The 72,089-nt window shown below is 41.9% G+C and overlaps 1 long non-coding RNA gene across 2 annotated transcripts; it reads right to left on the reverse strand.

The window, feature by feature from the left end:
- Positions 1-28,980: 28,980 nt before the first annotated feature.
- Positions 28,981-53,565, reverse strand: LOC112965558. 2 transcript variants are annotated; one of them, XR_003253337.1, is made up of 3 exons: positions 53,407-53,565; positions 30,157-30,231; positions 28,981-29,085 (listed from the first exon to the last, which is right to left on the reverse strand). It is a non-coding gene; the product is annotated as an uncharacterized LOC112965558 (long non-coding RNA). The 2 variants fall into 2 exon arrangements; XR_003253336.1 differs by lacking the exon at positions 53,407-53,565 and adding an exon at positions 33,486-33,583.
- Positions 53,566-72,089: the final 18,524 nt, after the last annotated feature.

The following is a 72,089-nucleotide window of genomic DNA, read 5'->3' on the forward strand; positions in this document are numbered from 1 at the left end:
GAACAGGAAAGTATTGTTTGAAATACATGGCGTCTTACTAGGGGCTATATAAAATCTCTTCTCTCTTCTTCCCCTAAACATAGCACCTCTAAGTATAAAACCTAAAAAAGTTCAAAATAAGGTTACCAGTTTTGTTTCTTTATAACTGAAAACAGAAGATGCATTTTTTTTAAGACTGTATCATTCTTGAGTTTAGTTGCCCAACTACTCTGAGAAATGCTCTCTCATCTTTTGATATCCATCGTCCTTACAACTTTTCTTCCTCTAGAGTACCTTTCGTCTAATATCTATACCCTTTTTCTTGATAGAGAACCACAGTGCAGATCCAGACTTTGGAAGAACTGTAAAGAAATAGAGAGACCCAAGAAAATCTGATGTAGTACCATGATTTATAGAAAATTAAACAGAGTTAATTTTGGCAGGAGCTAAATAAAGGCTATGTCATACAGTCAAYTGAGCTGTGCAACACTCATAACAACTTCAGAGAGCAGCTAGAGTCCAGAGAGCTCAGGTCAGTTTAAGACAAGTTTTATTTTAGCAAGATTTTGATCAGTAAAGAAAGATAAATGGCAGCAGCAACTGTTGTAGCTAGTGTTAGAATCTGCTGGTAACAAAGCAGGATTATTTAAAGTTACCCAGTTTCCTGGGGTCTCTTTCCTCCACTTACACTTTGCCAAAGGGAGACTGACTATCATCCACCCACAGGGAATTATATTCCTATGCTTATATACGGGTAATGATACACCACCACATTCTGGTAGCTGATATCAGCCTCAAACTGATTCTTACAGTTTGGTGGGAGATTTCCTAAATGCAACCAAGAGCACAAGCTCCTGAAAGCTTTTTACTTGCATTCATTGCTCCCATAGCAAAAAAACGTGCCTTGCACTTTTCAGATTCACTTCTAACCATTCCTATCATCAAACAGCTTAAAGATGAAAAGATTTCATCCCAGCTAAGCAACAATGAAATACTTGAAAATAAAGTCGGAAACAAGTCCCACAGAGAAGACAAAAAACAGTCTCCTCCTCTGTCATTTAGGATTTCTCCCAGCAGCCAGCTGTGGAAGCTGAGAGCAAAATTCACAAAAGTTTGCTTCCTGAGTGTTACTTTTCAGGATCATCCTCCAAAACTAACTTGGTAAGCTGAGCCTGCCTCCCACGTCTCAGAAACCCCACTCTGAACTTCCTCCCTCCTCCTTTCCATGATAAAAAAAAAACTCTTCCTCTTTTTTATCTTTTCATCTTTCATTTAGAACTTTTTTTTTTTGATCTGTTAATGTTTTTGTCAAGTATGCTTGTGACAATCCCCTGCTCTCATCCCCTGCATTCAGTGGGATGTCATCCAAACACAAAACCCAGCCATGCCAAGCACAACCCTCCATGGCTTTTGGAGGTCACAAACGTAATCATTTCTTCTGGAATAAATAGAGCTTCAGCTAATTACAACATTTAAAAAATATGCCATAATACCTTAAAATCACATAATATGAAAAGTATTCATCACACTTGCGCCTAATCAAACTCACTGTCTTTCAGTTGCTTTTAGGTCTACAGTAGAGACGACTCATGACAAATTAGTCACAGAGATCTGGCATTCTGGGAGCTTCGTCTCAAACATTTTCACACCTCTTCCTCCAGGTTTGGTTAGTGCTGGTTGCTCACACCTCATCCAACTATAACGGTTGGCATGAGGAGTCAGAGCACTTCTTGCCTCCCACTACTATTTTTGCTGCCAAAGCAAAGTATGTGGATGCCTCTGTTGCCACACCACAGACTTAGTGGATCTCCAAGAGCAGCAGATTCTTCTTGCCAGGCCAACAGATAGGCTTTTGTAGATAGCATGCAAGCACTCTGCTTTAAAACCCCAAATCTCATAACCAGAAGCGTTTTTTCTCTCTCTTCCACAGAAGATACTGCCCTTGTGCAGCTATTTACAACATAATGAAATCATAAACACAGGGAGGCTGAGCTTCCCCCACCGTTTAGGCCTGACTTTAAGATCACCTCCAAGTTCAGATCTGCTGGTTATGCATTAGACAATCCCACAGTTTGCCCCCCAGATACCATCCAGCCACAGCACCAGCTCTGCTGAACATCCTGATATGAAGAGGATTGATCTCCACCCTCTTCCAGCCATCCCCTTTCTGCACTGCATCTGGGTCTTGAGTGTAGCCCTCAGCAATCATGTAATTTCCTCTCCTTGAGTTTGAAGTCTTCCTTTCCCTTCTCTGCCACCCACAAAAAGAGAGACAGTGTATATATAGCAATCCCTAGAAGAGGCCTGCAAGGGATGCATTTTGCAGCTCTGTTCAAGAAAAAAGAAGCTTACTGCTGAGGTTACACAATCCAGTATAGAGAGGGAAGGGTAACTYGTGTTTCAGAGTGGTTAAGGGTGTGGAACTTGTACTTACATCTTAAATTCTTCTTTCTGAAAAATGGGTGAGATAAAAAGTTATATTAGAGGATTCTCCCAAATTACTATTTTAAAAAGAAGATGAAGAGGTCTGGGCTTCTCCTTAGCTAACTGCAACCTTCATATTTATTGAAAAAGTGAGTCATTAAACAAACCATGCCAACCAAACTGAGGTGTTTCTGGAATTGCATCATTTCTACGAAGAAGCTTGCAGCCTCCAAGCCAGCCAGTGAAAACCAAAAAGGCCAGTCTCCAGGTCAGTGCATACATTTCTTTGTTTAGTGGCTTTGCTCACAAAGAAATGTATCTATCCCTGACCTTCTGGCTCCCAAACAGAACTGATTAGCTTAACTCATCACACCGCAGTGCTGCTGTTTAGAGTGAAGAACTGAGTCAAATGCTTGAAGCCTTTCCCAAAGGCATTGCATGACCTTGGGCAAATCCTTTCAAAACTATTTGAAGATCTGATACTAAACATCCACGTTCACATTTAGCAAATTAAATAAGAAGCGTTTATGCTAGCAGCTGGTGAGCATCCTCAACTTCCAAAGAAAAAAAAAAAAGTGCACAGAGGCCAGTATAATCTTTCAAGTGCCCAAATTCAGAATCCTGAGCTTTATTTTCGTGGTACTTCTATTTAACCCCACAAAATGGAGACAGTACATTTACCCATCAGACACAACATTTTGAGGTTAACTTCATTGCTGTCTGGAAACTTCTAAAACCTTCAGCTGAAAAGCGCTATGTGGGCTTATAGCTCTATAATAATTAGAACTATTAAAACAAATTTTGCTAACAAATTTCAATGCGCAGTTCTTATACAAACAGCATTCACAAGCAATAGACAGTCACAGTCAATCACAGAGGAAGCAGAAATGGAAACTGTGGAAATGGGCTGTTAGGGTGGAGGGAAGTTCAGGGAGGGAAATTAATGTCAGTGAAAAGCAGACACAGTGCAGAACTTACAAACAGAAAATCACCCCATGGAGGCCTTTAATAATTTCAACTCAATTATACAGTCCTCAACACAGCTATCACATAGGGGGAAACAGCTGACCATACCTCATGATTTTATAGTCTGTAGTTTGTATTGATTACTCTAATTAGGAAGCCCACTGATACACAGTAGACAGTGGTTCAGCAGCCTAGTTCCTTAGTTTCTTAAGCAGAGAAGTCACAGTGTCCTTAAAGATAATGAGACACTTGTCTAGGCCAACATTCACGCAGCTCTCACTCACTAAGGATGCTCACTGCAAAACCAATACAAACTAAAATGAAATTACAGACTGGCACAAGAAAAAGAGGAATGCAAATGTATCAGCTTTGAGGAAACTTGAGTAATGAAGACCCTGTAGTGGATAGTCGCAATCCAGAGAGAGTTTCATGCAAAATAATATACTTGCTCCATTTCAGCCTCTCTGACTTATTTAATTCATACTGGAAAAAATTCCTCTCTTTGCATTTTGTGATGTATCTTCTTACATTTGGGAGGTTCTTCGTCTCAGTTTTTCAGCTGTACCAGAAATCTGTATTAATGGATTACTGTGCTGTTTCTGCCCATGGAGAGGGGGACCTCCATCTTTTAATAGTTCCATATTTTTATTCTATGTTTCAACAAACCTCCCGCAAATACCAAGTATACGCAGTTACAAAGAAAGGTGAAATCTAGTGAGATGAGGTCCATTTGTTCATCCATCTCGTGATCTCACAGCCATCTACTGCAATGTGATGCTGTAGATATGTTATATTATCTCTAAGAGTTATAGTACAGTCATGCTAAAACAGGTTTTCCTGAGTTTCCATTTTTCTGTGTGTTTAATTCTAGTATTTTGAACTGCTTTGTCAAAAAATAGATATTTTCTGATGAGAAAGCTACTAATTTTCACRTGATGAAAACTAAATTTTTATTACTAATGAGTATTTCAACATACAATTTTTAAAACCAAGACTTTTATCCTTAATGTAACCTTGACTCTGGATTTCAATGTTTTATATTATTCAGTTTGGATGCAACACCCCTATGATTTCTTTCCTCTTCAGTACTTGATATATGCTCTCAAAATTAATCCCATCTTAGAAAAGCTTTTTGTCTTAGAATGTGTGCAAATAAATCACTGTATTCTTAGATAATGGAAATTGTTGGTGATTAAATTCAATTTGATGGGGTATGTGTGAAATTTCACTGACTAGTTATCAAGAGTATCTTGATTTTAGGTTTGGCTTTATCATTATATCTCCTATATTTACAGCTGCCTGTACTTTCCTTCAGCAGCTCTACATATTTCATTTTGCAGATTGTTTTCTGCAGGCTCATGAATATATGGGTATTTGGCAGTGATTTTATAACCTATAATCAGAACTGAAAATTATAGTGATCCCATTTGTGTTATTACAGCTTAACAGTGTGTCAGACTTTCCATTTTAAACTTTTTACTGTGAAGAATCTACAACTGGGCTTTCTTTACTGCCAAATATTTCAGCAAAATTTTCAATAAGAAGAAATGTTATTTGTGAATTTGAAACTTTTTTTCATGACTTCTGGCAGTGAGAGTGAGGAGATAGCTTTCTCCTGAAATTCAAAAGAAAAAATAAATCTCTAATTTCCTGTGTCTTTATTCAGTGACCACATTTTAGCCAAAGAAAGTTAGATGGGTCTCTTTTTAAGGACCTGTAGCATTAATGCAGTAGTGGACAGAGGGATTACTAGAGAATGACTGGAATTATTTCCTTCTACTGGAAACATAATACGTTCCTTCAGGATAGTGCCAAAATTTTTGTGCCAGAGGAGCAGGAGAATGGATAAAAGACTCAACCCCAGCTCTCTACTGCTGTCACAGATCATGAACAGCACAGYCCTATTTATTTTTAAACATACCATCATCCAAAACATTTCAGGCCTCGGGCCAGACCTTCTCATACCCAACAGCATCCTCTAGATGTGGGGGTTGCAAAGTGAAAATCAAACTCCTCTGCTGGGCTGGGGAGGTGATAGGCTGACAGGCCTGAAAGGAAAGGCAGGTAAGACTGGCCAGGAGATGYGCTCGCCCCAGCTGCTTCCTTACCATTTTCCACTTCTCTGACTGCAGCCTGGGGTGCTCTCTCTGCAGACCATTACAACATTTGCAAATGTGGCAGGCAACATGTCCTATCTTCTCTTCTTGCCTTCGGTAGAAGGAAAAACTAGTAAAATCTGGCCCTCCAACTTCTTAAAACCTATTGGCGAAACAACGGAAGGATTGCACAAATTCATCCCAGGAAACATTTGACTGGGTAACTGCTAGCATCTCTYGCCTCACCACTCAGATTTTATCTATTCTTGTCTTTCCAGACTTTTGTTCTGCACCCAAGGTAGCATATTCTAATTTCCTTTAAGTTTCAGCCCATTCTACCACGGGCTCCTTTTGGAACCTTGAACAAACAGTACTTGCCAGATTTGCAGTATCTGCCAGATTTTCAGGAGACCGTGGACAAACAGTACCCCCCAGATTTTCAGAGAACCTAGGAAAGTATGATGCACTCAGATAGCTGTGAGGTAGGTCACCATGTTCTGGTCTGGTGAACTTATCCCCGAAAACTTTGACCCTCTCTGAACCTGGGCTCCTTCCRAGTAGTGGCTTTGACAATATCAGAGGCGGATCTCAAACAGAGAGAGGCAATTAGCTGCCAAAGAGCTTGTCACGTCTTCACCATCCCCATTTACAAATGGGAGAATGAGACAACTTGATTGCAAGACCTCCAGCGCTATGGAAATGGGTTAAAGAACTGTAGGAAGAAAGAGGGACTTCCAGTTTCATTCTGGCAATGCAAATCTCTTGGGTCTGTAAATTAATCAAAAATCATATGAGAACAGTCCTGCTTCTGAAGCTTTCTGTGCTTCTATTTCCAGTAACGGATGGAACTTYTACAAAACAGGATTTTGTCTCCTGATATTTGGACATATCCAGTTCAGGTCCTGCTTAGAGTAAAATAAATTTCTTGTTGGGCTGGGTTTTCTGCCAGTTAGTTTGCATAAGATGCTGAGGATTGGAAGAAGTCAGCTCTTGAAGTACTTAGCTCATATATTTCATATAAGTTTTTAAAAGGAAATAATAATGATGATTACGAGATATCACATGCCAGTTTTTTCACTACGAACTACGTCCTGCTGTCAATATTTCCATTCACTCTCATTGACTATAATCAAAGGGAACGAGCATAAATACTGGAAGCATAGTCTAGCCTTGAATGGATTTTCTCCAAACCTCAATATGGCATTTCTGACGTTTATGCATATGGAACATCCATTGTCTTTGAACTAAAACTTGCAGTGCGACGTTCTTTAGAAATGCAGACAGCTAAGCTGCCAGCAGTGTGAATGAGAGYTGGAGATAAAGAATGAAAAACTTTATAATCCTGTCCTCTATGTTCCCCGGTGATTCCCTGGTTATCATGTCATATCCTTAACATCAAAGGTGGGTAGCAGAGATTAGAAGCAGCCGTATGCGTTTGTATGCAAAATTGGACAAAGGAAAAATACATGTCCTGTGGGGCACTGTCCTGCAAATCCTATTTCACACAGGCAGTCCTGCTTCTCTAAGTGTGCTCACACTGCCCAAAACTCATCCGTAGAGCTAAAGACCTTCTCCAGAAGGTAAGCCCTGCTTTAGATGGCAGAGAGGGCTCAGGGGTGGATTAGCAGCACAATATTTGTTCTCGAAAGCTGCCTGGCAAAGAGAGCCGCAGAGGAGACTGGCTGGGGTTGGGGAAGGGCCATTTTTAAAGAAGTCTCTATCCGACAAAAACTCAGCGCAGACTCCTCGGTTTGCCAGCGTATTGCCATTCATTCAGTGAACTGAATGCCCTGAACGCTGTGCACAGACCCACAGACGCTGGGGCTCTACACGGATGGCATTGCTTTCCCTCCCTGGGTAAAAAACACGCTCCTGAATAAAGCGTTGTAGTCAGACCCAACATAGGAGTCATTTCTGCCTCCAAACTTTACATTGGAAACCCTTGTGAATGTGACCCAATCTAAACAGAGAGAGTTCAGAAGCTTTTGGGGATAGCATATTCCATATTTTCCCTGCAGTTTATTGGCAAATTAATTCTAATGTATTCAAATTACATCATGAAGTGTAATGTAGAAATATTTCATGAAGGTTACCTTAATAGAGTGTGAAAACCTGATGAACGGTAATTCAGAGGGAACTGCTTGGCCCATCTCCTATTTACTTGGAAACATTACTGCCTTAAAAAAACCCTTAAATACATTACTTGTTTTTATGGCTCAGAAATCTTTAATTTGAGGATTTTTATGACTCCCTTACAATACACATCGATTTAAAAAATGTTTTAAACTAAAACGGATCATTTACTGCCAACTGTGCTTCAGGCATATCATTGATTAGTCCAAGTGTGATAAAACAACCTTGTTTTTATTCATACTTTAAGAGAATAATAAAACCTGCATACTTGGAAATACTGAAGCAATATCTTGGCCCAGAGCTATTTAAGTATGAATTATTCACATCTAGTTTATTTTTTTCTTTTAAATTCATGAATCCCCAGAATGGTTTTGTAAAATGTATCAGTGAAACCATGTTTCTAATTATTAAAGAGGGAGGAAAAATCAGAATGCATCATATATGTAAAGGGGTCATTTTTTATTTGTTTTCTATCATAAGCCACTGTGAATCTCCTTGGAGATTCAGTTAGTTATTCTGTATTTGCACTGTATTCTAAATTGTGGCCCACTGAGAGAGAATACAGTTACAGCTACTTCATTCAAAATCACTTTTGCAAATAAAAACTTATTCTCACATCCTTTAACTCTGGAACTGCCCAAATATATCTATTTAGGGATTCCACCAACAACTGACTGGGAGCTCATTGTCCAGAATTGATTAGGAGTAATCAGAGGAGATTACAGAAATAGGAAGAATGTGTTTGTGTCTTCTGCAGAAGACGCAGACAGAAACATCTTTTGTAAGTGAAGAAACCAAAACATTAATCCTACTTTCGCAATCCTTCCATCCTGTATAACAATACTTTCTGTGTACGCCATGGTCTGAAGTGAGATAGCAGAAAGAATGGCACGAAAAAAATAGTTCTTTTTCTTATTCCATCACTGAATTTCAGCAGGACCTCAGCATATCACTTCAGCTCAGTGCACCTCCAGTCCCTCCACACACACAATGCCTTACTTTATTTGGAGCATAAACTCTTCAGGATAGACAAAGCTTTTCTATGTATTTGTATAGTATCCAGTGTAACCCTGCATTTGGTCAATATTGAATTAATAAAGCTTTTTTTTTTTTTCTAACTATCACAGAACCAGGTAGGTTGCAGGGACCTTGGAGGTCACCTAGTTCAATCACCAGCTCAAAGCAGGTCCRGCTAGATCAACCTACACAAGGACATATCGAGTTTTGAATATCTCCACAGATGGCGTTTCCAAAACTCCTCTAGGTCCCTGCTCCTGAGTGACCAACCTCATGGTGAAAACATTTCTCCTTACATCTAATTGGAATTCCCCCTGTTTCAGCTTGCATCTGTTGCCTCAGACCTCCAAAAGGAGTCTGTTCTGTCTTCTCTATACTCTCCCATGAAGCAGCTGGACGCAGCAAGGAGATCTCCCCTTTGCCTTCTCTCCTCCTTGCTGACCAAGCCCAGCTCTCTGCTTCTGCTCCTACTTCATGCACTCCAGCCCCTTGACCATTTTGGGGCTCCCCCACTAACTCTGGAATGCCACTACCTTTCTGTTACTGGGGAACCCAAAACTGAGCACAATACTCCAGCTCTCACTTCACAAGTAAGATGATGTTCTCAAAATCTTCAAATAGTTTACCTGGAGGGTTTTTCCCTCCTTTAAGGATATTCTTTTGCCTAATCAGTAGCTCAGAATTCAGTACAAATGCCATAAATGTACAGCAAGAATGGTGTTGTATACATGTGGCTATCATACCCATAAATAAAATCCTAAGAATACACCAATTTCTTAACAGCAAGACAGACAAAACATAGAAGAATTAAAATTTACTGGAAGAATGGAAAAGCAGCAAGTAGCAAACAGTCATTTTAGATGCAGGTACTTGGCTCTGCCAACTTTAAAGAAACATCTCCAGACAGCCATAGCAGGTAAAAGCATCCTATAGGATAGCAACCCAAAACCAAGAAGAGTTGACAGGTACTCAAAAAAGGAAGATCTTCTGTGTGACTAACCACAGAGTGCCACCGTGTAACAAAATGAGGAAACCAATCTGCAACATCTGGTCTTACAAATAATAACACTTCGCAAAAAGGTGCATGGAACCACCACAGCAAGAGCCACAAAGGGATCTGTGCTGAAATTTGCAACATTCACAGTTCTTCCTAGGACTTATAAATTTACTTAAATGTTTGTTAATGAATACACCTATAATTTGTTAAATCTGAAAAATACTAAGCAACTCAGCATTAAGCTTGCAACCAAAAAGATCTGCAAAGCAGGCAATYCGTTAACTTGACTTCAGGGCCAGATGTGACAGTGTTCTCCAGCTGTATCTGCCCCAGTGGGCTGTGCATAAATAAACCTGGAGGATTGTGCCATTTCCCACTTCTACTTAATAGCCAGGTGGATTAGAGAACTTGTCCAAGATGGAGGAAGTTCAGTTCCAGGTTTAAGCTAAGGACATTTCACTGCATGGCTATCTTTCTAGATTAAGGTGATTCTTCTGTGAATGCCTACAAGYAGATGTTTAGAAGTCTGTGGACTTTTCTATGTGTAAGTTAAGTACTACAGCAGCAGCAAGTGACAACAAAATGGGGCTTTAAGGTGCTAGGGGTAGAGCAGCTTGGTGGTTTAAGTCCTCTTGTGAATTTAATGCCAGACTAATCTTTAGACAAGCATTACCATCCTCAATACAGAATTGYAGATTTTGGAATATTCCCACCTCCCCAGTTCATTTAAACCAAAATCTATTAACCTGAAATTCTATATAGGTAAACCTTCCCAGAATGGGACTTCTCTGTACAGTTTGAGGTAAATCAAGCCACGTGTTTGAATATTTGCACTGAGGGAGTCAAAAAACAGAGGTTTCCCACCTCCTAGATTTTTTCCTAGTTTTATGTGGCTCATGAAACATTAAAATGCTGGAATCAGAAAGTAAAAAATATTTTAATCTGCTGAAACTGATGAAAAGCAACACCTTTGAGTAGTAGTCTGGAGCATCTGTTGGGGAGTGATTAGACATTAACAGCAGTTTCATATACTTAATAAAGTTTGCATAGCCAATTTGCGCTTTATAAAGTGTGGCATTGTTCTGGAGTGTGGCCCTGATGTAGACTTTATGAAGCATGCAGGAGGCAATACAGACTTTATGAAGTCCACACTGAGGATAAGTACCAAATTAAGTAGGAAAGTGCAACTAGCCCTAATATGTGAAAAGGAAACTCATGCCCATCTGTTCCCTGAAATGTCCTGTTTCACTGATGCCATGGGATTACATTCAAAACACAAGTCTTGAGCATATCTTACTTGTTCGTGAGATTATTTTAATATTCATGTGTTCAGAACCTTAAGTAAATTTTAGGTTGCATCAGAATACAATGAAAGAAACTAGAAAACAATTACAAAATACACTAGTAGAAAATTTTCATCTGCATAGTCACATGTAGTCATTCTTAAATTAGATTGTAGTAGAAAATACATGTTCACTTATTCAGCTATTTTATGTGTAAGGACAAAGATAAAAGCAGGGGAGAGACTCAGTGATTACAGCTACGTTCTGCAGTGTTATGAGGTTCATTTATTTCCTCCATTCCTTTTTGCAGCAGTGGGAGAAATCTAGCACAGACTTCCTGGGTAGGACAGTCCAAAAACCATGGCGCTGCAGTTTGTCCCTGTTTGATAGCATAATCTTTCCATAATAAAGTGTAGGATATAAGCCAGCCTTGGACTACCAGCAGTTAGGAAGAAAAGCACAACTGGCCCATGTTATTCTTGGGTTTCTCCCGGGGACCTTCCCCTCTGACACAAACGATAAATTGCTCTTGAAAACAGCACACTCATTATGGGACAGTTAAGGATGTGAAGAAGGATGATTTATATGGCATGGCAGAGGAAACCTCCCTCAGGTGAGAGCCCTCACCAGTCCAATGAAAGGCAGTGGATCTTCTGGATTTTTCTCATTACCCCATTGATTCCTAAACTCCTTTCTTCATAATGCCACAGCTTCAGTGGGACACAGGAAAAAGGAAGGAAAAGCAAAAAGGAGGGTGTGTGAAGATCCCAGCCAAGAGTCTCTCAGATAGTTGCTCTCATAGGAAAGAGGCCTTTGAACCCCAGGAGATGACCAAGGAATTGAACTTGGGTCTCTCATTTCCCAGGCAGTTTCTTTTGAATCCAAGCTATTACATAACATTAGAAAAACTAAATGTTAGCTTCTGAATGAATGAGTTTTAAAGGAAAGTGTTCTGCTGTGTTCTTTTTAAGAAAATTCATCTTCAGAAGTACCTAGGCCATTCTCAAGATTGGCCTCTTGCAAATGACTTGCACACAGGGCAGGTATCAGCCACAAAAGGACTGAAATACCTCAAATCTCTGACAGCCTGCCCATCTTCAGCTCCTGGAAAATGGATGAAGGCATCTCATCACAGCCCTAAACAAGGCATCAGAGGAGGTGGGATTCAAGGTGCATCCTCTCTCAGCGTTTGTTATCGGCATGGTTGAGGTGGCTCTTGGCTGACCATGACAGCTACCGCTGGGGTCATCCTGAGGCACCTCATTCCCCATGAGCTGTAAAGGGAACGGAAACATCTGCCCACAACTTCTGCAGCCCACGTGGCAGGAGGACCAGGGACCTATGAGCGCATGCCACTGCCTAAATTTTAGATGTGAAAATTCTTTCCTGATTTCTTGACCCTTTTGTGTACATTTAGACAGACTGCAAGGCCTGGCCCTCATGTCATTAACTTCAGGGAGTGCACAATACTGATTCTGAATGGTTGCCCTCAAAGTTTCAAATTGGGCAAAATTCTCATTATCACAAAGGAAATCTTGCTTAATGAAGCGCTACAGAAGTTGGCTCTTACAAAAGTCATATTAATAAGGCTAGTTATTTTYTCTTCCACCTCACACCTTTATGATTTGCTATGCAAATCAAAGTTTAAGTTTGTGACTTTCCTTCAAAAACATTAAAAAAATCTTTTATATCACACTGTAAAAATAATCTATATTGATTTTGGCTTACACTGTAGATATGGAGTGAAACTTCTGTTTTGGGGTTGTATTTTTTTTCACTTTCTGAATACATGGATTGCCTGTAAAATATAGAAAGCAGCTGGTTTATTAAAAAACAGACACAAAAAGACTGAATGGCTCTAAACATTGTACGGATTTTTCCCAACTTATCAAACGCTCAATTAGACTCACTTAACTCACTTTTGAAAAGAGGACAATTGACTATTCAGATCCATGTTGTGATTAATTATTCCACAAAACCTCTTAGTTTATAAATTGGTAACACTTCAGAATTATCGTTTTAATGGTCTCGCATGCAACAATTTAGCAGGCTTTGGGTTACTAAGTTGTAGACACCAGAAAGGATCTTTTCACTTTCCATTCAAAAATGATAAAGTACAGCATTACAATGTAGACAACACAATTTTTCCAGCTTACCGAATCTTTGAGCTAAGATGATTGATTTTATCAAGTTTAAATCAGTATGAAATTGATTAAATGGCCTGGCGAATGCTGTCATTCAGCTTGAGAGAAAAAAACAATGCAGTGTTTCAACAGCTGCTTCATTGCTTGTCCATTACTTAACAAATGAAATACTGCCGTTTGTGTATGATTAGGCAATGTACAGATATTGTTTTAGAGCATCATTATGAGTCTGGTAAATAGGTTTAAACCAGGAATATGAAAACAAACTCCCTATAATCTTCTGTAGCAGTGTTTAAAAGGGTTATGATTGGCAACATAACTGATTGCCTTGACCAAAAGAGCTGTGGACATCTGGCTTTCTAGCCCTACAGATGAAAGACCATATGTTATCAAAAACATACAGTGTGAGAGGGAAAAAACAGTAGTAGCTCAATACACGAACCGGGTCCAGAGCTTACAGAAGGCAGGTCCTGCCACCAGGGTTCCTCCAACTGGGCTGAATTACGTAGGGCTTTTGGGCAATGGTGAAATGTTGTTGACTTCAAAACCAGAGTTCAGCTGATGACTGAGTCTCTCTGAAAATCTCAGAGATCTCCCTGCTTCCCCTAATGAAAAGAAAAATATTTTATATTACAAATGCCTACAACTTACCAAAGCATTTTATGTTCGTACCTTCAGTGGTTTCTCCAAGCTTCAACTGGAGAACAGTGTAACTGTTTAATATCAAATTAGAGTACACTATACTTTTCAACATAAATCCCAATTTTCCAGTGCTTACAGTTCTGGAAACAATGCAGCCATTCAGATTCATTGCGAGTGAGCCGTGAGGAGACTGAATCTCCCCGTTCACTCATAATTTACTGTTTGATGCCCTTTTTTTCAAATGCTAATGTCCAAGTTGCAGACATAAGCTTAATATCAGCTGCTTGGGCTGTTCCCTATTTGAGCACACAAAAAAACACAGGAATTTTACAGGCTTAGCTTACACTGTAGGCTATTACAACAGCAACACATGTACTGCCCAGGAAGAAGCAAACTCATTTCTAAATGTAAAATAGAAAATAAAGATGTTATTTTACATAACACTGAGTGGTACACACTGGTTTATCTTTCTTTTTTCTTGGTGAGACATAGAAAAGGATGTATATTGTGAAACTGTACAGAAAAGTTGCACTAAAGAAATGAGGCGGGACAGATTAGGGATCTTGACTCTTAAAGACAGTATAAAACATTTCAGAAACTAAATAAACAGAATTCACACCAAGTTGGCTGACATTTTGAAAGGTGCTAACTCAGCATACTGCTGCAAGTTTCTGCTGAACTGAGCACTTTTATTCTTTGAAACAAACATCTGTGATTCAGTGTGATAGATTTTAATATAGTTAGACAATACAGCAAGATGTGTTTTAGAGAAAAACATCAGTATGAATGAATGGTGCTTGCAAGCTCCACAATACCCACTTTTAAATTATATTGGATAATAGATTTCACTCCAGATTGCTACTATCGACTGAGAATAATCTTTTGTATTATTAAGTGAAGTCAACAGAGCAGATAAAAGGGTATTTTTCCCCAAAACATGGTGTCAACCATTTTAAATTGGAATTTTTACACAGTACACTGAACTACAGCATTTGCGTGCGTCAGTGTTTTAGGTAACTTAAYGCATTGAATTAAAGAGTGCCAAAGCACAATGTGTGCAGTAGAGCCAAGCACATTGCAATTGCAGAATTATTCACTTCTCATTTTGTTTGTTTTCACATTCACACTAGGAAAAGTGTAGGGTATGTCTGTGCTGCATAAGTCTATGCAAGGTACAATTAACCAAAGCAGTTCTGAACAAGAGCAATAAGCAGAAAAGAAGAGGAGATTCATTCCAGGAATAGGAAAAGAATATTATTCCTCATCTCACAAGTCAATTAGCAAATATGATCYCAAGTCTGCACCACCTTCAGCCTGTCTTGGATTTTTAAAACCAAAGCCCAGCTATCAAGAGGCTCATAATTAATTTTTAAACCCAGCTACCAGCTAGGTGTGGCCTTTTGCCGTTCTTCCCACAGGTTTCATAAAGGATTTTACATAATATGGCACCAACTCAGAAGTATCTGAGTTTGGTATCTGCTTAGGTATCAAGGAGGACAGGGTGTAAGCAGAGCATACAGTCATTTTCAAAATGGTATTGCTCCTTGCATTCCCAGATCTAGCATCCTTAAGGAAGCATGAAAGTTCTCTAGATGCTTACAAAAGACAATTGCATAATATTTAATCTAAAGTTCAGTATTCGTTCCATCATTTGGTTCAGATGATAAAGTGGATACAGATGTTCATTAGCAACAACAGCATGTGTAAACAGGGAAACAATCCAGGAAGCTGCTGCATCCAAAAAGTCTGAGGCTGACCATCATGTGCTCCACAGTCACAGGCACCTATCTTTAGACCAAAAAAGAAATATTGCCTCTCTAACATTTATAGGAGTCCAAATTAATTTTGCTCACCATAGCAGTATTTGGAAGGTGAGGGCATTTAGTGCAGATCTTATTTAGGTCCCAGTGGCCTAAATGTGCAGAAGAGCCTGCAAATTTCTGGCCAAACAGGATTTGATCCTAAAAATTTTTCCATACAAACAGTCACCCTGACACCCTTTTTCCAAAAAGCTCTACCGACTGAGAGGCAAAGGCTTATATAGCCTAGTTTTGCAGATCTTATTACTGGCTGCAGCAATAGGTAATAAGAAAGACTCCTCCTGAGGCCTTTTCCAGAGGTATTTTCTATCCCAGTTTCCCAAAGGAGAAGAAAAACACAAAGAAGATCAACTGCAGGGAGCCACAGTTTCTGATTGTCAAGTCAAACATCCCCGACTATATCCCTGTCTTCTGGAGAGGATCATTCACACGGAGAAGATTAGCCAAAAGGATTAGCATGCAGCCGGATTATCCACACGCACAGTTTAGTCAACTAATAAAACAGTACCTTTATGCATTTTCTGCCTTTTAACCTTTAGGTTTCCGGGCTCCTGGTCTTCAGCCCTTTAAGCAACACCATACTTCAGGAGATGCTGAATAGGCAATTGATACAGACAAATTTGCAGCTAATCTCTCATGACTGAGTCATTTCTAATCAGCCACAAGATGTCAGTGTTGCAGAATGTTATTATTCTTACCTGTAAAGAAGCATCTATTTATATTGCTAAGGGTGGCTGTCAATACTGGGTTTTATTCATTAAGGTCAACAAAAAGGCCAAGAAATAGCATGCAATCAATGACAATAAAAATCTGCATGGCAAAATGCTATTTATTATTATCCACATTAAGTAAAACCTGAATTACATGCTTATTGCTGCCACATTCTCCTAAAGTGAAGTGAAAATCCTTGTATCTTTTCACAAGTCCCAAAGCAACTCATGAAAGACGTGAGCTTGGCAGATGGTTGTTGCATAACAACGTTACTTGGAATGGAGCAACAAGAAATGACACAGGAGCTGTTTCACAATGAAGAAATCAGTCCATCCAACCAGAAAYGAAGCTGTCCAGGAACTTCAAGTCTACCAGCTCTCACTAACTACAATAAATGGAATCAAAAACCATGCTGACGGACAATCTCCCCCTTCTTACTCTTAGTACATACTTCCACACCCTTCTGGCTTTGGCAGCAAACTCTGCCGACGCAGCTCCTGCAGGGAGTACTTTCTGTGCCCRGACTCCTGTTTCCTCTCTACATTTGATCAAATCCCAGCTGTATGAGTACAAGTTTTTGTAGGGCTGCGCTTCACATCAGATTACTGAACTATCTGGTTTTAAAATACCCTTTCCTCCTCCCAGTCCTTCCCAAAAGGCCAAGGACAGGCAGGACTTGTGAACTGGCATTGTTGTGGAATCAGGGTATTGTGAAACTGCACCCCAGATTTCCTCTGGAGACTCACCAACCCAYACGTCACTTATTTTTCTGCTTCCTTCTTGGTTGCCTGAGATTTGCTTCACCAAACACTGACTTGACTTCCACTTCTAAGTATAGCAACGCACTGATACGATTAGCATGAGAATTCCTGTTTACTTTATTGGCTCCCATTCCTGTCCTCTGAACTTGTTTACTTTCACAACCTCAGGAAGTATGAATTTGGTGGGAATGGAGACTGGACTGTTCGCTGTAAAAAATTACATGAATAGACAAATCTATACATACCGGCAGTTTTAAAAATACACAATGGGAACATAGTTATTTAGCTTGGGAAGTTAAGTAGACAGTCTAATACGTTTGATCCATCTTCTTCTTTTAGAAAATATTAACATATCTCCCAATAGCAAATATTTCCCAAATATTTTCATATGGGTCACTCATAATTTAGGGAGAAAAAAAATTTTCACCTAATTCTTGCAACATTCCCCAGCTGCCTTCCCCATCCTTCCCGTTCTCCCTATAGCACAACCTATTCTTTGAAAAATACTGCCATAGGCAAAGCAACAAAAATAAATCTCTGGGCAAATCCTTCCCATTTCCAACTCTTCCCACCACTTTTGCATGGCTCCCAAAACAAGAAAATCCATTCCTGGTTTAAGGAAAATCATTCTTCTTCAAGGCAATTCTGACAACTCCTCCCCGTTCCATTAAACGGCCGGGTTGCAGTGACTGTAAATTCCTATTTTTATCTCCGTCCCGTCTCTGCATTGCGTTGAAGGCACTGTCTGCTCCGCTCGGAGTCAGAGGCTCGCTTTGCGCGACATGTCCCGCCTGCCCCGTTAGTCACCGGAGGCACCTGCTTGCCAATATTCACAGGTCACTATTAACGGAGCTGGCGTGCCCGGCCGGCGCGCACACGCGCAGCCCGACACCACGCTGCAGGCACAGCGGCCGCTTGTCTGCGCTTTCCAGCTGCCTGGAAACCTGGTAGATTCATGCCCAAAGTGGCAGAGTTGGCAGGAACACCGGGGAGGGATTCTCAGAAAAGCCTGATGGTTTCTGTTGAACTAGCTAGCCTCATTTAAGCTCGCGTTTGCCAGAGTCATCTCAGGACAAGGACGACTAATCTTTTCTGGGGTCCCACTCACGTAAGGACGTTTTCATGCAAACTCTAAAAATTCCAAGCTATTTACCAAAACTACCTGGACTTGTTGAGAGACTCGGCGCTACAAACCCTCACGGAGACGGATGTTAGTTTTTAACACAATTCCTGGAAAAGTTAAGGAGGCGACTGGAGCAGGGTTATTCGATCCAGCTCATGTGTATGGAGCAGGCTAACTCAGCTAAACAAGGCATCATGCTTCAGAAAACTAGAGCAGTCTAAGAGGTAAAGGTTGGGATGGATTGGGAAAGGATTTAGTCAGTCCCAAATTAATAAAGACAGGGATGGGAATACAAGACCTGGAAACCAGAGGATAGAAGCGTATCCAGTTTCAGGTACTACAGTGAAAAGGTGAAACAGCCTCATCAATGTTACTGAGTTCTGGCATCAAAATCCTGCCTTAAGGGTATACTTTTTTCACCTGCTTTTGCTTTTCCCTCCCCCTAACCACCTAGGGATTTTGCTGATAGGCAGTAGGGTGAGGAATAGTCCTAGGGTGTTTTTTTTTCTTAACCTTTTTTTTTTTTTTGAGTAGAGACTTACAAAAAGAAAAATACRGTTCTTATTTTAAATTATAAAAGGGCAAACTTTGGCTGTATCGCTTAATTCAGTTTCACGTGCAATAACCTTTCAAATGGTGCTTGAAAGTCAAGTCAAATTTCAATATAAATGATACTGCCAGGTTAACATTCACGTACGAGACACTGCCCTTTATGTTTCACTATCATCCCTTTGAATGTGTTGAACAGTAATTTTAATAGAATCATAAAAATCTTCAATTTCCTCTCTGTAGATTTAACCAATGCCAAGAACAGTAAAAGAGTTATGCTTCTTTCTCATTTGTAAGGTTTGCAATTATTTTAACATCTCAGTTTTTGCAGGCCTTGCGTACTTAGATCCTAGGCCTGCTAAAACTTTGGTTAGAAATACCTTTACAATAAGAACTGCCTAAACTATTCTGTCTTTACTTGTTTTTTGCAACAGGGATGCTAGACTTAGAAGCTACAAGCTTAAAAAAAGATTGGGGAGGCATGGAAATATTCTGATGCAGATGTGCTTAATAATTTGACTTCAGTGAATATTCAGTGCTGTGAATTAAACAAGGGCACTGGAAAGTCATTTAAATATGTATCAGATGCTGATACACGGTTGGGTTTTAACGCGAGAAATTTATGCCCGCAAAGTGATTTTTGGAGAAACATCCAAACGATAGAAGACGGGGGCAGGGGAGAGCAAAGATGCCGTCTCCACTTCCAGCACCGCTGCGTCGCGGCGGCGAGGGCAGCCGCACCGGGGACCCCAGGAACCGGGGCCCCGGCAGCATGCAGTCACCTTCCTCTGGGCTGAGCGGTCACGCACATCGGTGGAAAAATCGGGCTCTGCCAGTTCGGAGACGATGGAGATGCAGCCCCTCCTGCGATGGGTCGAGGAGCAGCGGTGGATCAGGTGGGAAGGGAGGCTGACTCCCTTTTTCCCGCAGTGCTGGAAGCTCGGCCAGCAGCGCTTTCTTTTTCCCCCAGGCCAAATGCAAACCTCTCCCAACCCAGACAGGTCTGCAGACCGAGGCGCAGGGTCTGCCGAGCCACCCAGCCCGTCTCAGCCTTGGCGCGGGGGAAATCATTCTTTCTGGCGGTAGCCGCGGGTTTTGAACATCCACCTCATGCTTTTCTTGCCTGCTAGGAAAGAGAAATCACTTGTACCAGGTGCCTTTAGAAATGATAAATGCCTCACAAAGGAATATAGATTTCCATTTTTTAATTATTCCTCATTCCGGCGGTGGGCAAGACGCGACTATTCCAACAGAGACAGTTTGATTAGCACTTCATAATTCACAAATATGTGGATTAACTTTAAAACAGTTTTTTTGCCTTGATGTCTGGGGGAAAAAACCTCCATCAAAAGCACCTCTGCTGCTCCTGAGGAGCAGGCTGAGGAAAAATATTGTTTTGGCCATGTAAAAAAAACAGAACGAAATATTACAGCTAGTCCCTGGGAGGCCCCAACACTTCCAGGCTTGAAATAAGAGCATCATTTCCAGGATAGGACAGGCCTTTTGTGGCTGTTACAAATACATGCCCAAACTTGGCCAAAACGGGAACTTCATCTCACACCATTTCAGTTAATGTGTTAAGGTTTAGAAGTGCAACTTCCAAAAAACTGTGGAAATGTAACTCCAATCGCAGTATGCAGGAGCAAAACTGGAGTTTATCAGGCATTTTTTGTGCCAGATATTGGGAGCTGCCCTGAAAAAATGGCAGCTATGAGACGCTGAGCCATAAGGTTCATGTGTGTTATGGGGCAAGTCTCTTCCACAGATGACCACTGGCTGATCATCTTGGGTTTTGGGGTGCCTGACTTTAGGCACCAGCTGTGATTTCCAGAGATCTTTGCTATAAACATATAAAGCACTATAAAATGCTAAAACCCCTGAAACAGAGGACCATAATCATCTCACACTGGTGCCTTTTTGACCCAGAAGTGTCTGCCTCCATTCAGTATCTGTAAGATAGATATAATAATGCCTCTTTACAAGACCACTGTGAACATAAATGCAGTAGCTTGGAGGAATTGTTAAGATAGTGTAGCAATAAAAAGGACAGAAAGAAGCCTAGGATTAAATGAATAGTCCCATATTGATTATTAAACAAAGCTAAAGGCCACACTTAACAATAAGACTAAAATATCTGTGATGGCATCATCTGAGAGTTTAGCATGATGCAAAGGAAGCAAAGTGTCAAACTGTGATTTCAAGAAAATCTTTAACTCTGGCATTTCTTAACTTTAAGCACTTGGATTTACCCTTAACTTTCACAAAGTGTAGGATTTTTTAATGTGATCATATTTTAGTTATGCAATGTGTCCTCTCCAAACTTACAGCATTCTGATATCAAACAGCCTGAAAAACTGGAAATGATTGATTTAAGAATGAAAGTTATTGAGTGCCTCTTGACTTCTTTTCTAATTTTGAACTAATATTCTAATTTAAGAATTTTCTTTAACATTTTGCAAGGTAAGCAATGATTTTGTACCATTATATATCATTTACATCAGCATTAGGTACATCCAGCCTTATTCAGGGTTTGTTATTTTTAGTGGAAAATGTTCTAAGACTTTACCATTTAAGCATCAGTCATTCCATGAGAGTAACCTACAAAAATAATCTGAAATATTCATATTTCAGAAGCCACTGACCACAGGTATAATGTCATTGGGACATAATGTTTTGAGCCCAGAAAATGCTTAAGTGTGTTTCTGAATTGGGTCCTGGATAATGCATCAGTTATGGTTATTTGCAAGCCACATTTCAATATCCAGCTTTTCAGGCTGTGTGTTTTTGTAGTTGCAACTTTCCACCTCCCCCGCACTGATTTAAGTGATGTTATTCTTGGCTAATAGTAATTGTGAGAAAATTGAATTCCATCTGTTTCCACCAAAACGAGAAAATAGAATGTGAGAATCAATAGAAGACTGCACTTGTTATACACATTTGTCACAATCAGTGGCTTTGCTAAGGAAACATGTCCGCAGGTATGATTTGCAAAATAAATAGCAAGTCACAGCACTTGATCACCAGCTGGCTTATTTAAAAGCCAGAGCCACTCCTGACAGCAACGGATCATGAACTTTCAAATGTTGCGTGGCACTTCCAGACTCGTTCAAGGGGAAGCATGCCTTTCGCTATACAACTGGACTGATGAGAATTTTAATCCTGGTATAGATCTGACTGTGCATTCACCACCCCTCATGGTTAGTTTTGGCCTTACATCTGGGAGTTTCTCAGTCTTAGATGACCACTTTCTCATATTCATGTTGCTTACAACATATCCTTTGTAATTTCGTATATAGTTACTGTGCAATATCAGAGGTTTCTATATGACTAAGATCGGCATCATTTCAGGTTTTCTTCCTAGTGAATGTTGTCAGAATTGAAATCTTTGCGGCTCCTCTCAGCTGTGCTGTCTCATTCACAGTCATGACCAAACCCAAAAGAAGCAAACACACAGCACTAAATAAGTCCCGGCAAGCTGTGCTTCATGTACAGGCATACCACTGCTCATTCTTCAAATCCATATCCTACCTATCTGGTAGGACATACCAGTGTCTTATCTGCATGTTTTTATTGCAACCATAAGCTGGGTGGATCATTTCAAGAGCTCTTCAGCAAGAAGTGCTAGATTCCTTCTCAGAGCACTGCGTGTTTAATGGGTACTTTATCGTGGTTTGTAACACCTTTGCTTAATTCCACCAGAGTCTCTGTGTAATATAGCATATTTTCGCAGGTGCAGCTGTGGCACAGCCAGTGTGGCCTCATGGTTTCTTTGCAGTGTAGGACATGGTAGGACCTGTCATTTCATCATACTGGTTCCTCCGTAGCTTGGGATCTTTCTCACCCAGGAGACCAGCACTGTTTCAGGTGGTTTCACTGTTTCCTGCTCCCTGCAAAGGGAGGGATGGATCTTCTGACCCCTTCAGAAAAGGATGACAAACCTCTCACCGCATGGGGCCTCCTCAGCACAGTGCAAACCTCACCTCCATGCTGGGGGCATTGGGCAAAGCAGGGCTCACCTGCACCCTCTGCCGCCAGGTGGAGAACCAAGGCCACCCTGGTTGCGTTAGCCAAGAGGTCCTCACAGGAACAACATGCATAGCTCAAGAATTTAAAAGGTGATTTGGGGTTTCCTCAGTCCTTACGGGGCTTACATTCAGCATAAGATTCATAAGATGTGGACACTCAATCTTAGAAACTCAAGCGCCTTTAAAATTAATACCCAGTCCTTTGCCAAAACACATAGGAAAAAAGGTATATTTGACTGCTGCAGAGCAATAGTAAAAAGAAAAGTCATTAAAAAGGATCATTGTTGGATATAATGCCATTATATAGATTAACTGTATGCCTTCATCTGGAACTCTGTTTGCCATACCTGTAACTTGAATTTCAGCAGGACATACATGCAGTAAAACTTGGAAAGTCCAAAGTGGATAATTACAATGTTCAGCAGCCTAAAAAGACTCCCAAAGGCAGAAAGATTCAAGGGAGTAGAGCAGCCTTCAATTTAGAAGGAAGGAAGTAAAAGGTGACAGAAGAGAGATAAAGAACAACTTGAGCAAAGTAGAGGAAAATCAGGTGGTTTTTCTGGTAGTAAGGGAAAAGTACATTTAGGTCAATGCAGTTATAATTTAAATATTCTTAAATGATTCATAGAAATATTTTCTACAATGCCTAACTTTTATGAAATGTTAGAGGGAACAGGGAGTCAACAGTTTGAAAGGAGGTTAGACACTTAAATTAATATCTGCAATTATCCTAACTGAAATAAAACATATGGTGAGCAATCAGTCATAGGGCACAGAACAAAAGCCAGTTGCAGAAGATTCATCTCACCTAACTGTAGCCACCTAAAAGTTAGGACAGCCAGTTTAAGCTCCTCATACAGATTTGCTTTATAGAGGAGAGAAGCGATTCATGTCCTCTTGAGCTCCAAGCAGTGAAAATGGATACTAAGGAACAGTCTTAAGGAATCCTCCTCTGGAGATGCTTTTCTCTATCCACTGCCTGTAGGAGAAGCCCAAACGGTTGCTTAGGCCAGATGCATAGCCAGATGCATAGCGCTTAGCTGGGTAATGCGACAGGGAGTGAAGCCTCTGCCTGCCTGCAGCTGGGAAAGGAGCCTGGAATTTTCTTTCTGGCTAATTGTTTTATCAATTGAACAGGCAGAACCGCTGGAAAATCCAGTAGCAAGATACGAAGGATGAGACCAGCCTGTAAAATGCATCTTTCCTACTCCAAGCTGCCATGGATTTATAATACCAGCTGGCACTAAGGTGAAGCTCGTCTATTGTCCTGTGTTGTCTAAAAGGAAAGTAGTAAGTCACAGTTCTGCAGTATAGTGAGTGCCGTGCATTAGTAAGTTTTTCCAAGTGTTGCTTTTCAAAATTCAGGGTTTTTATAACCGTTAATAACATATACATTAGCAAAATATTCATAGAGGTTTCAAGTAGAACTGTAGGTACTTGTCACCCAGGCAGTACCTTTCCAGTGTCTTTTCCAAAAGGCTTCAGTCCCATTGAAAGCAATGGGAGATGGAAGACGCTGTGAACAGGGCAAAAGTTCATGAGCTAGGTGCCAGTAATTTGATACTTCTCAGTTTGTTTTGTTTTTTTTTAAGGGAAAAAAACAGTGAAATAAATCATATCTGGGGAGGGAAATTAAGCTCGCCAGGGCTAAAAACATGAGTCGACTGAAGAGCCAAGATCTGAAGGTAAAAGCTGCGGCAGACCCATATCCTCTATTAATCAAGCAGAGAGAGACGTAACGCACTGTCCAGCTGATCATATGCTTCCTGTCTACAGAGGAGAGATGTCCCAACCACATGTGATCTTAGGCCGTCTGAACAAATCCCCACAGAAATGATAACCAGCATCTATCTTGACAACAACAACTGAGAGCAGGAGAGCTAAAGCAGAACGTAAGAGCCCCTAGAGCTTGCTGCGAAGCTAAATGTTATGGCAGGGATGAAACAAAGCCACGTCCTCGGTATATCGGGCACAGAAGAAGGGAAGCCTAGTACCCGTACTTTGTAAACACGTACATGCATGCACACAGATGCTGAACACTGAATTATGTCCACAATATTATAAGGCCCAGAAAAGGTAAGTTTGAAAGGGTCGGCAACTTCTTAGATGAGATTTCAGCGCCTGCCAGTTACCAACCTATGCATTTAATTCCCTTAAATGATTACTGCAGGTTAATATTAACACGGTTTTAACATACCACAAAAGATGGAAAGTCCCTGCCTTCGTTAAAAGGTGTTATGAGGGTTTTTTTGAAACATGCTGCTGGGTTTTAGTTCTCTGTTCTTTCCGCGCTGCTTTCTGAGTTTTGAATCTTTCAGGTGTATTCAGATCAGATTTCCAGGCCTTTTCTCATAACTGTAAGGAGCAGAATCCAACCTCATTTTTAAAAGCCAAAATTTTCATTAAATGGTCTGCTTCCGAGAGCTAAAGCTTTAAGAACGGTCATTAAATAACACAAGATTCATAGTTAGAATAAATTCTTAGCAATACATAATCAGATGAAGTTATTCTAATCACCTCGATATTGCCAAAGACGGCTCTCCGCGCGGCTTGCTGGAGACACACTCAGTGCTCTGCGAACAAGCCTAACATCCTGCCTAGTAGGGAGACTTCTTGATAACTATTTCACCGCAAGCACAAACCATTTCAGCTCCTGAAGCTGCAGCAGAGCTGTGTCTTTTCTGTCATTTCTAACCCAAAAGAAAATCATCGCAAGAAAGAAATCCATCTCTTCGCCATCCCACTTTCTTGTGTGTGTGCGCGCACACACATGCAAACACATGCAGATACACACACACACACACACACACATCTTTCCATCTGGAAGGAAAAATTGGTTCCTGTGCTACGTGCAACTAAAGGTCGATTCTTATTTTATTACCATCTGCTTCCACTCTCATGGTTTCCCTGTCCACTTTATATAAATGTTTAATCTTTCTGACTGCAGGCAGGTAAGTCCCTGGTTTTCGCTGCAGCAAAGCTCTGATTGTGAATGCTGGGAATGTCCAGCTAATAAAAAGAGACTTACATTAATGCAAGAAACACCCAGAGGAGCCACCATATAATGATATTAAAAACAACCTAAAATGGAGGTGCGCTGGTTCACAAGCTACTCCAAAACAGTTTTATTCTGGCTCTCCAAACCCCAGCAAAGACGAGCACTGACTCAGCGCCCATGATAGCTATGCTCCTGTCTCTCAAGCTGAATTAATTAAAAAGCTGTGCTCTGGAAACTTTAACGATTAAAAAAAACTACAACAAGCAATGCCGTGAGACCACTGACAGACCAGGCTGCTACATTAAACAAGACCAGAAAAGGTAAAGAAAAGTGATCCAAGAGGCTGAATATTCCTGACTGCTATTGAAAAGGCTCTTGGCATAGAAAGGTGAGGGTTTGGCACACGGCATCTTTTGGAAGCCTAATTTAAAAGCTTGCACTTGCAAATTGTGTTCAGTGGTGCTGCCCACCACATCTCCAGCTGAACAGACTTTATGTAACGCGAGTGTCTTCACACGACAAGCCCTGCTCGCTCTGGGAAACCACCTCGGCGGGTATATGCTGCCACTTTCTTCTTCCTCAGCAAATGCGACGGAAACAATTCAGAACATTAATACTGAATTTCTGATGTAAACAAGGTACATAAGCAAGGCACCAACAACATTCAGCCCATCTCTGAAGGTTCGTGGCACACTGTGTGGGTGCGTGTCCTGAGCAAAGTAGATCTGTCTTTGAGTAATTTATGAAGAACAAAACTGGTTCCAGCCAGCTCTTGCGAGAGCATCTCTGCACACAGCTTAGCCACAAAACATTTCTCGTACGGTGATATCTATCAACTGTGCAATCTGCAGAAATCCCTGAATTTCAAGGGGAAAATGTGGCAGATAGTTTGTTAAACACAAGCTACTAAAGTGGTAAATGACTTTTTTTACTGCCCCTCCCCTGATACATGCAGCTGAACACACAAATCACCGAGTTTGCTGGAAGTCTGGAAAAACTCACAGTTCCGGAGTTAATCATTAATATTGTGGGGGTTACAAGAAGGTATTTTTAAGATTGCCACAGCATGTGGGAAATTCCCATGTGCATTCCCTGCAGGTTTTCATGAAATAGCCTTTTCTATTCAGCTCAGATGATTTTGTAATTGTTTACATAAATTGAATATGAAGTACCAAGGTCAGATATTTTCCAGAAAGCCAAGGAAAGCAATTTACCATTCTGTTGTCTGAGAAAACACCATAACAATTCCAGCATTAACCAATTTCCTTTTTTTTCTCTTGTTTTGTGCAGTATTGCATTATATGGCAGAAAACACTGAAAACTCTGCTTACTTAAAACAGTGTGCAATCTGTTGGATCAAGAAACCCCAGACTAAGAGAGGTAGCAACAAGCTGAACTTCGCGTACCCAAAGCAAGGTTATTTTCCTTCATTTCACTTTCCAGATTCCCAGCACAAGTTCTGGGAACTTAAAAAATCATATTAATGCTAATGAAGTCAGTTATAATTGTTTGTTTTTCTCTCAGCTAAAGTTACTAGTGGAGAAGCTAGCCAGCAACGACCTCCGCAGAAAACGAATCCCTTCACATTTGAGTCACACCTCCCTCTCGCTCACGATTTCTCAAGGGCTGCTCAGGGTCTTCACACCCATTTGCTTGATGAAAACTCTTAATCTGACAAGTTGGGAGACTTATCTTTTCTGACACATAAAACATTTACTGATCTCCTTGAAGAATGATCAAGTTGCAAATTTCTCCTTTCTCTTTATTTCTCTGAAGCAAAATTGTCTTCCATTTTTTCCCCTCAAATTAACAAACAAAGAGCAGAGTTCCTACTAAATCAGACCATTATCTCCTGATATTTTATCCCCAAACTCCACTCAGATGATGATCATGTTGGGGCTGCCTAACCCCAGAGGGCTTTGGACTTTTTAGTGGGAGCTATGTAATTTTAAATGTCATCTAGTCTTTCAGCTGCTTTGGGTCAGCACAAAGAGAAACACGTTCCCACTCTAACTCAAGTGGGTTAGAAACCTACTGCGAGACACTCTAGCCTTGACCACAAGTGGGTGTTTTTCCACCAACTTCAGTGGTAAATTTCAGGATCCAGGTAGGGGGATACTAGCCAAAAATATTAAGATTTATTCCAGGAGGGAAGGATCCTCTTGACCGCCCTCTGTAACGCACATAACAAATTTCATAGGGCTATCTGAAGCTTCTGTCATGTCATGAAAGCTAACCCAGACTCTCCTGACCCAGTCTCATCCTCAGCAGCTCACACTGGGGCATCACTTCTGTACATGCACTGCTTGAGAAATTTCAGCCAACATAGGCAGTTGGAGACCAACACAGAGCAGCAAAAAGGATTTCTAAGAATTAGACATCTTTGAGAATAGTGCCACTATGTATTTTTACCATCTTCCTTTCACCTCTTCCTCTTCCCATTGCCTTTTGTTTAAAATTTAGCAAGCCTTAGGTACTGAAGTTTAGCAGAAGAGACCGAAGACACTATAGCCCACACTGCCCTATTCAGACATCAGATCTGACCCAAGATGGGGTATTTGCCAAAGGCTATTTTAAGTAAGGCTCCTGAAATGTTTAGATGTCATGGGTGACACCAACCCTTGCAAAGTAAATATCAGGATGAGAAAATGCAGCCACTAATACACAGGTCAGCTTAGTTTGGGCCGATGCACTTCTGGAAAGACATAGACCATTTAGTCTAAGTCCAGAGGAGAACAACAAAAATGAGGGAAGGTTTAAAACCCATAAATTATAAGGAAAGATTAAAAGGATGGGATTTGTTTAGTCTAGAAAAGGAGAAAACCGAGAGGAATCATGATAGCAGTCTCCAAACAGATGAAAGTGTAGCTGCAAAAGAAAGGAGATAAATATCCCCTGTGCTCCCCAGGAGTCTGACAAGAAGCAATTGTGTCAAGTTGGCAGCAAGGGAGACTCAAGTAAGATATTAGGAAAGAACTTTCTGACATTAAGCAGAGATAAGCCCTGAAAGCATTTCCTACAGAGGTTGTGGAACCTCTGTCACAGGAGGTTTTTCAAAATATCTGAGGCAAACATATGTCAGGAGTAGTTAGCATGAAGCTGATCCTGGCTGGGCGAGGAGCTGGACTAGGTGACCTCCTGAGAGCTCTCCCAACCCTATTTTCAATTATTCTGTTCTTCCTTTCTTAAGAAGTGTGGAGCACTGCGTAATTGCTTGTCACAACCCATTTATAAAAAGCAATTGTCTCACAAAACTCCAGTAGGATACCTTGAAACAACATATTAGAGGCAAACACTGAATCTTACCTCATTCCTTTACATGCCTGTCTTGACACCACAGACTTCGTTGTCCACTCCTGTTTTTCCTCTGGCTGTCACAGGTTAGCTCCAATATTTTTAAGAGCACACTCTGAAACCCTGTTAAAAAAATAAGTCCCAATGAATAATTAAACACAAAACTCCAGATGTATTTAGAAACATAAAACATGGGTAACTAATGCTATAGCTGATGGTAAGACATCGGGAAGGGAAGGCAGATGGGCTGGTATTTATCCTCCAGTTGCATACTGCACTCTAAGATGAGCAAGCAAGCAAATGAATTCAGCAATTTGATTTGGATGAGCGAACAAACATCTCTGGAAAGAATACACATATACTGGTCAGAGATACTCCCCTTTCTGCAAGCTTAACTCTATTCCATCAGGAACCAGGTAGCTAAGCATTTTTGTGGATCTGAACCCAAAATCAAACATCAACTCAAATGTTAGCCTGAAGAGTCTTGGCTTGGCTTGGCTTGGCTGGCCACATCAGGGCCCATCTAAGGAGGACTCTAGGTCTTGTTCGCCCACAGTTGTCATCATAAAGACATTGTCTGAGCATGCTTTACCTAAGAGCAAACAAATCCACCCCATAGCATGACATTTCATGCATTTTGAGCACTTGGTAAAAGGTCATAAAACCACAACAGATAATACTTAGAATGTTTTTCATTCATAAAAATGTCCCTCTGTTTTTGAGGTTGTGATCTTTTAAGAAACTTGCACAGTCTGAAGTCTTTCCTATTATAGGTCCACATCTTTTTTTTCAAAACATCACCTCCCTCATTTCTCAGGAACTCAGCTGACAATTCAAAAAGTTTATTTTTAAGTCAATAAATTGCTGTACAATGTTTACTAAAAACATTTGAGATGTCCATGCTGTTGTTTGGTCTGACTGTCTGAATTATGTTTGTTGTTTTTTTTTTTTTAAAGGGTTTTGCTGCTTCAAATCTCCATTTAGATTTCTTGTGATTGTTTGAACACATGATGCATCCTTCAGACACTGTACTCTCATTTACAGGCTTTTGAAGATCAAAGAGGCATTTCTAGCCTTTGAAGCTCACCGCTTTAAAATCTACCTTTCAAATTACTGGAAGTTTTTTCAAAATCCTCATTTCCTATGATATCTTTATAAGCTTTCCTCCCTGACCCACACAAGCCTAATGCCTACCTTGATTTTGCCACTGCAGCGGGGTCTGTGGGCAATGTGGTGTCTCTCAGTCACAGAAATCATCCTGCTGGAATCCTGTAATACAAAAGCAGAGAAGAGGGAAGAGTTACGAAAGGGTGTAACACACACAGTCCTTCAGCACCATTCTTATAGGCAGTTTGGCTCCAAAACCTCAGCCAGAAGAGAACTTGAAATGGTGCCACAAAGGTTCCTGGAAGAGATAATTCTCATTTCAGGAAGACAGAGATAAGCAAGATGGAAGGGTAGTTTTCCACACTGATTTTCTGCTCCATATTAAGTCCAAATTGAAATCTCTTCTGAAATTCAGTTTCAGACTTGTTGCAGGATAATTGATCCTTTGGTGCATTTTGACTCTAATGCAACACATCAAATAGGGAATCTTTCCCGGCCTGTGTGGGATTTTGCATGGTGACATGGGCTCACATTTACACAGTCCATAACTTTAGGAAGTAGCCTGTGAAGCCATATGTGTTGTCACTGTTTTAAGTGAATTGCTATTTAAACAATAAAAACCATAACATCAAATTAACGATGGGAATATTTAAAACTAACAAAAGAATATGTTCTGATCATAACTCATTAACTTGAGAGTGAAAGGTGCTATTATACAATAATCCTAATTACATGTAATAGTTTCCTTCTCCTTGGGATGGGAAATCTCAATTCACTGGAAATTCAAAGCAATTTAACAATATGCCTGACAGCAGGAACAAGAGAAGAGCCACGTCTATTTAGACGATAGAAAGCAGCGCTTGCTTTACAACAGTGTTTTGTGACTGACTGAACAACTGGGAAAACTCTGCAGGGCTGCTTTTTTAAGGAAAAGACAGATATACATAAATTCATTTGGGCATGACAAACCGATTGTGAATGCAACAGCAACACAATTATCGGCCTTCAAAAGACAATATGGAAGACGTGTTTCTTTATTCATACAATTCCATTAAAAATAAATAAATAAGCAAAGTGAAAAAGGCACGTGTGCCTCAGTATTATCCCACTGAGAAACACTTCTAGAGAGACCTTCTGCAAGGGCAGGAATCCCTCAGGCTCAGCTGCAAAAGACACAGCCCAGCGCTGCCGGGAAAAGCTCTTCCTCAGAATAATTAGACAACAAAACGAACTGTGAAAGCTCTGGGAGCCTGAGTCTCCTTTCCTCATCCTTCATAGTAAATAAAGGGTAAGTGATTACCTTAGTATAAAAACAACCTTCCCCTCTACATCAGAGAATGGAAAAGGGAATTACAGAAACCTCTGAATTCTTACAGATCTCGCAGCACAGTACTGTGGCAATGTGAGCCTGGAGGATAACGAGAGAGTAATTACGCTCCGCACAGTTTCTCTTTGTGTACCTTTGCTTTAAGGATGCCGTACGAATTGCTCTCCTCTCAGTTCCCAGAGCAAATTACCTCCCGCACCCTGTGAGCCATTTCATCAGACAGTTTTGGGATACCCTGGAACAAAATGACTCAACACCGAGGTCCACTAGGAACTCAGAGATGTGTTACCTGGGACGCGTACAAGTGTGCGTGCCTATTGCAAAAAAAAAGCCAAAAAGTTTTCAGGATTCACACACAAACACAGAACAGTTTTAAAAAAAAATGCGCAAAGAAATGCTTTGCTGTTTCTTCCCAATCAGGATCAAGGGAAAGGGCTCTTCACCTCTCCACTGATACATCAAAAATCCCTGCTTTTCCCTGGTCTCTTTTTAACCCTGTGCTTCACCCACCTCCCTATCTTTCTCTGAACCAAGGAGAACCAGCTGGCGTTTCCTCCAAGACCACAAAAATGATACCAAGCACAGTAAGCAGATTCACAGACCATTATGGCACCACATTTCGCAACGCTTTTTGCTCTAGTTCCTCCCTTGAAATTAAAGCCTCATGTGTCAGTGTCATGCTGTAACAGCCAAGAAGCCCTCTCCTCCTCTGGCCCAGTTTCTTCTGCTCCGAGCTGACTCCATGGCTTGCTGCCATCAAGGACACAGCTTCTTCCAGCAATAGATCTGAATGCTGGAAGGGATGGCTGCTTGTCCTTTAGTATCCCCAGTGCTAGTCAGCAGAGTGAATTTGACCCATAATGCAGGAAGCTCTTCACACAGCTTTTTCTTTGAATATGGCACAGTTAAAGACTTCCTCTATTTCCTGCAGCCCTCATTCCCTGCGACTTTGAGAACATGTTTGGAAAATACAGTTGCCTAGGTATTCTATTAGATACAACATGGAAAACTCTTGCGTTTTGGGATGGGAGCTGAACTGCCCACTAGCAATAATCTCTCCCTGGGGAGTGCAGTGGAAGCTTGCACAACTATCTTAGATATTTGGCAAGAGATCTAACTTTTGGAAGGCAAATGTTAGATGAGATGAGAATAAAGGGATGTTTTTAGAGCAGACTTAGCCTAAGTGCCCACCTGAGTGCTGTTCCCACTCTTATCCTCCCCTCTTTGGCACAAAACACCTTGTACCCAGTCCTGCCGTGCCTTCAGCCCCTCCTATCTGACCTACCAGGGGTGAAATGGGGTCCCAGATCCTGGTGGAACATGAGTTGGAAACCAGGGTTGGCAAAAACTTCTGTCCTAGACAACTCTCAAGAATTAAAAGAAAATGTGTGTTCCATGAAGGACAAAATGTTGACACCTGGAAAGTGCTAACCAACTGAAAGCACCCAAAAATCAGACTAGTCATTCACAGTACTTCCTCTCCATGTTTTTGAAAAGTTTCCATGAGATAACAACCTTTAATTTCTTTTTCTTTCCACAAGGCATTCAGCAATTTCAAAATATCAATTTTGAAATGTCAGTGTCTTTTGAACAGACCAATCAGCAAAGCTAAGCCTTTCTTGCCAGTCCTTTCAATTTCAAATAATTGGCATGTCCTGATGAAACAATATTTAGGTTAAAAAAAACCATTTCTGACCAGTCCTGATAACCTTGCAGTGCACACTGCTGTGGGGATGTAAGCTACATCACTCACGCACAAGTGCTTCCTCAGTTCCTTCCCACATCTTCCCAAATGACACACATCAAATGGTTGTCTGCGTCCTTCCAGCCAGTAGGGAAAGCTAGCAGATGACCTTGGGTCCCTTGCACACAATAAAATAACCAGGCTAGTTATGTTTCATTTTACTCCTTGGAATATTGAAAATAGAAAAAAATGATGCTCAAGATTGTGGCTTGGAGAGGACAAGCGAAACTTCTTTAATGGTGGTCTAGAGTGTTTTTTTGAACAATATAGACACTGGTAGATATTAGTCTAGGATATTTTGGCTGTCTCGTATTTGGAAAACAATAATTTCTTTAAAAGTATTACCTTCAAAAACAAGCATTCTGGTTCAGTCTTCTGCATGCTCCATGTCACCCTTCCCCAGACATCTCTGGCAACTTTTGCTTTCCAGCTGAGAGCATGTGACTGAGCATGTTTCTGCTTTGGAGGCAGAGAGATCCTTCGTGGCTGCTGAAAAAATTCAAAGCAGATCCAGATACTAATTCAGGTTCTCGGAAGAGTGTATTATTTCCATTTGCAACTAATTGTCAGGTTAGAGATTCATGTTGGAAACTGATTCAAAAATCATATGAGAGGCACAGATGTACATCTTCAGCAAGCCTATTCACATAGCAGAAGCACTGTCCCAACTCCAGGCTATTGACAGAAAGGAGCTGACATCCTGAAATTGTTCTCACAAACATTAGTGGTGCAAAATAATACCTTAATCTGAGTGGCAATAGACTCGTACGCCTTTAGGGCATCTCGCAGGAGCGGGATAGAGGGTCTATTCGCAGCTCACTGCTCTACCATGCACGTGCAGAATAGATGTGAAGGCTGGGCTCTCCACACTCCCATCTTAAGACCGTGTGCAAGTGTGTGTTTATCTTCAAGCATAAAGATTTTTAAAATGCTTTCACAGGCTTGCACTGGGAGGTAGATGGCAGGATTAATAGCTGTTCTTCAAAGCTATAAACTACATGGTATGTTTTCTCAGACTTTGAGCCGTGAGTTACTGCTGTAATTAAATCCAGAAGGACAGACCATAATAACATTCTGACTTGATTTCCACTGGCAGAACATTGATTAAGAGAGCTACATAATAAATGAGAGGCATTTCAGAATCACAGTGTTGATGTTATCTGTAATTTTTTTATAATTAGAAAAGCCTAAAGAAAATTGTATATTATAATTACATGCATTATTAATCCTACTCTGTTATAATAGGAATTCTTCTATGATTACAGGTTGCAGCAAGCTTTTTGTAATTTTTTTTAAGAGGTCCAGTGATTTGGTTTACAAAAGACCTTGTAAACAACAGATAAATCCAACCATATTATTTCAAACTAATGCAAAACCAAAGAAAGTTCAAGTTGATGGCTCAAAAATCCAAAGAGGAACAAATAGTTTAGGGGTAGTCATTTTCCCATTTAAAGCCCGTGGTGTAATGAAAAGAACATTCAAAAAGATATCTTTTAGGCAGTCCTTCACACAAAACTCTTAAATAATTGAACATGGAAGGAAGGAAGCAGGATATTTAATGATTAAAAAGCAATAATTTATAGTTCATTCAGCTCCTTTTGAGTAAAGTAACCTGAGCACAGGGTTTTGTTCTTGAATAAAATTCTGTTCTACTATCCCATAAGACTATTTAGTGTACAACATGCTTTTTCAACTCTCTTTGCTATAAACAGGAAGGGAACTAGCAGAAGATGCACAGAGGTTCTTAGTTTATTTACCAAGAAAAGTTACTACAGTATAGATAGAGTCTTATATTTCCAGAGAAAGCAGCAATGCTCCAAAGTAAGGATGGTAAAGAAAACCTCTCAGTCATATTAATAACCAGGTACTTTAACAAGTAGTCCCACTGATGTCAGAGGGATTTATTCCTCATATGAGTAACTGGTCAGCAATGTGAATAAAGGGTTCATCATTTGGACCACAGGTTGTTTTTTTCAGGCTTTATTTATTACTATCCTAAATCATTTTGCTTTGATGTAACAGATAAGGCCCAGGCACCTTTATTCTTTTTGAAATTCTCCATGCCAACATTTTTAAGAGGTATCTGAGGGTCCGTATTTGGAGACATCATAAAGCTTTGTAACACAAAAATTAACTATAGATGAATATCTTAATAGTTGCACTTTTCATCAACTGTTTTATATCCAAAATTTAATTATAGGTACAAAATCAACAGGACAAATGGTAAAATTGCACTGAAAGCCCTTTAAACGCTTGAGGCTTACCACAGCATCTCCCTTTCCAAGGCTTCGCGCATTCACAGCGGACAGCAGGCAGATCTCATACTGTACTTGAGTAGAATCGTGTGATGCACATCTGGATGGACCTCACTATCTCTGCTACTGCCTGCTTCACATTTTCACTAATTTGATGGACAAAATTGGGACTGAACCCCAAGACAAACCTAGTATTTAAACAGGCACATTTTGCAGCACTTTGAACCTATCTGAAATAATGCTCACTAGCTGACCATTCTCACCACCTCCAAAACTAATACCCCAAAAGAAACAAGAAAACTTCTAACAAATAGCCAAGTCAAAGCAAAGCAGCTTCACCACCCTCATAAAGACAGGGATACCAGAAGCCGCTTCTAATTAACCACAGACCTATTCTGAAACACCAGCTATGCGAACGTGTAGCTGCCAGAGCACAGAAGTGGGAAAGTACAAACACAAACCTGTAGTTCTCTCATTTGTGACCCGATATTGAACATCAATAATCACCCAACCTCACTGAGAAGAGCAACCCTGCAGAAGGGATCACAAGGTCGGTTCTTCCCAGAACTGAAAACGATGTGCCAAGACCACCAACATCACAGGACCACCCAAAGCCAGCCTTTGCCAGCCAGAACCAAACAAGCTCCCATTTGGCTCATAGAAATAAGGCTACATTAATGCCTGGTAAAGACTATTCAGAGAATTGTTAAAAGGAGGTTCTGAACATGTTCCAGTCAGTGAATGTTGATTCTGGCAGGCACAGACTGAGTCGTGCTTGGTCCCATACTGAGCCTCTGCACTGCAGTCTGGGGCTTGCTCCAGATGGTTACAGATGATTCTGAATGGGGACCAGCTGGTTAATGTTTTCTTGCCTTGGTTACATGCAGATAAAGCCATTTGCGTCATGGTTACTTTTGACGAAAAGTGGTTTTGTTTAATTCACTTTAAGCTCACTAAGGGGCGTTTTTTAGCTGGAGACAAAGGGGTTATTCTGGCAGGTTATAGAAATGTTTTGCAGGTTTGCCAGTGATTTAAATCCTTGATCCAATCTCAACTTAACTCTCTTGAGAGAGATGTAAATGCCCCAAGTGGTACTGTCACATTAAATGCATTGGTTGTCTTGTTCACTTACTAGCTGAATTTTGCCATAATACTCACTAACTGGCAACCCACTTTGATTTCAGGACTTCTGGAGAAACTCCAACCTAGAAGAGTATTAGTCACCATCTGAGTTTTGTCTTCATCAGCTTTTCATGGTATTTTATGATGTTTGCCTTGAAGAACAGATTCATCTAGCCCTAATTCTTGCAGGCAAGAGAGTTGCTTCTTTAATTTTTGTTATTATTGATAATTAGAACAGATGAAGAAACGATATGAAGGAGAAATCTTCTTGTTCCCCAACTGCCCAGAATTTTATCAGAACAGACTTTTGCCCAGCTGAAATAACACTGTTTAGACTGGAATGTGGCATTGTATCTGATCTTACCTGGGAAGTTTCGATTCCAGATCTCATCCCCGGAATATTTTAAACTTCTATTTTTATAATGAAGTGAGCTCATGTGGGACCCAGGAGATGCAGACTTTTGATTTCTTCCTTTGTGTGTGGGAGAATTTCCTTCAGTCTTACCTGTCAGATCCCACTGTATCAAACCTCCCCTTAAATAGGATTCCTTCCATCCAAGAATTTTGATGCACAGCTGTTCTTCTTTATTGGATTAACTGGATGAACCCATGTCACCTGACCAGATTTAGACACCTACTGCTGACCAATCACTTAAGATTTTCTTAATAGCCAACCACTCATCCACAAACAAATCAGACATCTCATGCCCTAGAGTGCCTATTACTGCCCATTGGCTATGAAGCCAAGACACACAACATCAGGAGATGACAGTGTAGATGTTTACTTTTGGTCAGATTCACCCATGGTGAATCTAGACTTGCATATTTGAACATCAAAACTTATAAAAACAGACTTCTTGTGAGCACAGGGAATAGGAGCCACAACAACATACAGTTCATTTCAACAAGAACTGGTTTCTTTGGAAGCGCTATCACTGACAACAGTATAAAAATAACAACCGATTATTTCGCCTGTGCTGGAAAATGTGCTTTGCCGGTACTCCAACACAGAACTGCAGTATAGATCGTGTACATAATTGTGTACATTTTCTTTTCCTACTAACTCTGCCATAAAAGAGCCTCTGATCGAAAAAGTAAATATGACTGCGTGTGCCAACACCCACACAAAATGAGTGAATCTACCAGTAGCAGCACTGCCCCTTTATGAAAATCCCTACCACTTACTGCTCTGGGAATATGTCTGATGGGGTGTTTCAAGATCATCTTGTATAGTGCACAGGCAATTACTGCTGGAACCAGAACTCATTTTACACAAAGCTGTATTTATCCTTACTTCGAAACGGCACCGCTTCAAATTATCCAAGTGACTCTATAGAGACTATGTGCAGGCAGTTAACTCATTAACATTGCAGTCTCCAGATGGGCAAAGACAGATCACATGAATTTATGTGTTTAATGAATAGCCAAATACTGCAAATACTTTAAAACTTTGCCTAAATATTTTCTAACATAGCCAAGAGGTCATTCTGATCTATTTTAGTGCACAGCTTACAAAACCTACATTACCTAGCAATCCATTGCGCTGCATTTTCTTTAAAAGCACTGTGATACTTGCTGAGTATAGTTGGCCTCACTACTTGCCAAATTATGGCAAAAGCTGACATCTCCCAACATGGAAGAAACTTCGTTTCATGTGTTTAAACTTTAAATGTTGCTAATAACCATGGTTGATCCACATCTGGCTATACGTCAGATGTTCAAAGCTGTATCAGGTCTGACAGATTGAGATGTGACACTATGTTCCTACTTAAGGGACTGTAGGGCTCCCTATAAGAAAAGCCCAGAAAGTCTTCGCTTTTGAAGTACCCCAAATCCTAATACGAAGTTAAGCATGAGGCAGCAATGTGCCCTTGTGGCCAAGAAGGCCAATGGTATCCTGGGCTGCATCAGGAAGAGTGTTGCCAGCAGGTCGAGGGAGGTGATTCTCCCCCTCTMCTCAGCCCTGSTGAGGCCACATCTGGAGTACTGCGTCCAGTTCTGGGCTCCCCAGTACAAGAGGGATGTGGCACTACTGGAGCAAGTCCAGCGAAGGGCTACAAAGATGATTAGGGGACTGGAGCATCTCTCTCATGAGGAAAGGCTGAGAGAGCTGGGCCTGTTTAGCTTGGAGAAGAGAAGGCTGAGAGGAGATCTTATCAACGTGTACAAGTATCTGAAGGGAGGGTGTCGAGAGGATGGGACCAGACTCTTTTCAGTGGTGCCCAGCGACAGGACGTGAGGCAACGGGCACAAACTGAAACACAGACACTTCCATCTGAACATGAGGAAAAACTTTTTCACTGTGAGGGTGACAGAGCACTGGAACAGGTTGCCCCGAGAGGTGGTGGAGTCTCCTTCTCTGGAGATATTCAAAACCTGTCTGGACGCAATCCTGTGCAACGTGCTCTAGTGACCCTGCTTGAGCAGGAGGTTTGGACTAGATGATCTCCAGAGGTCCCTTCCAACCTCAACCATTCTGTGATTCTGTGATTCTAAGAAAAAGGTGAGTGTAGAATTTAACTGAATCCTGTCATATGAATTTGCTTTAAAATAATGGAAAAAAAGATTTATTAAGGAAAAAGAACAAAATCAGAATAGGAATGTCCAAACAGGGAGCACTTACAAATGCTAGAGTTTTCATTACCTTGGAGGGCCAGAATGTGGTACAAACCTACTATCCAGACAGCTTCCCAATTTCTGCATCAAATTCCTATACCAATAAAAAATTAACATGCAGAAAGGAACTGTGCATGTATACAGATTGTTCTATCATACAAAGCCACCACTAATCAAGCTTTATTCTCAGATGATGCCCTATTGACCTCATTAAGCCTTTTTTCAAAGAAAGTTGTATAGAGTTTGGCCTATGCTATTTGCTATAGTTCCATATGTTGCTTCAATATAGGTACAAGTGGTAAACATACAAATGAGAAAAAACAGGGCAGAGCTTTTTAATAGAACATAGCAGGATTCACTGCTCAGAAATTGAAGACAAGTCAAATCAAAATAATTATCATCATTATAAACATGTCTTCGAACAGCTGGAACAAGCTTCCCAGTCATGTGGTAAATTCTGCCTCCTCCAGAGCTCTAATGAAGACGGATATTGGTCAGAAATCAAACAGAAGTTATGGACAAAGGATTCACCGGGTGAGGGTCGATGGCCAGGGTTATGATTTTTATAACTTGATGATTATGTTTTGGACCTAAAATCCATTACTCTAAATCTTTTCAAGTGTCATGATTTTGATTAATTCATCCCTCTCCTCTCTTTATGGCACTTTTAAGCAATTCACAGGGCTCTTGTGTGATCCTTTTATCACTCCTAAGAGAAGTCTGTTGTTTCAAGGAGAGAAATGTGTGAGGTAATTTACTTGTGTGTTATTAAAGCCTCTCTGCTTGTAGATGGATGCATGCTCATATGTTGCCATGTTAACAGGAGTTATATGAAACATGGTCTCATCACTCATTAGAAGCTCATGGAATAAAGAGATTACTTCAGCTACACAATACTGATTTTTTGTGATCACTGTACATCCCATCTGCATTGCTTTCTGACTCAAACGATTCTATTGCGAATATGAAGATCAGGCAGAAAGAAAAGGGGAACTAGTGCTTTGTTTAACTTTCAGCCTGATGCCAACACTCATATTCCAAGACAGAATAATCAGGGACCCAAAGTAAATTAATTCTCTATTCAAACATTCCTATCAGAAATTATGTGTGGCAGAGTTCCCTGAAAATCATCAGCATATGGAGAATTTCTTCGGAGATTTACAGCTCCCCAGGCTCTCACAGATAAAGACAACATATTTAGAGAAGAGAATAGCAAGCAAGAGAGCTAGAGTGACTAAGAGCATAGATGGCATAATGTTGCCTTAATGGAAATAATACTACCCGAATCATAAAGATGGCATCTTTGATCAGCCAGAGCCAAGCCCTGTGATAACGGGGTCTGACAACTCTCTTCCCACTGCTCATCTTGAGTATTTAATTGCACATAAGTGAGTAGCAATATACCAATTGAGCTATGCGAATCAGTAACCTCTTGGAAAGGAGATAATGACACAGTCACGAGAATTTCTCCCAGTAAGTCACTTACATCTCTAGATTTGCCCAGAGAGTCATCAAACAATAACCTTGGAAGGAATCGAAAGATTTCAGCTAATCTATGCCCTTAATTGAAGGCGGTATCAGTTTATGTCATTCCTGACAGATGTTTGTCCAATCTGTTTCTAAAGACTCTACAGTCATGGGAACTTTACCACCTCTCCAAGAAATCTATTCCAGCACTTTATTGTGCTTACCCTTCATGAGTTTTTCCTAATGCCCAGTCTAAATTTCCCTTATGGTAATTTATGAACATCACAGTTTGTCCTAACCATCAAGAAAACAGAAAACCTCCTCTTCCTCTTTGAAATTGCTTTTTGTGTACTTGAAGTCTGTTGTTAGGCCCTGCTTAAGCTTTTTTTTCTTCCCTTACATAACCCCAGGTCTTTTAATTTTTACTCATGGATCAGAGGTTGAAAAAAAAAAGGGGGGGGGTAAGAAACATCTACAACCTTTATCGAAAGAGGACAATGAACTCTTCTGTTCTTCTACAGCTATCTCAAAAGTTCATTGATCAAAACTGGACACAGTATTCCCATGCTGAGTAGAGCAGAGAGCACTCCTGTCTGAACCTGATAGGGGGATGTTTGTCTTTCTCACAGCAGCATGCCATTGCCTACTTGCAATTAATTTTGGGGTCTGTTATAACATGGAGATACTTTTCTGGAGAACTGCTATCTAGTCAGTTGTTTCCCAGCATATTTGTGCTTCTGCCTAAGAGTACTTAGCACCTGCCCTTTGCTGAGTTTAATCCTATTTTTTCAGACATTTCTTCAATTTAGCACACTAACTTAATCCCCTCCTCCAACATGCTTGCAATCCTTCACAGCTTTATGCCCACTGCAAAGTTACTAAGCAAACTTTCTATTGCATGGTCTGTGTCACTAATGAAAACACTGAACAGAAGCAGACTCCAGGGGAATCCTATCTGATACTTCTTCCTATTCTGACAACGAGCTACTGATAGCTACTCTTTTTATGATAACCAGACCAGCTTCACATCCATCTTACAGAAACTTCATTCAATTTATATATTTCTAAGCTTGCTTATGCAAATATCCTGCCATGTTGAAAGCCTAAAATCAAGATATATGACATTTGTTCCTCCCCAACGTAATCCACAACGGTTTTGTTTTGCAGTAAAGAAAATTTAAATAGTTCGACACAACTTATTTTTGACAAACCTGTGTTGGTTGCTATACATCTTCCCATATTTTTGTAAATGTCACAGATAATTTGTTTTGCTGGATTTTTTTCCCCTCAAAACTGTTGTTAATCTGACTGGACTATAATTCCCAAGATACTCAGGAACAAAAAAAAATTTTTTCTCCTTCTCCAATATTCTTCAAGGTTATTGTAATTATCTGCAGACAGCTTTCATTCTCCATTGAGTAGCAGGCCAATCCCCCCTTTGATCTTCCTCATTCTATTAATGGTTCTTACAGAATAATTTCTGGTTATCTTCGAGGTCTCATTTTGTGCCTTGGCCTTTCTGGTTCCATCCCTGAATGCTTGGGCTGTTCTTTTAGATTTATTCTTAGAAATCTGACCGCTTTATTTTTTTTTTCCTGTGTTTTTCTGTCTGGCGTTCAGGTTACAAAAAAGCCCTTCATGATTTACCCAGTTTGGCACCTACTGAATTTCCTATTCTTGCATTCGCACAGTTTGTATTGTGCCCTTCGCATTCTTTGACGAACTGACAACTTTATCTTATTTTCTCTTGGACTTACCTCTTGGGAGATCTTACCTATTGATTTTTTGAGTTTATTGACATCTGTCTCGGAAAAGCATGTCCCTGGCTTTTATTTTGATCTCTCCCACCTTCCCCTTCTGATACAGATATCCTGAAGCACTTTTTTAAAGCTTTTAGAAATCATCCATAATTATAACAGTCCCCCATCATTTGAATCACAGTAAAGTTGCATACACACAGAGGAATAAAATGTAGAGCTTTAGCTGGCCAAGTAAGAAGCAGCAGTACTTAGTAGTGAAAATTTTAAGGGAAATGGTAAAAGGACCCACGAGCATGTGCCAGTGCAGTCTCAAAGTGACCCACAGCCTCAGAGGGGCTTGGAGTTTGTTTCCCAAAGGCAGTGAGAAATTTTCTGCACCTTGATTCAGGGAGCTGTGTTCTCTCAGGCCTGAAGTTCTGTTCCTCTGATTATGCTCAGAAAACAAAGCAATAATCTCAACGGATGGCGCAGCATCTTGCACAATGCAAGAGCATTTCAACGCGCTCTCGGTAGCCTGTTTTCAAGGACAGCTTTCAGTTTCTCTGTGGACAAAGCACAGGATTTTAACCTTGAACTTCTTAACATTCACTCACCAGTAAAGCACTTCTCTGCACCCCACCACAGAAAGGGAGCTCATCAGTATCTCCTCTGAAGTACAATTCAGAAGTAGCCACAAGAGTTTTTAAGTACTGCTTAAGAGACAGCTTCCCCTTATGGGCCATTTAACCCCAATTGAGATAACTTCAGAACACAAAGCATGGTTATCTGTCCAAATCAGCCTTTGACTCCCAAGCATTTATCTACCACCCAGAAGTAGATATTGGAATAACTGTGCTTTTGGAATGGCATCCCCCAGTGCTTAAAATAATCAAACATTATCTCTCACTATAGAAATCAGCAGGGACACAAGCACCTCTGTTGCACCATACAAGTCTTCTCTTCCTCGACCTGCTGCCGCTTGCTCTGTGGAGGGAATGTGATAGAGGTTCATCGTCTCTGCAAAGGAGTGGGACATGCAATCCTCATTGAGATTTCATACTTGGAAAGACAAAGGCCAGATGCACAACCAAGAAAGTGCAGCCCTCTAGTTGTTCTGTGCATCCTCCCCATCGTGGGATTGACCCTGTTTGGTTCCCTACCGCTGACTCTCCTGATGGCTGATGAAAGAAAACTGAGATTCGCCTTAGGCTGTCAGGGAAAGGGCCTGCCCTTTGGAGGAACTGGGCATGATGTGCGACAAACGATGCCCAAAGAGATCATACCTGCCAGCAGAGCTCACTGCAGCACGCATCGCACTCAAGGACCGCACTGCCCATGAGGATGGATACTTCTATGGGTGCCCTCATCACCACAGAGATGAAGGCCTGTTTTGGGCCTTTCTCTCATAACACATGATGCTTATGACATTCGAGGAAGAGGGAAAAATAGAGGGAAAGGGGTGTTTCAGCTGCCTATAAAATAATAAAAATAATCAAGTTGGAAAGAACTGAATTATGCTAGCCTTTCACCTCAGTATGCCTAAAAAATAGAGAGAGAAAAGATACATATTTTTTGGCTTTTTCATGTAGTTAGACATTTACTCATTGGCCTGTGGAAGTACAGGCAACATCTGCCCTTTTGGCTGGACAGGCTAGCCCCAAAACACTGTAGGCACAGCAATGGCCAGTTATTTCTGGGCAGGAGTCCAGGGGCTGAGCTCAGTCCCCAGACTTCTGCACAGTTTGGGAGCAGCCTCTGTAGGAAACTGCATGCTTTTTTTTTTTCCTCTCTCCTTTTGGGATGATTATCAGCAAGAAACGCTCTCAAAACACATCTCTCTCAATATCTGAAGAGGCAGCAGAATATCCTCAATGGAAAGTCCCCACATCTGAAAGATCCAGCACCTGGAAGCCAGCCAGGGCTTGCTGACGTGCAGACCAGATTGCGAGATGCATCTTTGCAGCCAAGAATTTTTCGTGCTGGACCAAAGAAATGTAGGAGTCTGTTTCCAAGCAGCAGCTAGCAGAGGAAAGTGCACGGGGTGAAACAAGTCAGGGCAGTCCACAGTGGGCAAACATAATCTCATTTTGCATCTCTAGTCCACATCTGCTGTGCGGTCCGGCAGTTTTGCTGTACCTGTGTATGTTGTCCCAGGAAGGAGATGATAGGAAATGGTAAATGTTAAGAGTGCAACAAAACTCAGCCCTTCCAGGGAGAGCCGTCTCCACTAACCATGGGAGAAAATGAAGGAAAGGACTGGGTTATGTATACAGCTGGAGCTGGACTCACATCCCCTGTCTCTGTCCCCGAGCTCAGCACCTACACGCTGAATGGTCTTTCCTTGAACAAAATCCAGCCAGGGAAGATGGTGACTCCTTTCACTCAGTCATCTAGTTAAAGTACTCATTTGAGACATGGATATAAAACCCTAATTAACCTGATATAGCTAAGGCCCCCCATCTTCCAGAGACTGGAATATTTGTCTGTGGGGCTTTGTCAATCTCTGGTTAAATCCCTGAAAAATAACTTAAGCAGAAACTACTTGTGAGCAACTTTCCCTGTATCACCCCCTTTTTTCACATGTCTGTCAACAGCACAATGCTGTACAATACAGGGGAATTAGGGCTTGCAGGCATCTGTTGCAGAGAGCATGTTGAATAACTGCCTATTTGCAGTATTTACATTCATCACAGCCTGCTGCAGACAAGGCAGGATTGGTGCACGGACTTGGCTGAGTGATCAGCGCTCCACGAAAACATCAAACTTGTTCTCCTTGGTACTGATCCCTCCCAAGAGCAGCTCTTGCTCCAGCCAGGGAAGAAGCCCACCGAAAAATTAATGGGGAGATTTAAATATCTGATTAGAAGATAGGTAGATGAAGGGAGGACAATAGAAAAAGCAGACTGCACATTTTAGAAGGAAAAATTTCTGGTTTTGCCACCTAGTAGGCCTAACTTTCTCTGCAGTATTGTTGCAAAGACAGATCCAAATGTCTTTCCATTTCAGAGGAGATCAGATTCGGGTCTGCATTTTGCTGCCGTTTGCTATTTTTATGAGAGGTCAAAACAGCTCTGAACTTTCTGACAGTCCATACTGGCCTCTGCTGYTCAGGCTTTACTTTAGTATTTTTTGTTCCTTACTTTTGCCACACTGTATGGTTAATACCAGGGGAAATTAGGTTTCCTTTGCTTTCCTTAAGAGTGTCTCCCACCGTTCACAGGGCCAGAGCAGATGCAGGTTTTCACTAGTAATTAAACCAGTTCCATCACTGCTTTAGTGGAACAAATTGCTTGAGCAGATTTGCAGGTACCACTTTGTATGCCTGCAGGCTTGAATCAGCCACCACACTGACTGCGTTCTGCCCAGAAAACTTTTCATCCATTCAAGCTGATTAGTTTTTTTTCCCCTTCTTTGCTGAGAAAAGAAAGGGCGATAAAAAAATAGTACTCTGAAATAAATTAACGCTACAGTAATGATCTAAAATAATATTAAAGGCAGACTCTCTAACACACAAGGGCATGAGAATTCAGTGCTCAGAGTGACACTCTGTTCCCAGTGGGCCTCTGAACTGGGTAGGCTTTAATCAATGACACATGCCATTTGTGCAAAAGACAGCCCAAAGGCACACTGGGCTGAATTAGAGAGACAATTTCAATCCTACCCTAATTTTCCTGCTTTTATGAGTTTAAATCTGATCTTTAATGTTATTTGAAAACAATTTTTGTGGTTTAATTAGATATAGTGACAATAAGTCAATAGCTAGTCTAACATTTTCTGGTCTCAAGCCTGGAAACAGTGAAGCACTGAGTCAATGGAAGAGCGAGGAGTCTGTCTACGCGTCTTGAAAGCTCTTCGAGCCTGCAGTTTAGCATAGTCGGCTGTGTTTACAAATCGCCTAAACGTTGCTATACTTGCTAATATTTTCAGATACTACCTTCTAAAGCTTGAAATAACACATATATGTTTTTGTTCTAAAATCACATCTAACAGTCGGTGGCTTGATAGTTTAAATCTTCTCTCCTATTTGTCAAGTCTGCATTAATTTGCAGGGGAGGCATGATTCAATCTGTACCTTATTGATAAAACCAACTAATGGCTGGAATTTACATAGAAATAATACAGGCATCAAAAGCTATCCAGGAGTTTGAAGCATCAGAAATAATCACAGTGCATTGAATAAGATCATATGAATAATTCAAGAGCTTCAGAATCACAGTTTTGGATTCCTGTAAGATCACTGTTCTTTTTTTCTAGAATTGTAAGCTAAAAAATAAAATCACATCAAGGTTTCTGCCTTGTACATTTGTTTAGCTCATTTACAAAATATATTGCTCCCACCTCAGTATCTCCCCATGACTGATAAAGGTAAATTTAGGTGTGTCAGACCAAAACCAGCACTTTTTTTAAAATAAAGTTTTCTAAAATATTTACTAACCACAACAAAGCAGCAAAACTTTTCATGAAAAATAAAAAAAATGGGTATCACGAAAACCTCTTTTCTATTTAATTTTTGACAATTCATTCTAAATACTTTTGTCCTGCTGTACCATTAACGCGGGACAAGGGCAGAGCACGGGGCTTGCCCAGGGCACCCTCTGGCTAGTATAAATGCCAGCTTTCAAACGATCCCGGCAATCCCTTCCTGAATGCAGCATGTGTGGGAGCTGTGCCAAAATACTTATTGCACCAATTGTATTCAGGGTTCAGCAACGCCCCTGAGGTCCCTGTCATGTTCCCAAGCTGCCTCTCAGTTGCGTCCTCCCCAGCGGCCCCGGAGCTGAATGCCTCGCAGCATTGTTCTCACACCTGTATTTCCTCGCGGCTCTAGCAACTATCTTTATCGGTATTTCAGAGCCTGTTTCTCAGCCTTTCCATTAAATTCCCTGTTGCCCTTCCCTTGGTGTTTCTGCACCCATTTTCTCAGTACTCGGCACACTGCTTTATTTGTTGCATCTGGAGCGATGTGGGGAAAGGGTGGCCCAAAGAGCAAGAACGAGCTCCGTGCTGCCCTCGGAGAGGGGGAGAGGGCAGGCCAGGGTTTCAGCCCCATCGCTAAATGTATTTATTAGAACAGATGCAGCAGGATCTTGTTTGAATAGACAATAGACAGGAAGTTAACAGTTAAGGCTGAAACTCTAGTCCTTCATTCCTGTGATTAAAAGGAAACAGATATCGCACTGAAAGAGAAAGACAATTTCAGCTTTCATGTAGCTATGTCCTTCAAATGGTGCTTCGCATCAGACATGCAACATTATTTCTGTGCACAATTTAGCCGTTAATTTCCTTCATTTAAAGTGAAAAGCATTCACAGAAGACTATAAAACATTCTGTATCCCCAAACAGACAGATCACAATGGCTCATCCTGAATATGCCATTCTGTCCCTCCATACAGATATTAAACGGCTGAGATAAATCGTGGCTTGGGGGTTTACAGAGGCATCATGTCAGCTATAGCAATGGATTGCAAACTTCCTCCTTTCGACAGCAAACACCCAATTACTGAAATCACCTTCCTTCATGCTTAGAACAATGAAGGAGGGTTTGGCATCCATAATTTTTCATTTCTCAGTAGATGGAGGCTGATATGGTAATGCATGTTGCAACCGAACGCACTGATATCTGAAGTCATTCATAAACAAAATGCCACATTAAACAACCAGTGGGGGTGTTACAGTGTGAGAGCAAGGAGCCTGCTCTATCTCTGCATCCCTGCGCGCTGTGGGCGTGCGTGCGGAGGCATGCAAACACTCCGGATGTGTCTGAGCCATGAGCAAATACAGCGTTTGTGATAAAACCACATTCTTCAACATACCATGTACAATAACCTCGTCTGACATATTAGCTGACCCTGCTTGGAGCAGGAGGTTGGACTAGAGACTTCCTGAGGCCCTTTCCAACCTGAACTACCCTGTAAAATGGCTTATGGGAATGGCTTATACCAGGCAGCTGAAATCATCTGGGTCTTTAATGTTTGTTCTCTCCATAGATCAAGTAAATAGAGAGTTCAGAAAAGGCAATTATACTGAGCAATAACAATTAAAAATGCTAATTACTAAATGAAAAATTAAGAGTTCATTAGGAAATACGGGGTGCCAAAAAGCTCTACGAGTCTTTGGTGTTTCCTTTGGCTACATACAATAGCGGGGGTCTTTGAGCTGCGACCCTTGCAAACACACTTCTTCCAGGTCAACAGAAAGGCAATACATGCCTAAAAATCCAGAGAGACATCTGCCATCCTGAGCCTCTTGCCAGAGACAAAGCTCACCAGCTCCTTGACCCCTTGTCTTTCAGGGGAGCGTGTTGGAGGACCCATTTCTTTACTTCCCTATGAGCTTTTTAACCCAGACACCTTAGGCTAAGCAGCGACACTCTGCTTTCTACCAGCCCTGTTTGGCCAGCTCTCCTCAGACGCTGCTTTGCACCTTCTCTCTGAAGCCCAGCCCAGCCCAGCCCAGCCCAGCCCCTCTGGTGTTGTCACTACCTTGTCTATGCTGTTGGCTTTCCGAGTGGTTGGCCCTAGTTGATTATTTGCTCCCAGCTGAAGAAGACGGGTCCTTTACTAACCTTACCTTGGGTCTGATCTTTCTGAATCGCTTGGGAGATATGATGTAAAGGCAAAAAACTGGAAAAAAAAATAACTTGATGCTATTTAGCTGAGACATGGCCCATGGGACACCACACCTGAAGTACCATGTCCAGTCTGGGCCTCGCCGGTGCAAGAAAGACATTCACAAACTGGAGCAAGTCCAGGCCACCAGGATGGTTAGGGGGCTGGAGCACACAACGGACAAAGAGAGACTGAAAGAACTGAGTTTGTCCAGCATGGAGAAGAGAAGGCAAAGAGGAGATCTTATTGCTGCCTGCCATGGGAAAGCTGTCTTCCTAATGGAAAAATGAATGGAAGATGGAGCCAGGCTTTTCTCAGAGCTGTACAGTGACAGGGCAAGAGGCAATGGACATAAAGTTGTAAAACACAAAATTCTGCTTAGATATAAAGGGAGAAAATTCTTCACTATGAAGGCATAACAGGAAGGTGTAACTGACAGGGGGCCTAAAGAAGCTGTGAAATCTTCTTCTTTGTAAGTATTCAAAATTTGACCGGACAAGGTCTTGAGCAACCTGATCTGACTTCGAGGTTGACCGGACTTTAAGCAGGAGGTCAGACTAGATGTCTGCCATAGGTCCCTTCCAACATAAGTAATTCAATTAATTCAATCCTCTACCTGCCCAAGAGCTCCAAAAACAGGAGAAGTCTCCTAACTGAACAGTAATAAGCTCTTCCTTGCTGGGTGATATTATGCTTTTTAATTCAAGCTAAAAAAATGGGTTTTTTAGAAACTTGCTAGCAATAAGAAGAGGAGAGATTTAGCTGGAAACAATAATTAAACATGAATGATTAAAAAAAGATTGATCCCACTTGAAAGCATTTAAATATGCCAGCTGCTAAATTACAACATTGGCACAGACCTGGATGCATGTGCCCATTTTAAACAGCACTAGATGAGATCTGTGCGGATACCAGACTGCCCGTGTTGGCCCTGATCCTGTGAGTAGACTAGTCTGTTCGAACTCTCAGTGTCCAGAAGAACATTAGAACGAAATCCCTATGACTTCAGTGGGACTCCAGGATGAGACACATATGAGGATGTGTCAGTATGGCCTGGACAATGGGATGATGATTAAAATGGCCTGGTGAAGTTAGATAGGTCTGTGTTTTTAAAATTTCTGCTTGGTAAAAGCCACCCAAAACTTCTAAAGAGGAAATTAAGAAACACTTCACCATTCCCATGGCGAACACAGAGTAAGGGGCAACTGGAACAGTCTGGTCAGTATGTGGGTAAAATTCAAACTCACAGTTGTCACCCTCTGTATATCAGGCACTTGCATATGTCTGAAGCACATTACGACACAACTCCAGCAGCAGCCAAGCTTACTCTCCCAGTAGCTCCCCTATCCCATTTTTCACTGCACAACAAAAGTCTCCATTTTACCTTCTGATTAAATGTTAAGGCACAGCAGTGGACCCTTCACAGGCACACATTTCCCAAGAACGAACATAGGATAAAACTGCAGATAGGAACGATGCATTCGAATACATGCATTAGCATGTATGCGTCAGTGAATAGGGACTGCACACAGAGGCCAATTTGATCCCTTACTCCACCTCTTCCATTTGCAGTCAGAATCATTCCAGTATGAACAAAAACATCAGAAACTGCACAGGGCCTCATACAATGGGGCTCCACTTCCAATTAGGGATCAAGGCATGCATTGTTTAATAAATAAGAACATAGCATGAGATTTCCATACACCCGTGCTGCCAGCTGGAAACAAAGAAATGACTGGCATGTACGAACTGTTCTCGGGAATCCATCTCAGGTCCCTTTCATGATGATTTCTCTCACAGGCGTATATCAGGCTGCATGTCATGTGCATCTTCTGCTTTTGTTAGTCATTTCATTTGTAGGCAAGGGATCACGTCTCTTGCTCCCTTAATTATGGAAAAGTTGTCTGTGCACAATTTAAACAAGCCCCCATTCTGCTCTTTATCAATATTGAACATGCTTCCTGTCTCTTAAATGTTCCAGCTTGCAGCCACACAACATTTGTTCATAGCTGCAGGCTATGTCAGCAAGACTTTGATAGAGCAACAAAAGAGTTCCTCGTTCAAACAAACAGTACTAGTGAAATGGCCAGAGCGTTGYAAATGCTGTCAGGATTGCAGCAGACTAGCGCAGCACAAGCTCACGGCTGGGAATGGCATTTCTGAATACCTATGATGAACACAATTACAACACACRCATCTCCCCCAGGAGGTGTTACTGGTGCTCCCACGTAACCTGGCCTTTCAGCTGTGCAATCAGAGTGAGCATTCAGGCTCGTATTATGGCATTTCTGAGAGGCTGGGGTCCTACTCTGCTAAATGTCGTACGGGTATATGGGGAAGGAAATCCTCCACTGCAATGGAGGGACACACACACCATGTACCTTGAAGGCCTTGAAAGTCCTTCTCACTCTCCACAGGGAGCTCAAGCTGTGATCTTAGGCATCTAAACTGGAGGTGCAATGCTCACTGATGTAAATACCCCCAGGAATTCATAGTCCTCCATTAGGACAGGTGAAGTGAGGTGAGGAAACCACAGCAAAGGAAGGAAGCAGTACTCCAGTGTGTTTGCCAGAGGTTCCTTCTGATCTTCACTGGGCACCACCCAGTAGCAGTCAGCAAGAGGAAACCAGGAGGGAACCAAGCTAGCTGATTACTGCCTGGCAACAAGATGATATCTAGGGGYACTTTTTGTTCACAGGTGATGTTCCTCTGAAAGGCTGTAGCTGGGCAGCAGGGAAGAAGGTTGCCAGTTCATCTTGTCCTTGCAGCTCTCATGCAGGCTATGTGGAAAACATAGTTTTCTAGCTTTAGAGATTTGGTGGGTGCTCAGTGGGAGGCTGGGGTGCAGACAATCCCACCCCAAAGCTTAGGCAGGTTCAGGTCACTGTCCCACAGAGGTGAGACAAGGCGAAGCCCAGGAGAAGAGAGGCTGACCAGGGTCTGCCATTTCAACAGGGTAAGACAGTGGCTGGCAGCATTGTAAGTGAAAGAGAAGATTGCAAATGGACGGGGTTATGGCCCAGAGACCCTGACATGCTACCTACCTTTCTACCTCRCTGTACAACATGCATTATCTGGACTCYTAAACTAGGTAGCTACAGTTGAAGATATCTCAGTAACCACAGAGGAACCAAAAACTTCATTGAGTCCATCTTCAGTGACAAAGGTATAAAGTTTATGTTAAGTTTTTCTATTTTACTTTTATCCAAGAACATTCAAAAACATGAATTATGCACCTGCGCTATTACCCACACACAGAAACATCGTAGTCCATGAGCAAATTCATCACAGAGGCAAAATCAGGCCTTTACTGATTGCCAAATGCCAGGTAACTTAAATGAATCAGTTTTGCTATACAGGATTAATGACATTGAATCTATCACAGCATAAGTGAGGGCTTAACTTTCATTTGCATAATGATTAAAGTAAACCTGCAAATCATATTTTATGCAGGTAATAATTATCTGCYGCTTTTATGAGATAGCTTTAGTGCCAGTTTTTCAAGTGATTGGTGATTTTGGATGCCGCTTTTGAGCTGTCCAGCCTGACCTGATCTTGAAAAGGCTTCAAAAGGTCAGCACCTTCTGAAACTGAAACTTCTGTAAAGGTATCCTGCTGTGCATACAGAAAATCACTACTTGCTTTTTCAAACTCTAGTCCTTGCTGCTCAGTCTTATGACCATATATGAGCAAGAATTAAGGAAGCAGATCTGTAGGCCACAAAAATGCTAGCAGGGTGTGACTGTTTTACTGCAGGAACAATACTAGGGTGTATAACTCAATATACAGAAGAAAAATGACACTAACCAAGACATTCCAAACAAATGTCACATCCCTGACAAGTGCTGGCACTTGGATTTTAACTTACATCATCGGGACTTGCTGCCAGGTAAACTCCAAATGTTACAGACTGAACATTAATCAGAGGAAAGGTCCATCCAGAGCCCAGTATCCTGTGACTTGCACAGGGAAGGAGAGGATGCAACTCTTGGCCTAACTCCCAAGCTTCTGGCAACCAGTAGTTTAGGAACGGCTTAAGCAGGAAACTGCATCTGGACCCCTGTTTTGTTTAATTGCCACGATGGACTGACCTTCTCACGATTTGTCAAAGCCCTTTCTGAATCCACCTAGGCTTTTGTAACAGCCTCTGCCAAGAAGGTCAGTGACCATGGTTATATACTGTGTAAGAAAGTACTTCAGCACGATTGTTTTGTTGCTACTAGTTCTTGCTTTGTGTGAAACAGCAATGAATCAAGATCCTCACGCTCTGCTGAGCAAACCCTAGCCCCTGGAGAACGCCTACTCCAAAGGCCTTTTTTATTCCATATCTGTTACCATCCTTTGCATCTTTTCCAGTTCTACTTTATGCTTTTGAGACAGTGTGGCCAGATCTGCAGGAAGTATTTAAGCTGAAAGCACAACACGGATTTATAGAATAGCAAAAAGAGGGTTATATTACCTTCACTGGAGGTGTTCAGATGCATTTGCAGATAGCTTCATACCAAGCACTTGAGGCCAGAGACAAATCTGCAGATGTGAAAGCTACAGATTAACGTGGACTGGCAGAAATTAGCATTCCAGTTCTCCCTTGCACCTGGAAGCATAGTGCCCAGGTCCAGGGGGGACACAATCCTTCTAAAATTTAAAAAGTGCACTCAGTATGCCAGGGCCCATGTGCTTCCCACTGCCATTTCTGGCTGTTATCTGAGTTCAACACATTGAGCACYGCACTTTGGGGAAAAACAAGCTTGAACTATTTGTTGATGGATGGGCTGTCACGCACTGATACGTCCAGAGCACATCAGTGAAACCTCAGGTCCAGTTACGACAGACCAACACATGATGTGTACTCCTGCTTTCCCTCTGGAGCTTGAACCGAGGTAGYCTTTTGGCTTGGTTTGGGGTTTTACAATATGACTGATCCAAGCACTTAACTCAAAGCTCCCTCACTGTGCTCTGCCTGGCTTTGGTACAAATTAAAGCCGCAGAGCACAGCTTTAACTTACACCACTAGAATAACATGCTCAGATGTTCCACCAACAGAGAAATGCTTGTCTCAGAAACATATTTCACCAAACAGTCCCCCTTTTTCACAGCATGCCTGACCACCAATGAGCCCACTGGCCGATCTGTCGGCCAGCAGCACCTTTCCTCGCTCGGTGCAGCAGACCCCCGGCTCCCCTCTGGCACTGCAACGCCAGACGCAGCAACAAAAGCACGGCACACAGCATAGTTGCCCTCTCCCACGTCACACCAGACGCATGTTCTCCCTTCGCTGGGGAAGAGGGAGGAAGGGGGGAGTTTTACCCAGGYCTAAGTCCACTTTATGCACCTAATGCAACTCCGGAGGCTTGTAGACTGTTTACTCTTTCAGGATGATCGGAGCTGCAAGGGAAAAATGACCCTGTGAGAAATGAGTCRTCAGAGCCATTTTCCTCCAGACTGGGTAGGCATGAAACATATACACGGTGACACCAGCAGCACAGCCACAACATCGTGTCCCTGCACGGAGCTGGGGTGGGCACCGCTGGCAGGTAACACGATTGCTGTGAGCGCAGCAAACGCTGTGAGTGCGCAGCCCTAACCCTGCAAGCACAAAGGGCACCAAAACTACGATAGAAGTGTATAAAGCTGGGTAAGTAACCACATGAATATCCAGGAAGCCTATAAATTCTTTTCAAGAGTGCCTCGGCAGATCGTCTTGGTCCACTAACACTCGCCTATTTCTTGCACAAGAAAGGTGAGGCAGAGAACAGTGTTTTAAAAGGTTTAGATAAGGACTTGACTGAAAGGTTTATTGATGGAAATGTGATAAGCAAGAATGAATGGCAGCACCAAAGAGGTGAACTCACTTCCAAAGAGCGAAAAGAAAAGAGTGTTTAGTTGCCCTTATAGTCATGCGGCTTTTATTTCTAGCTGCAGTTAGATATGAGCTGGTGTCTCTTTCAGCTGTGTAGAAATTTGGATTAATACAATAAAAGGCCCTTTCCCATGTGGAATATTCAAGTGCACTTAGGACATTTTGTTGCTCAGATGGTAGATAACACTTGCAAAGGCATGTAAGGCAGGTAGGAATGTTTTTCGTTTCAGATATGACTTGGATCCCAATTTGCAGGGTATTTAGGCAGTTAACCTCATGTAAGGCATTCAGCTTTCACCAAGATTAGCAGAAGTTTATGAAGCTGGATGACTAAATTGGAAAAAAATATCAACAACGTTTCGGCACCTGGGTTTTAGGAATTTAAGTTCCAATGCTCTTGAACTTGATAAGGGCTCTGAAGGGCCAAAATTGATTTCCAAAAAAAACGGAGCCTCGTTTCTTGATGTCAGGAGACGTTTTTCAGTGCTTTGCCTTGATTTCCATTTTGGAGCAGCCGCAAATCATCACCAAGGAGAAGGTGACAGAGTGATGATCCCAGTCAGAAGTACCGGGATCGGCAGCAGAGCAGGCCGTGCCACGTACAACCGAGAGCGGTTGAGATGGCCGTCCTGCCTCCTGCAAACCTGAACAGAAGTGAGGACGGCTGGATTTCTCCTTGGGTTCCTGTGTGAGCTGGAGCGGGGACTGAGCGAGGCAGCCAGCAGAGCCGAGAGCTGCAGGCAGACCCCCTTCCACTTCTACCACTTTTTAACAGCCTCTCAGGACTGGCATCTCAGTGCCCCGAAACCCTAGGATGGTACTTCAAGCTGGGCGGTGGGAGCACAGGACATCTTGTCTCCTGGTTCCTTTGGTGCTATCAACRGTACTGGGACTCTCACTAGAGCTGCATGCTTCATTTTCCCCCTATTGCACCCAACTATTTTTTAAGGGCACAGCTAAGAATCAGGCAAATTGACAAGCACCACTGAACTGATGTTTAAACACCTTTGTTTTTCTGTATTTATCTATGGAGAAAAGTGTTTGAGCAGTGGTTTTCTCTTTCCCTGGGATAGCTGAAGATATTTTTTCTACAGGAGCGCAGCTTCTCGCTAAGACCACTTGGAAGACGACCTTTCAGCACGAAAGTGTGCGTTGGAACATATGGCCAATCTTTATCTTGGCGTGCTGAGGAGGTTAGCAGAGGTCGCTCCCAAACCAGGTCACTGCAGCCGCACACCTGCGAGCCAGCTGGGGCTGCTCTTACTGAACATAGCTTAGCCCTGGAGTGCAGAAAGGCCTACCCCACGCACAAGGGACCACTGCGGCAAATTTATAAAACCTCAGACATGTTCTACCTCCCACTCCCAATCCACGCAGCCCCTCAAAGCCCATTTAAKCTAATTAAGCAATCCAAAATTTAGGCTTGGAGTTTAGCAAAATGGGAACTTGCACTATAGATGTCAACAGCATGAAGAGCATATTTTAGTGTTTAGGGTTTCTGATTCAGTCTGGAAGAACATGGAAATGCTAGAGCATTTCGCTACTCATACAACACCCAGGCAGCCGAGAGGGCTGCAGCTGTATGAAATACTGACAGCACTCTGCAGTGATATATCTCTGCAGCACCAGCACCACTCAGCAAATGGGAATATCAGCCCCACAGATGAATCTTGCTAAAATGGTCATCAGATGATTCATGCAAGTTTCTTCCCCAGGAAAATAACAGATGGAGTAGATGAACGCAATAAAGGCAAAAAACACAACAGATACATTTTCTGTAAAGCCTCAAAAATACAGCCTAGCCCTAATGGACTGTGTCAATGCACCTGCCAATATAACACTCTCCTACCATCTCCTGGGGCCTAATATAGATCATGGCATAAAGTGTTATGTGCATTGAATGAGGCTGAATGGTCCAGGGGTTCTGGTGATAACTGATGACTTGAGAACACAGAATACACATTTCTACTTAGCAACAGATTTTCTGCGTGACCCTGGAGAAAGTCATTTATATTCATTCAGGGAGTAGCAATTCCCTGACTCCCAAAGGTGCTGTRGGATCAGCACAGCTACAGTATTGTCCAGCCACTCTGGCGCCATTTCAACAATTTAGTTGCATCTGAGCCCACAAGCTGGCTACCAGAAGTACCGTATACTCTGTGCCTCTACATCAGTAGCCCTCAGACTCTTGTACCTCAGTTGCTGAGACATCCCATAGTGCTTCTCTGCTCACTGTGTTGGGCCTTTTGGAAAGAGCCAGGGCTGAGTTTTGTGGATGTGGTATCACTGGATACATAGGGGCCAGGCCCTTGCTCCTCCATCCATCCCATAGGTAGGGCCACGCTTAGACAACAGAAAGAGACTCAAATTTCTGTCCCTGCTGTGCACAGCTCCTGAGCACCAGTTCTGACCTATGCTTAAAATACTAATTAGATATAGCCCCCAGTATTAACAGTCATTCAAGTGCCTGAGATCAGGCAGACATCACAGTTTTTCATGCTTAAAGGCAGCTTATTTTACCAGCTATTTGCATACTAGACTTAATTCCATGCACTAAAAAGAAACCAGATCCCAACATCTGGAATGCCACTGTCAGGACCAGTAAAATATAAGACATTAAAAATACAGGTTAAGAACAAGGCGTCGATGGAAATACAACACAGGTAAACAGGACTTAGCGATACCTAATGTGAAACACAGCATTATATAACACTGTTCAAACTTAACTAGTCAAGACTGGCCTTAGGCATAGGTAGATCAGCCAGTCCCAGGACTAAGTGCCAAGGCTCTGCTGCCTTCATTAATATTTCTGATGTGGTACAAGTGTCTTAGAGGAGGGAAAGTGAAAGAGCTTTCTACTGTCCTGCTGGTCTTTCTGCCCCAGCAGCAGGGATGCCAAGGATGGGTCCCTCCTGTTAGGTGCTGCTCAGTGAATCACAGGCAGGTCCCTGCTCCAAGCCATGCCACTGATGTCCAGGGCAGATCACAAAGCTCTGAGCAGATCCCACCTGGTGGGAGGCAAGATGGAAAAAAAGGACCCATTTAGAGGCACTCAGGCCAACCATTCCCAACCAATACAGAAGCACCCTAAACACATCTATTTTTCCCAGCAGACTGGCAATCCTGCAAACACAATGCAGAACTCTGTGAGTCATTTGTGGAGATTCTTGCAGGCTGGGTTTGCTACAATATGTATATTACAGGGAATGACAACCATCCATATGGCAGATTACCAATGTAGTTCACTGTTTGGTTTCTGGCATCAAGTTAGTGTCTAACATTATGATATGGAACTAAGCACAGCTACCTGCTTTTGAAAAGCACTTTGAGACTGGTAGAATAAGTCCTCCATGTATAATAAATATTATGTGCAGCTTAAGTGGAAACTCCATTTAGATAAAACTTGGAATTCTTGCAAAAAAAACAACCCAAGAAAGGAGAGATTTTAAAACTGTGATCAGAGGCAACTGCAACCTACCTCTTTTGTAGATTTTCACCAAGTTCAGAGGATCAATTCCATAATGCTTTCTTCAGCCAAGTTAATTGCCCCACAAGTACTGGTGTGTGATTCCAGATGGAAACGAAATTGAGGACTCCACAGAGCAGGATAAATGTCCAACCCTGCTTTTCAATGCCATGAAAAATCTAGAGAAAAGCCAAAGTGCATAGATCCCAACATATTTTAAAGAGGCAAACTCTTCAATCCAGACAGCTGAGAAAGTCATCAAGGCATGATCATGACAACCTGAAAAACTGTTATCAACACACCTTAGAATCTGTGACAACTTAATTAAAAGAGGATAATAGCTTTACAAGAAAAAACGGCAAGAACATGTTATAAAATTTGTAACTTTACTGAGTAATTCTCTGGGTTGATAATTTAAAAGACTATTTCAGTCCTCTTGTGATAAGGTTTATCTATAGTTGGGGTACAAAGACAAAGTGGCTTCACCTCACCAGACATCAGTATCTAAACTAGGTATCTGGCCAAACATGATGTTTTTAGGTACTTATGTACTAAGAATGGGATGAATCACCCTGAGATGGTATGCTTTTTCTCTCCATTGATGATAAAAAGAGGTTACATGGCTACAAGCTGGAGCTATCCCAGGTGTGAGCAACTTTGAACTGTGGCAAAAGAAAGTTAGATAGAAGGTAAGTGGATTTCAAAGATATTACAACTGCAATCTTTGGAATATTGTTTTCATGTATTTCATTATTTCAACACTGACATGCAGAAAGCAAGGAAGAGAAGCTTGTCTCATGGTCAGCAGAAAGATTTCCAGTTTTGATTCATTTCATTAAAATTAAACTCTCTGTCCTACAGGAGTCTTTACTATCTTAAAGTCTGCATTTAAGTTATGACATTAGGTCAGTTTTCTTCCTGCACAGCTGTCTTGCCCAGCCCATTTGTCTTTGAAATTTTGAGATCCTTTCCCTACTTAATGTACCTTTGAACTGTCATGATGCCCCATTATCTCCTTGTCTAGTCTGGCCACCTCCTTGGATAAAAGCCATCTCTCCTGGTGAACCATGGTTATAGTACTCCCACGATATCCTCAAATTATTCCCCCAGCAGGGAACATTGCTCCTGCATAGTCCAGACAAGGAACATGGCTGAGAGAGAAAACTGGAGATACGAAGCACCTGAACTGCATCTTGCATGAGGTTCTCCTGCAGCCTAGGTGAGCTACATGAGACAAAAACACAACATCACACACCACCACGACTGAAAGACACCAGGGAAGGCATCTAGTTTCATGCCAGTTATAACAATGTCCTACTTTAAAGAAATACATTGAGCTTGCCTTTAAGGCACACATCATGTGTTGAAAAAGCCACAGCTTCCTAAAGTTGTTCCACTGACTTACCATTAGTATGCTTCTGCTTTTTCTTCTAAGATCTGGCAYCTTCCTTGCTGAAATGGAAGTCTATCCACCTTAGACATTAGGAAATAAATTATTTCTTTGCAGAAGCCCCTCATAACAGGTATTTCCCCCCCCGTCCCTTCCCCTCCCTTTCCCCCACCATCTTTACTCTTGTAGGCTAAGTAACCCAAATGCCATTTTTACTTAAAAAACAAAAAACAAGAAAACACTCATCTCAGGACTCAAGCCATCCACCCCTATCTCTGGGAGCCATCACTTTACCCTTGACCAGTGCACATGTTTCTGACTTGGATGCTTTAGAATACTGTAAATTTTCACTTTGAAAACCCACTCTTGCTTTAAACAAAGTGGTTGTCACAGGTGAGTGAGGAATATTTTGGTCTGGGTTTCCACACAGGGCAGGGAGCTGCCGCCACGCCGGTGGGAACCAGCCCGGTGCTCCTGCTCAGGCAAGACAGACCTTATGCAAAGCAAAAGTTTGTTACCAGCAGACTTGAGCTCAACCATACCTGAGCCCAAGTTTGAAAATTGCTATGAAACTGCAAAACCTTACCAGGGCCCAAGCAGCTTGTTGTATTCAGGGAACACCATCCTTTCCTTGCTTCTCCCTCCCAATGGGAAGACTTAGGATTGCAATTTTTCCCCCCAAAATTCCCGCCGTTATAAAAAGCAAAAGCACCAATATCTCAGGTGTTTCTGTCAGCGACTGGTCAATCCGTAGAAAATTCCTCCCCCATGCCTGCCTTTCGCACAGGTAGCAGAGAGCTCCTGAGAGCAGTAAATTAAGGAAGGAAGGAAGGAAAAATGGTGGGAAGGAGAGGTTTCCAGGACTGTCCACGTGCTGTTGTTGGCATACCCCTTTTATAGGCGGCATTGGTCCATAGGTAACAGAAGCCAACTGCAGCTCCAAAGCTTAAACAGGAGGCATTTTTAGAAACATATCTCTCTGTTTTTTATTCTGGTTGATCTAAACCACAGTGAAATGCTTTGTTTAAAAATTACAAATAGAAAATGAATTATTATTTTTTCCAGAAACTACATTTTACATCAAAGGCATTTTTGAATTGAACATTTCTGATCAGCTTAAATTGTTTTTAAAATTGTTTTTAACACTCCCTGTCAGTATCAGGATTGGTTTCTGGATATACTCTGTTTACTTTACTTTCTGTCTTAGAGGATATAAAATCTGGTGCAGTTTGAAACTTCAGTAGTATCTTTATTGAAGGCTGAGATTATAGATCTGCCAGAGACTGAACTGTTTAAATAAGCTCTCCAAGGTCTCTGTGAATGTATCTCCAGGGGCGAACTGAGATGTCAGACAAACAAAAACTACTTGATTTTGTAATTCAAGAAATAACTTTCTGCTCATATAAACTTAATGTAGCTCAGACAAAATCACTAACTATTTAAATCATTTGACAATTTAAATATTCAGTTTAACAATCTAGTTGGTGTTACCTACATTGGCTGGAAATGCAGTATTAAATTGGGAAGGCATCTAACTAGGAATGTGAAAAACTAAAGCACAAGCTCTTCTCTTGCTCTTTTGAGACATTCTTCAACGAGAAAGGTTAAAAAAAGGATCACATTGTGTCAAAAATGTATTCTTTCTTCTGATGTTGTTTGCACCTTTCTACATGGTTCCAAATATGAAAATGTATTTAAATAAATGCATATTTAATATGTTACATTTGACTCTCTAGTTGCAATATTGGATTCTATTGTTAGATTAAAACCTGAATTCTAAATTTTTAAGCAGGCCTAATAATAACCCACAAGGCATATTTGTATGCTGGATCTTTGTTTTAACATAGTGGTGTACTGATTAGACGCTCTGCTCTTGTACACGACCAAAACTTGAGCAAGGTCCTTCTGTAACGTGGAGGTCACAGAGCTAATCCATCCCAAGGAGGAACTATTTTGGATGAATTCTGCACCACCTTTTACGCAGAAATGATATAGGTTAAAATAACCCCTTCCCCCCCCCCCCAAAAAAAAAAAAAAGATTAAGAAAGGGATTTTTACCCTAAATCATTTCAGTGATCCAATTACAAGACAGCACCGCAGACAGCTGTCTGGGCACGAATGAAGGGTCAGAGAAGGAAGAGTGGCAGGAGGGAGGAAGGTATTTCTTAACCAGGCTTTGCCTTCGAAGCCAGCGTGCCGCGCAGAAACGCCTTTCTTTGCTCTCTGGGTGCTTTATGAGCGCACCACCAGCCAGCCTCGGACACGGCCGCCGAGCGACCCACAGCGCAGGCAGCAAACAGCGCGGCAGGAGAGGGCTTGATCCAGCACGCTGGCGTGAGCGCTGGCGCGATAAGGCTCTGACCGCTGCTTGCTCTCAACTGCTGCCGCCCCACCAAAACACCTCCCTCCCGAAACCGGACTCGTTCCCCGTCCTGCGGCCGCTGCTGGACCCGGAGTTAGAGCATAGCATCGCATCAGGCCCAGAAAGCCAGAAATCCACCTGGTTCTTCCCCCTCCCGTCAGAGATGCTTGGAAGGGGCTTTCCGAGGGACCGCAAGCCGCTTCGGCTTATTCACCTGTCCCCATCACGGTTTGCCTCCCTTGCTGATATCGGGTAACAGCGAGCGAAGGGTTTTCCCCAGCGCCCGTGAAAACGCTTATTCGTTACGGCCGCTTCCTGCGCGCCGCTGCGTTAGACGCTCGCACAGCGACAGCGAGCTCGAAGAGCCGCCTGAGGCGGGCTGAGCCTGCGAGCCAGCCGCGGCTGCTCCCCCGCCGGCACCGGCACCCGCGCGTCCAGGAGCCCCGTGAGCCCCGTGCCCGGCAGCCCGCGGGGACGCCCGTGTGCGCCCGCCGAGGCCTCGGGGACTCGTCACACCTCTCTGCCCTCTGCGGCGCAAGACGGACTGCTAGAGAGCACGAAACCCTGCAGCCTCAGAGTCAGCCTCAGCCTCGCAGGGCGCGAGCGTCTCTCCTCGGAGGCCCGAGCCTCGCGGCCCAGCGTGCGCCCCAGCAGTGCTTACAGCAGCACCACCTCTCCAGACCGGTCAGAGTTTAGTTGGTTTTATAGCATACAAGCAAACAGCTAAATGATTGACTGCAGCAATCGCAGCCAGCCCACGCTCTGCACAGATAATCTGCTGTCACCAGTCAGGTCCTTCCCAGTTCCTTGTACGGAGAGGGAATCAGGGCTAAGAAAGTTACCGCAGCTATATCCAAAGCAAAAAAAAGCAGTGGGGGGTTGTAGCAAAAGCCCTTCACAGTAGGCGAACTCAGTGAGCAATTGCTAGTGCAAAGCACTTATCTTAAAAGCAGAGCTTTGAACACACAACATAAATCATATTTCTAAGCATTTCTCACGCTTTACTTTTCTCAAATCCTGCTAGAGAGGTCCAAAAAGCTCATATTACACAGCACCAGAACTGCAGATTCACAGCAGAAATGGGCAATAACAATCAACAGAGACAGGTCATCCACAACCTCTTCTCTTTGACCACCGTCCATGACCCCCTGCAGAGGTCCAGAACCGGAGAAACCTCCTACAGCTCTGCTTTGATGTGGTGATGAAAAGTTCAACCCTGTCAATGTCTCACTTTAGCATGAAAGTGAAAGAAAGCTTTTCTCCTTGTTACACCATGCCTCAGCACCTAAGAAATTCAGCGCCGTTGCTGGGGATGTGCCGAGAATCATATGCAAAGCTGTTGTTAGAGCAGAGTCACAGCATTTTACCCCGGCAATGAACTTTTTCCCTCATTTCCATTTTCATTGGAATATCAATTTGCATTTATTAAAAAGCCCTTACCCTCCTCTCCAGAAAAAAATCCTGATCTAAAGAAAGTGATTGGTTTACATAAAATCCTATTAGTTTAGCTGATTGCTTCCAAAACATTTCTCAGAAAGCTTTCCATTACCATACAAATGGTGCTAGGCCTTTTTGCAGGCTAACTGCTAGATAGCGTAATGATTTGGGCAAATATTCATCAAGACAGCTGCTTCGGCGAGACTGGATGCGAGACTGCTGCACGTTATTTAAGAAAACTCCAAGAAATAGCTAATCTCCTTCACGAAACCAACAGCTCAAACAATAGCAGCCCTCTCCCCACGCTCTCACGTCATCCCCCAGCACAGGCACATGGGAAGCACACGTGCGAGGAGGAGTTGGCGGGCTGTGAAGCTTGGTGGGGCTACGAGAAAGGAGGAGGAGGAGGACAAAGATGGGAGAATTTGGGAGAGCAGACAGCAAGGAGGTTGGCAGCACAGTGCGAACATGTGTGGGGATCATGTGCCTGAGAAACGCAGAGAGAGAGCATGCCCGCTGCTTTGGCTGAGCGCTGGCTCCGCATTCTTCATAAATGTCATCATTTTCTCCTCCTCGCTGGAATATCCATGAGATCCCACAGGCTTTGGCTGACCAGTGAAGCTACAAGAGCAAACAATATTATAATCCCACAGACCTCTGTACAAACAGCTCCTAAAGGTTTCTGTGTCAGGTCCACTCCCAAGGCGCAGCTCACCAATACCTCTTTGGGATTACAGGGTGCAACCCTGATTATCTGGAAACAAGCAGGAGTGAGAAGTTCATTCTGGTGTTTGCCCATTTTGGTGGGCAGGAAATTCGCAGACTTTATAAAAGGAAAGCTCACCACTGAAGACCTTGCAAAGTCTGCAAACGCTTTGGTAAATCAAGAATTTTGATTCACTGGATGACTGTAGAGGACCGTGGTTATGTGGGTGCTCCCTGCCCCTTTCCTGTAGACATAGAGTATTTTGAAAATGCTCCCCAGGGGTGTTTTTGTGAATCAGACATGTGAGCAAGACAAAGATCCAGATCTAAAACACCACCATAAATTTGGAGGGGTTGATTTCAACCCTGAAGGTTCAAATCTGGGAGAAGGGTCTGGATAAAACTTGAATTTTTACAATAACAACAATCACTGCCATTGCCTTCAAGAGAATAAATCTAATTAACATCAGTCAGTGGATACAGTGGGATGCACTAACAAACTCTGTAACTAGTGTAATGCAGAAAGCCACAATCACCCTCCTTGGCCTTAAAAAAGAGTGAAAAAGATAATCAGTGAATACAAAAGATGTAGAGTGAGAGAGCAGTAAAAATTTAAACATTCAGCAACTATTTCACATAACATTTACATGTAATTTCCTGTTCTAATAAGCCAAAATGGGAAAAAAAAGTATGGAAAAGCTACTGTACAAAGGAGACATCATCAGACATTGCTGAAAATAAAATAAAACATCAAATCTCTGAGACTTCATCAAGGGAGCAAGTAAACGGAACATATGAGTCCTAAGGCTGCGTCTCAGCTCTACTGCAAACAGGATGGCAATCTAACCGCGCGAGCTCCAGGCGAACAAGCAGAATTATCCAATTTGGGTCTGACAAGTACTGTTAACCAGTGACTCCTCACTCCCAGACTATTTTGAGAGTGCTGTGTGGAACCCAAATGCACACACAGATTGCCAGGCACTGCTCCATTTCAAGCATTTCATCAACCAGTACGAACCAGTGACGCAGCACAGGCTGAGCTGTTAATGAAAAACCATGCAGTACACAGAGGAGGTGTGTGTTTTAAAACAGGCATTCACTCCACTCAGCAGCTTTGTCCCCATTCCAGTAAAATTTTCCCAAAGACACCTCTTAGCTCAATTTGTAATTTTCCGGAGACCTAACACATCATTTGGGGTCATTAAATTATGTTTGCTAACGGTCAGAAAGGCACCAGAGCCGAACAGACGCCATCCTGGTGTTCTGATTGAGGTGACAAAGCACAGAGGGAACTTCAACAAAAGGCTCTAATCAGATCTCGCCTTAATTCCAATTTGCAGAGGAAGCTGGAGGGATGAATGCATTTAGAGACGGGTTTCCAAAATTATGAACTCATGACCTATGCCTGTGCATGTATTTATGTTGCACGAAGTACTTAATCCATTTAGCATGGCACTGTCAATGCCAGTGGTAGGTTCCATGTATAATTACAGCCATATCTATAAGTGCAGTATAGCATGATATACATTTGCAGGTCAACGGCTTATTCTTCTAACCACTGACCAAAATTTCCTCTGAGTGTAGGACCCCATCTAGCCAAACCACCCTGCAGGCTGAGCTGGGAGACAGGTCTTAAATCCAGCACTGAAGAGCTGCAAATGCAAGAGGACTAAGCTGGGTCAACCCTAGCAGAAAACTGAAGAGATCAGAGTGTTGCTAAATGCCTGGAAGCTCAGTGGGGACAGGCAGCTGGGTATGTGACACACGTCTCAACAGATAGCATGCAGGCAGGAGACCTGTCCCCTCTGCTGCAGGGAAGGGGTGGTGGGGAACAACCACAAACTCGCACGATTTCCTTTGCTTGCCTCTTCTGAACGCGGCTTTCTCTACAGCCTGGGTATGTGAACAAGGAACAGCAGGCAGCCGTCAGAGAAAAAACTTTCTCCTTCCACCGCACTCTGAACCCCTGTCCACCACGCTCCAGCTGCAGCCAGTCCCTGATGCCTTGAGAGAAGTAGGAGAGAGCCAAAGGGAAACAAAAAAAAATTCCTCTCTGAATACATCAGGCCAATTGTGCACTGGGAGGGAAAACCCTTGCTGATTTGAGCCCCCTTCCCATCTGCTCCATGGAGGTGACTGGCCGAGGCAGCAGAGCATGAGATTTGATTATAATTATTGTCTTAATGCAGAGCTGAAATTGTTTTGAGCATGTGGAGCTTCTGGGAATAGGCAAGCATCCAAAATAATCTTTGGACTGCAAACTCTATGACAAAGAAATGGCATAAACCGACAGACATCACAAAATCCTTCAGAGTCTACTTCCTATCTAGCAGGGTTGTCCCAGTCAGTCAGCAATAGTTCCCTCTTTCATTCTGGCCTTGGCAGACGCATTGTTTTCCACAAGGAAAAAAACACATATATCGAGGGACCATCAACCAACACTGCGCAATTAAATAAAACCCAGTGGCTGCTGCGCTGTGATTCTTTCTGCAATCAGTTGTAAGCTGGTGCCTCGCATGCAACACTGGTAAAATTGTGGATTGCAGCAACACAAGCAGGACTAAAGCCCAGACCTATAAAGGTATTTAGATGCCTAAATAGCAGTTAGACATCTAAACATCTTTGTGGATTGACATGCACTTCTTGTGGCAGAAACAACCGTTTTTTTACAAAGATGTAAATAGCTCTATTACAATGTGTATTCCTGAGAACTTCTGCAGAGCTCTTTGCATTGAACAACATCTGTAGGTAAGGATGTGAGAAGCCAAATGCATAGGGCACAGTACCTCCTCTGGCCACTCCTTTTTCCCTCAGCTCCAGAAGTTGGAAGTATTTACCATTCCCTTGCCTCTCATTAAATAAACCTGACTTCCTGGAGGTTGTGCAGAGCTTTTAGGAGTTAGCAGTGCATGGTAAATTAGAAATAATGGGTTTGCTGGCTGGAACATGTTATGCTGTACATCCTTGGCAAATATGTTTGTAGTATTCCATGTCATGAGCTGATGTGTCTTTCTACTTGACGGTTCCTGATGGCACAGCAGAAGTTGGTTAGCCCCAGGAGGATTTTACCTGATAACTGTCCAGGGAAGCAAGATTTGTTCTCTCCCCTGAGTCTTGCTAATGCCCAGAAACTGTAAAGGAATCTAAACTGCTTATGCTATTCCAGGTGGGCAAAGCACTGTGTAGGGTAAGAGCCCACATAAAGTCACTTCAGCTATTTCTTCTGGCAGTTGTATCCTGCCCAATTCTAAATCCTCTAGGAGTTATTTCACCATAGCATCTATAGGACAAGCTACGAAATTCCTGCTGCGCTGACTTGGCTATGGCTATCCCTGCCAAAGAAATTCACTTAAGCACCCTTCACAGTAATTCAAATTTGGAAAGGACAAGGATAATCTGCAAGCATCCTACACTGTTACTGCTTTGAATTTTGAATGAAAGCCCCTCTCACTGCCTTTAAGTTAGATGTTTATTTTTGTGAATCTCAAGTAAATATGGTAATCAAACACAGCTCTATACGCCAATGCACAGCCATATTTCCTTCTTCCAGTATTCTCCTTCCGAATCGCATTTTCTCCTGGTATTTGGAAGTGCATCTAATGGCAATGTGAAGTGTGAAACCTCCACGGCCTTGCCAAGTGAGAACCAGTCTCCCTGCTGGGAAAGGTTCTAGGAAAGGAAATTTCAGACAATGGGATCAGGTGCTGCCAATATTCAGTTCTAATATTTTTGTCAAGCACAACGTGTTTTTGTTAATTTTACCGCTGCGTCAGACCTGCGAGCCCTGCCTGCTGTGCTCGGGCTCTTCTGCTCTGAAGAATCCCACACCGTGCTGACTTACTTAACCTCTGCTTTGTTGCACGTCTCTATTACTTCGAGTGGAAGGAGAAAGCCATATCCATTGATTATAAACACTGGGCATCTTCAAGATATTTTATACGTGATTAAGTACTCTATAAGTCTGTTTATGTAAGTGTCAGGCCAGATTTCCTCATTTTGTAGACATAAGAAAATATTTTTTGCTTAGTTCAATGAAGCGATTTGTATTCATCTTTACCGACTCCACTATTGTTTTCCCTTGCTCAGCAAGATGTATATTACAGTCTGTTTAATTGTGTGTTTGATCTTTACTACTTAACCAGATCTATTTATCATTACAATGCATCAGTACATTATAAAGCTTTCAGGCACATTTATCAGCACAACAAAGCTTCCACTACATAAGTGTCCTCAAGGGAAATAAAGCAACAACAACAAATACTTTAATGCAATTCACTTAACAGTACAAATAGTTGTAATTACAAAATCTTTAAGTGTGGTTCTTCCATAAATGGTACATTTTACTTAAAATTGCTTTCATAATATTGTAGTGCCTCCAATTTATGCAGCTTATAGTTTCATCTTATTAAAGAAAGCAAAGCCAAGTTAACTGGTTTCTTATATTTTCCCTTTTGCTAGTATGAAGGCAGAACTCAAATTCACTGACGTGCTATTGAAAATTTGGTTAGACCTAATGAAATGGGAACATTTAAAAAACACTAGTTCATGATTAATAACTGCTATAAATACATTACAGGCAGGCACATAATGTTATAGATTGCTGCAAGCCATGTGCGGACTAAGTCTGTAACAATCAATTAACCATTAATTCTAATGTCTGTTAATCATTGATTAACTCTTTATAAACATCAAGTACATTACCCTTGCTGTAAACTGGGACCACCAGGTTATATTACTGGGCTAGCCACGTTTCTTTTGTCTATCAAAGAAAAAGACATATTGTCAATCTGTTTCAATTCCTGCACCACTTTTTATATGTTTACCAACCTTGGATGATATGTTGTTGTTTCATCAGTAGGCTGTTTTTCTGCTTTTGCCTCCTAGCAAGTCACTGCTGACCAAAGGACATTGCAGGAAGCCAGCCTTTACAGCTGAAAACTGTCACATCACAAGGAAAGCCCAGGGAGATTTGTTTCGTCTTATTATACAGTGAGTCATATACAGATTGTCTATATTAAGTGTCTAATTCGGGCATTGCAACTGCTGAAGGTACATGGAAACAGGACCCAGCAGCACCGGGTCTGAACCTAGAAGACATCTAAGGGACTACAGTAGGCAGCCTAAACACTGCTCTGAATAACTTCTGCTTTTTTTCCCCATAAATCAGGGTAGCGACCAGCAGCACTTTTCAGACCTCCAGTTACCCTTCCACCTACAATGAAGTCTCTTGCCTCCAGACAATGGAAATGGGAGGTTCACCTTCACCAGGTTCCTTAGAAGTTGCAAAGTAAATTAAAAGAGCTAGAACTCCTACCAGCGAGAAGGACGAAAAATGAAATGATGAGTACAAATATTAGAGCATCATCAGTAAGGATGCAAAGTCAAGTACTGGGAAGTTACCAAAATCCAGGCTTAAGACATTTTGTGAACCCTCAACGTGGCCATATCAGCATGAACTTTATGCTCTTTAAATGAGAAGCATCACACCGTATTTTCACAGCATTATATAGCCTCAGTCCATTCAGAAGAACAGTGCCTCATTAATAAAAACTGCTCAAATATCTGCTTAGTGGGCACTGTTGCTGCTCAGACCTGATGTACTATCACTGCTATTGAGTCTGATTTTAACATACAGGCTTCTTTTAATGTCCAGTCTGCCAGAGACAGGGAAAAGGAGAGGAAATCTAATTCTGTCCATGCTGCTCATCCTTCCGGAACAGCCAGTCACATGGGAAATTCCTGCCACATTCTAAAACATTATAATTCAGATCATTGTTTCAGGGCAAAAAAACCCTCTCCTTTTCCAAGTGAAACCTTTACCAAGGGAGAAGGAGCACTGAAGGCCACTGAGGAACTGATGTGTGCAATGGACCAGTTTAATGTCCCAGCATCAGTGAAGAAGACGTACAACTACCTAAAATGGTACGGTTAGCAGAGTATCAAGGTGCAAGGCTGTAAGCAGTATTGTTAGGGAACAGAGCAGAAAGGGCAGGACAGGCCTGGCTGCACGCATGGAAGTGAAATTTGTCGGAAAGGAGCCAGCCGAAAGCACTGCTATCACCATAGAGAGGAAGAGGGGGAACTGGAAACTTCCCCATGAGGGCCCCTAAAAGCTACTGAGAAAACAAAAAAACAGAGCATGATGGAAATCTGTAACCTGAGACATCTCAAGTAGGCAAAAGCACTAGGACATACTCTATAGTGAACAAAACCTCACACTGTCAGGATAATAACCTGTGTAATCTATGTGCAGGCTTTGAAAAATGTCTAAGGTGTCCATGCTTCCCCTCTGTTTTTTAAGGTGCCTTCATACTTGCACATATAAAATATTTGGAGCAGGGACCATCTTCAAATATGTATTTATAAATTTATAAATACAAGTATGCATTTACAGAGCCTCTATCCTGAATAGATCTGAGGTCTCTGAGCCTTCTGTAATTTAAAAAGTGTAAAATAACTGAACTCTGATTAATATGTGAGCCAGGACAGACACAATTTTATTAACAGTCTCACAAGTCTACCTAATATGTTATCCTTGTCTAACTTCTGCCCCGGTGATATGATGACAAATTCTATTGCTGAAATGCTCTCAGTAGGCTTAAATTCCGAACAACCAATATGTCATTAAGAATGGGAACGTTTACAGACTTTTAAACTGAAGATCCTTCGTGCACAGTATCCAAGTATGCCATAATAGCTCGTAACAAATAATATTTATAGAGGTAGCTTAAAACAGTTGCAGAGAAATCACAGGCACATTGTTTTAACTGAACGTTCACTATACGTAGATTCAATGCACAAAGTGTCTGTTTTGCCACCTAGTGGCTATTACGGAGAGATCATCTATATTTTTGTGCCTTCGTCACTGCACTTCTGATCCAAAGTGCTCACCAATTCTAAGATCTTTGAGGAAAGCAACAACACGAGATTGCAGTGATTATGACATTTGTAGCAATTATAAAACAGATCCCCTGTAGTTCTTGAATTTAGCAGAGAAGTCAGTAAAAAAGCTTGTATATCACAAGCTGGGTACTTCAGAGCCAGAATACAGACCTGGCTACAAAGAAAGAGTAGCAAGGACTTTCTGAGAAGGAAATTTGAGAAAACAACGATTCAGCATTCTGAATTTATTCCTACCATAAAATGCAGAGATTAGCATGAAACAAGCTTAGATCATTTATCTCAGTGAAGCCAAAGGTTTGGGTTGGTAAGTGGCTGCCGCTCAACACCTCCACAAGCTCAGACTTGTCAGATGGAAAAGAACATTATTGCACTGGCTTCTTTTATTACATTTTCATGTATTTAACTTACTGCGAGGGTCACACTGCAAATTCTGTCTTCTGACAGGTCCTTATACTCAACCAGGCCAAGGCAGCAGCAGGCAAACTTTCCTTCCCAAGGCTGAGCAAACACTGTATTTCTGGCAGTCCAGACACCTGGAATGAACATACTCAACAATAATTTTTAAAAATCAACATATCATTTGGAGGTGTCCTAATAGAAATAGCAGGGTTTTTTTGAAAGCAGAATGGCTCAAATACTGTTTGCTTTCAACCTGGGCATTATAAAGCTACAACAAAATGTCCTAACAAGCCCTTTCTTCCTGGGAATCTACCTCCCAACAGTGATTCGAGAGACTGATGGAGCTGAGCTTACCTATCTGTTTAACAGTGGTTCCAACGTTTGGAGTTTTAAACCTCTCTGTAATAGATATTGTTGGATGAATTATTAAAACATTTCAGCCTTTCTTTCTGAAACAGCACCATAGCCTGGAGAAGTTTTTCCTCTTGTGCTTCAGGGACACTTTTGCTCCTGGGGACAGATTTTCAAAGGGGATACAGGGGATAAGAAGCAGTACACAGAGGTACACTGGCATTTCATTTCTATAGTGTGCATTTGCTAAATAATTAAGCAGCTTTAAA

Source organism: Apteryx rowi, unplaced genomic scaffold, assembly GCF_003343035.1.
Source record: "Apteryx rowi isolate R43461 unplaced genomic scaffold, aptRow1 scaffold_22, whole genome shotgun sequence".
Classification (NCBI taxonomy): Eukaryota; Metazoa; Chordata; class Aves; order Apterygiformes; family Apterygidae; genus Apteryx; species Apteryx rowi.